The 70,184-nt window shown below is 46.1% G+C and overlaps 3 protein-coding genes and 2 long non-coding RNA genes across 8 annotated transcripts; 2 read left to right on the top strand and 3 right to left on the bottom strand.

Moving 5' to 3' along the window:
* Positions 1-21,928: 21,928 nt before the first annotated feature.
* On the top strand, positions 21,929-22,122 carry LOC146757641 (uncharacterized). The gene is made up of 2 exons (XR_014936040.1): positions 21,929-21,979; positions 22,082-22,122. It is a non-coding gene; the product is annotated as an uncharacterized LOC146757641 (long non-coding RNA).
* An 85-nt stretch (positions 22,123-22,207) lies between these two features.
* LOC146757640 (maestro heat-like repeat-containing protein family member 7) lies at positions 22,208-28,011 on the top strand. The gene is made up of 20 exons (XM_085520706.1): positions 22,208-22,212; positions 22,279-22,500; positions 22,627-22,744; positions 22,860-22,946; positions 23,217-23,321; positions 23,454-23,634; positions 23,711-23,817; positions 24,038-24,187; positions 24,333-24,487; positions 24,590-24,737; positions 24,957-25,135; positions 25,219-25,356; positions 25,518-25,632; positions 25,776-25,913; positions 26,128-26,304; positions 26,610-26,765; positions 26,946-27,047; positions 27,136-27,244; positions 27,337-27,396; positions 27,511-28,011. The coding sequence occupies exons 1-20, from the start codon at positions 22,208-22,210 to the stop codon at positions 27,678-27,680; spliced, it is 2,622 nt and encodes an 873-aa protein (XP_085376832.1). The 3' UTR covers positions 27,681-28,011.
* Positions 28,012-28,842: 831 nt separating this feature from the next.
* Positions 28,843-38,121, bottom strand: LOC146757639 (man(5)GlcNAc(2)-PP-dolichol translocation protein RFT1-like). 4 transcript variants are annotated; one of them, XM_085520623.1, is made up of 13 exons: positions 38,001-38,119; positions 37,797-37,882; positions 37,571-37,687; positions 37,032-37,221; positions 36,305-36,406; positions 35,726-35,860; positions 34,954-35,032; positions 34,633-34,683; positions 33,765-33,895; positions 32,498-32,642; positions 31,779-31,884; positions 30,454-30,703; positions 28,843-30,002 (listed from the first exon to the last, which is right to left on the bottom strand). In XM_085520623.1, the coding sequence occupies exons 1-13, from the start codon at positions 38,061-38,063 to the stop codon at positions 29,838-29,840; spliced, it is 1,620 nt and encodes a 539-aa protein (XP_085376749.1). In that variant the 5' UTR covers positions 38,064-38,119; the 3' UTR covers positions 28,843-29,837. The 4 variants fall into 4 exon arrangements, with proteins under 4 accessions (XP_085376749.1, XP_085376750.1, XP_085376753.1 ...); XM_085520624.1 differs by lacking the exon at positions 34,633-34,683; XM_085520625.1 differs by lacking the exons at positions 28,843-30,002; positions 30,454-30,703; positions 31,779-31,884; positions 32,498-32,642 and adding an exon at positions 32,683-32,912 and having other exon boundaries at positions 38,001-38,121.
* A 23,825-nt stretch (positions 38,122-61,946) lies between these two features.
* LOC107306717 (rho GTPase-activating protein 32-like) lies at positions 61,947-67,624 on the bottom strand. The gene is made up of 6 exons (XM_085520622.1): positions 67,215-67,624; positions 65,911-66,069; positions 65,503-65,645; positions 64,822-65,020; positions 63,991-64,136; positions 61,947-63,780 (listed from the first exon to the last, which is right to left on the bottom strand). Exons 5-6 carry the CDS (start codon positions 64,055-64,057, stop codon positions 63,323-63,325), a joined length of 525 nt encoding a protein of 174 aa, XP_085376748.1. The 5' UTR covers positions 64,058-64,136; positions 64,822-65,020; positions 65,503-65,645; positions 65,911-66,069; positions 67,215-67,624; the 3' UTR covers positions 61,947-63,322.
* Positions 67,625-68,308: 684 nt separating this feature from the next.
* Positions 68,309-70,055, bottom strand: LOC146757638 (uncharacterized). The gene is made up of 3 exons (XR_014936039.1): positions 69,902-70,055; positions 68,982-69,202; positions 68,309-68,460 (listed from the first exon to the last, which is right to left on the bottom strand). It is a non-coding gene; the product is annotated as an uncharacterized LOC146757638 (long non-coding RNA).
* Between the last annotated feature and the right edge of the window lie 129 nt (positions 70,056-70,184).

Below are 70,184 nucleotides of genomic sequence, written 5' to 3'. Positions count from 1 at the left end.
TGATATGTTTTGGCAGTGTAACTTGAAATACCACTTCCACTGTCCTTAACTATTTTGTCTCAGAAATATTTAGGAGAAATGAAAATTCTGTTATTCGCCGTTTAAAGAGAACATGAGAATTATCCATCATTTCACTTGATTCATTCCTGAAGAACCCTGGAGCTGCACATTCAGTACTAAGGAGCCCAGAGTAAAAGGACAAACCACGGGCAGCGTAAAGAAACAAAAGGTTGCGCCTGATTCTGTTTAAAAGCCATTCCATGAAGGAGATCCAGCAGTCTCTGTCAGTAGTTCTCACATCTGTGATATCATAATCCTGTGGGGTTTACAGTTATGTTTTGGTTTTTTTTTTCCCCTAGAAGGAAACTATTTTATTGCCAGGAAGAAAACATCTGAAATCTCTAGCCAGCAAAATCCACTAAGGAAGGAACTTACAGACTGCGATCATTCTAACTTGGGCTGGACTTTCTGTCCTAGTCCAAAGATTTCTTTATGCTAAATATCTCCTACACCCTCATCAATCTCTTCAATCAGCTTGACTCCTCACCAGCATCCCTCACCCACAGTTGCTCACCTGTTGATTGATCAAAGACCATCCTTCCCTTTTGATTTACGTAAGCCTCTCCCAAAATAAGCTCACAACCAACATTTAAGAAATTACAGTAATAAGCCACCTACTCTGTGCCACTGCCTACATTATTCAGTCATACATTCTACTTCTTCTTTCCCCCTTATGGCTGTCATGTTTGTTTTTTTTCAGATCATTCATTTTCTGAATCCACGCAGGGTTGGTGACAAGGGCTCCTTATCAGCTATAATCATAGTAAGCAATATTAATAACTGAAGACTTTTCTCCTGAAAACTGAGGTGTCAAATTCAGATGCCTGCATAAGAATGGCAGCTATCACGTAAGAGAAGTTTCTAGCTGCCACAGCTGAGGGACAAAAGCATCGAGCTGTGACTCAAACACACTCCATATGTTCAGAAAGCAAAGAATCCCTACTTTTCATAGTTCAGATAAGACTTCCAATGACTTGAACAGCAAAACCATCAGCTGTGATGCTGTGCCGGTTTGAAGCTGGAATTTGACGGTCATTCGATGTGAGCATGAGAGCAAACACAACAGGGAAGAATCACATGATGAACAATGTGTTCTTCCACACTTCTGCAAAGTTTCACCCAGTGAGAACACAACATCCTGATGTTTTTCCTCCTCTGGTCTCTCAAATCTACTTCTTCTGTTTACAGTAAAGCACCAAGAGAAAGTAAAAGGGCCCACATGACAAGTGTACTTGATAAAGAACATAATAGGATTCGGAAAACAGTAGCATTCCTTGTTAAACAATCGTCTTGCTCCCTATTTATGAAGCTCAGATTTTACTTGAGCTATTTAGGAAAGCACCTTACAGAACAGCAGCTGGTCACGAGTGGAAGGCTAGGACGCATAAATCAGGCCTCAAGTGCAAGGACAGATGAACTGCTTTAACCTCTGCTGTGCACCATGGAAAAAAATCCCACAGACATTTAAACTATTATTGTGGACTCACTCATGGAAAATATTCCACCTGATACCTGAAAACCTTAAACAACAACAGCAGAGAAAGGAATCAGACAGTAACAGAAGCACATGAGCCCTAGAAAGAACAAAAGACAAGGAAACAAAATAATAAGGATGCAGAAAAAACACCAAAAGACCCCACTGACATTTAAATGAGATGCAATATTCTGATCTATCAAGTATAATGTACTTCAAGATGTCTAATTACCTTGATGGCCCTTAACTGGGAAACGAGCACAGTTCCTCGTACTTCATTCCTGGCATCAAAGACAGACTTGATCTACTTTCTCCTGCAGCTACACTTGCAAAATACAAAATACAAGACCGTTTTCCCTATGTGGAAATGAGGACTGTGAGCCTCAGCCTTCCTGTGAGACTGGGACGAACAGATTCTGCTTCAGGAGGGAAATCATCCTGATAGTGATGAAACTGACACCCTGAGCAATCAGATCTTGCCTGAAAAATAACAAACTTCAAGACCTTTGGAAGTGAACTCTGCACTATGTTTCCATCTGATTTGATTGTGTTTACAAGTACTAAGAGCACTTTAATACATGCCTGTGCACCACTGCCTGGGTATAATTCTCCTCTGGGAGTGTCATTTTAGATGTTTCACTTACAATGCAAGCAAACAACAAGAAAAGGTCTCTGATGCGTGGCCTTCTGCCTACAGATGCTGTTTGCCTTCACCGAGACCTGCATTCCTTCATGTCCCCTGGGGATTATTAATGTGAGTGGTTTTGTATTTGAAGATCCTTACCTGTACTTTACATATGTCTGAGCTGACACCGCACAGTAACTTAGTGAATTCTTCCAGACTTCAACACTTTGGAATGAAGCCTGCAGCAGATGCAGCTCAGGGTTCTGTGCTCTAATTGCTCTTTATAGTGTTTTTCCCACAGCGAAAAACCCTTCTGTTTCTCATTATGAGGAACACTGACCCTTGAAGGTAAAGCCTGATCAAGTACCTCAGCCATTTCACTGCAGTGCTCTGCAGTGTTGTGCAGTGCTGCATTAAGGTCCTGACAGAACAGTAAGAGCCTTTCCACAAAGCTGTGCCTTTCAGATGCTGCTCCTTTGTCTTGCACCTCCTCCAATCAAAGCCTGGGAAGCCAAGAATTTGAGGACTTATGCAAACAAGAAGGAAAATATCAATTTACTTCATGTTCTACAAAAGTCCTTCAAACATAACAGGCTATTCTGAAACAAACTGAACAAGCAATTAGGCATCATATCCTGCAAGCCTGTGCTCTATGGGTGATGCCTCCTGAGCAGCAGCAGCTGGGAACCTCCACTAATTCAGCTCCTGCAGACCCAGGTGTGGTTTCTTTGTCTTTGCCGTTCTTTCTACTTGCCCTGCAGATGAACTTAATCTATTAATATATAACAGTAAGGAAAGATTTCCCCTAGAGACAGCAGTGAACTTAAAACAACAGGTAACTGGTTTTATTTTCATCTTACAGAGAAAGAAGTTGAAGTAGTACTTCTAAAATCAAGACCTGAATGTTTCTGAATAGCAACAGCGCTTTGATATCTTTTGTTCCTCCCATCTCCACATCACTGGAATCAGAACTCAAGCAAGCTTGATCTGTAAGATGTTACTATTGACAGTATGTCTGATCAGCTTCAGGACCTACACACAGGGACACACAGACATGTTTACCTTCAAAAGAGCAACTGCAGTTTCCTTCATCGTACACTTACATACATTATGCTGAAATATTTCAAACTTAATTGCACGTGGTCCAGAAAACACACAGACAAAATGCAAACTGCAACTCTTGAACTCCAAATGTGACTGCAATCACAATTAATTAAATCGCTGCACATCAGGCCATTTCATGCATGTTGGAATTATCACAGCTCCAGCTGCCAAAAGGCAGACCTTGTGCTGTTGTGCTCTTATCCTGCATCTCTCTCAAGCACAGAAACCCTTCACTGAGCTTATGTAATCTGAAGAAAAGAGGAAGAAAATTCATCGTGTTTATAGCAGATCGGGGGAGGAGGCCTACAAAGATAATCAGGTCTAACTGCATGACAGCTTCAGGGCTGAGCACAAGTCAGTTCACGTTGAGGACACTGTCCTAACGCCTCCTGGACACTGCTGGAGAGAAATTTCTCCCCAAATCCAGTGTGAACCTGCTCTGGTGCAGCACTGTGCTGCTTGTGCAGCTCTTCCTTCCACTTCACAAAAGCACCCCATTAGTTAAGTTCTGCTCAGCTGTCCACATCAAGGATCCACGTCAGAAATCAGCACCTACACAAACACATGGTCTCACCTTCAGCTGTGGCAGTCCTGCATACAGAGTGCTTGTCTACATAGCAGTGGCCCTGCTCAGACTTTCTGGCTGCTCCCAGTCAGTCCAATGAAACTGACATTACAGACATTTGGTAACAAACAGCTCAGGTGTGGTCGGGGTGGCGCTGGTTGGTTTTTCTCCCTATGGCAGCCATGAGGTCTTCTCACCATTTGCTTTTGGGTCCCTCTACAAAGTGCAAAGAAACACAGTCCGCTACAGATGAGTCAAAAGAGAAGTCTTGGTCAAGTGCTCTAAATTGCTAGTAAAGAAGCCCTGCTTTCTAAAGAAGCCTATGAAATTACTCATCAAAAGGAACCTGAAACTGAATATATCCCTACATCCCACTTCCCAACATGAAAGGCATTTAAACACCGATACATGTACGTGACATCACTGTATTAAAAATAAAGGAGAGAGCGCTGAATGCTTTTTTTCAGAGCTGCTAGGGAACATCAACACAACTGTCAGCATCATCCCTCAGGGCACCTCCAACAGCACTGACAACTTTGTACTTTACAGGCAGACATGAAGTGAGAACTGGGAGTGCTGTTACAGTCCCAGTACAAAGCAATTGCTTTCTAATTGTGCAGCGGCACGCTTTAAGCTTCACAACCAGATGAAACTTTGTTTTGTGTATGACTCTACGATGACTAAGACGAGCAATTCCCTCCTGGTCTTCTAGAAAACAGACTGAAAACCTGTAATTTATTGATACTAAAAAAAATGCAAAACAAATTCACATCACAAAAAACAAGATGCAAAAATGCCCAAGCCTCTTACCTGTCAAGATAGCAGAACAAATGAAACCTTGCAAAGGGAGTATAGATTTTAGCCAGATTTCAGCTGTGACAATTCAAGAAAACATCTTCCATCTCTTTCTGCTTATCCTGAGGCTGTAATTTTTCTTGTCAGTGAAAACACCCCCCGGAGAGCACGCCATGCTCAGGGCTCCCACATGCCACCTTTACCAGATTATTCTCAGGATGTCAACTCAGGGGGGACCCTCAGCTCAACTGCCTACAAGCAACTTTGTTAAGGGACAACTCTGCTATGAGCACAAGCAGGAGTTTGGTCCACTTATTATTTGGCAAGATCAACGTAGAAGTGCTATTCCCACCAAACGCTCTCTCAGCATGACACAGTTGGGAAGGAGAAGCATTTTGCCATCTCTCTGTGAAGCTGCATGGCTCAACAACTATGTTGTGACACTGTAAAGCCATCCAGGACATGGAACTTTCCCTCTGTGCTTCAGCGTAACCATGACGTGCCTGGGGAGGGCAACTCCAGTCTGCCACTCCACCCTCGTCCTGTGCAAACACACACAAGCTATAGTTTAATTATGGGTATTTACTTTCATTTTAAAGGTTTACTGGGAGTTATCTCACATGCTACCTTGTTTCAACGATACTGTGCTCAACTTTTGATACCAGCAGTTGCTGTACCAATAAAAATAAATCCAACTAAGCAATTATCACAACACAATTATGGTCTAACTAGTACTTGCCAGAGTAAAGGCAAATAGAAGGATGAAGGAGTACAGCCTAGAAGAACGTGAAAACCTACGAACAACATTGTTAAGTATCCATATAGCAGGGAAAAATACCCAAGCAGACAAGAACCGATACACGAGAATTAAATGTTAGAGGCACCAGCTGCCAAGAGTGAGCTGTCTGTTCACAGTGGTCAAACTACACTTCAAAATGACGCCAGCAGACAACGAAACCAGGAATCAGGTGCTCCCACGTCCTCACACCAGGCTGCAGTAGGGCACATTTCTTCTTTCTGCAAACAAAGCCTTGTTCCAGTCACACCGTGAGACTGATTCATGTTATTGTTTGCACAGTCTGACAGTGGTTAAAGCACATTTAATAGAACAAATAATACTAATACCCTCGTGGTTCGCACATTTTACCAATAGAAGAAATTCTAGTTAATAACTTATGTCTGCATTAATCTGAAAATGATTGCAAAGAAAACCTATCATAAAGGAAAGCAGAACCTCCTTAGGTTGTTCAGAATGAACACTGACAGCCAGAGTGTTGGACCTGGGTGTTAAGGGGATGTGTGCAAAGTCATTCTTAACATAAATACTTCTGAAAGAACAGGTTTATGTGACAGCCTCACATGTTCAAGAATCAGTTATGAGCCTGCTATCCGCAGCACAAGGAGGCAGGAGGAATACTGATAAAAGTCTTCAGAGACTCCCTGGTTCCTTTCATTTGCAGCCCAATTTTGGGGGAAATGTAGGTCACATTTGCAAGTTTGCTATAAAAGCGTGTGAAATAGGTTTTTTTTTAAGAGGGAAAAAGCACCCAAGATTGTCACATAGTTTAAATCTACCTCAAGCACACAGGCCTTAAAAAACAAACATAAGCAAAGCTCTCTAGGCAGGAATCTCAGAGTGCCAGGAAGGCGTTTTCTTGCCTCATTTGTTATCAAGCCAAATACAAAAGTTTGTTCAGATAAGTAAAGCTGCAGAGCAGTTGGGACATAACGTATATCTCAGATTTAATCTCAGTTTTTAAGACTAACATCTGATAACCAAAACCACTCTGCTGTAAGTTGCAGACACAAATATGTAGAAATCTGCATGCTTTCCTCTTTCAGCATGCCACAGGACATGGGTTGCCTGGCTTATACATCTCATCCTCCAGGAAAAACAAAAGAAATCCATTCTTTTATTTCATCTATAGCAGGCACAGAATATTATGCAATTACAAGTTCTCAAAACATCATAAATTTAAACAAAGAGATTCTAGCACCTCCTACATGTAGCAGCCTAACCACAGCGTCTCACTCCACCCAGCTGCAGCTCTGCACGGGCACAGCAGCAAACCACGAGGAGGTAGGAAAGCCCAATTCAGCTGCACATCACAGTAACTGGCGTGCTGACTATCAGAGTGGTGGAATCCTTCCTCAGTACAAAAGCTAAAACGATCTGTAGAAACTGATTCATATTGCTACCAAAAGAATCTCTAAAGCTTCAGGACTTTAGAAAAGGAAGGTGAGCTCCTGTCTCAATAGGGCATCAGTCCAAAAGCGGACAGCAATCAGATGAGTTTTTCATAGCCCCACCACAAGCAGAACAGATGAAACAAGGCTCAGGAAGGAGAGACAAGTGAAGTCCTCTGATAAGCACTGCTCTATGAAAAAGAAGTTGGCAATGAGTGCCATGATTGTTTTCTGTTCTGCATGTCATAGAAATGGAAATAATGCTTTGGCACAAATAGCCATCTCTGAATCAATCAGCTGTCCACCACCAGAATCACAGCAGGTGCCGCAGATATGGCAGCTCAGCCTACAAGAGGTGATGGCATCCTTTTTGAGAATAGTTTTGTACTAATCTGACTGTGAAGCCCCACGGGAGCTGGTCTTACCCTCCACTATTGGTATGACTGAAGCTTTGCTGAGGAAATTTTAATTTCTCACTTTCCTTTTTACTATACGCTCTGGGTGTCTGGATGAGGAGCTATGAGATGTGGTTGTGGCAGCAACGGCGATGGGAGGGCGGTTGGACTGGATGATCTTGTAGGTCCTTTCCAACCTTGTGATTCTATGATTCTATGAGAAGCAAAATCACAGAAGATAAGCAGGCAGCAGGAGGGTCTCTCAGTGCCGTGAAACATCCCAAGTTTCTAAAGCCATCTTTCTCTAGCAGATGAGAATATTCTCCATTTCCTACAGGCCAAACTTAGTTAGGACTGAATAAAGAAGTTGAACCCACTGAGAGACCAGGCAAAGGCAGAAGAGGCAAAACTTACACGGTGTTCACAGTCCAGAACAGGAAGGCCTGTCTGTTTCAGAAAGACTTTGGCTAAATGACACTCTAAATGGATACATATAATAGTCATTAAGAACCTCACGTTAAATGAAATCCAGTGAACCCTGGCAAAACAGAAAATGGAAGCATTAAATGAAGAGAATCACCCTGCCACAATTAGCTTCTGCTTCTTCCCTCTCATTCAAAGTAGTTTCAGGTTTGCTGTTGTAAACTCAGCATTCATGAGCTGCTTCTGCACATCAAGTTCCTCAAATTTCAGAAGCAAGGTGTGCAATTTAAAGTTTGGTTCCATTGCAGTTCATTCAGTGCTGTTCTGTTCCAACACATACAAACCTTAGTCTTATTTTCGGGCAAAAACCAAAATTGGAATAAAAACCCAACCACTAAAATTGGCCTAAGAAATGTACAAAGTAACACAGAGTTCAACTGCAAGAGGGAAAAGTGGCCAGGGACTGTTCTGCTGCTTTGTTCCACCCAGACACATCACCATCTGCCAGGACTCAGCTGGTGCTATTTTCCTCTTAAAGTAAGTTACTTTAAGCTCCGAATATATCCAAATAAAGAAGTACCTCAAGGAGGCTGATTTCTAAACCCACTACAGCATCCAGATTTGATGTCAGAAAACTGAGGAACTCCCCCATCACCTGGTGAGTGCTGCTTGCTGTGGCAGATGGACTTACTGACTTTCTGTCTTTGTTATCTCATGGATTTCACTGTACAATGGAATTTTATCTCTCACTGTCTTGTTTGTAAATAGGTGATAATTCTTCCACAGCTTCCAAGTGAGCTGTTAAAATAAATGGAGAGATTTCTTGTAAAATATTTGGATTATCTTCTAATCTACAGGTCATATGCCTTCCCATTCTTGATTGGATAGAACAGCCAGCTCCTTTCGACTCCATATGAATATTCCCCCAAAACACACTTCTTGTGAGAGGTGGTAGAGGTGGGTGAAGCTCAGAAATAAAGGGAGGAACAGATTCTCCTTCAGGAACAGCAATAGTAGAGGCTACACGGTGCCTGGGTTAGTTCACTCAAGAAACTAACAACTATTCCCTCCATGTTGTTCTTCTGTGTTTGCTCTTATAAATGAAGCTTATCGTTCGTGCTTGCTTGTGGATTTGACCAGCTGCACTCTTAGATAGCTGAGAGAATTTCTATCAAAACACTATTTAAAAGCTCCAGCCATTCAAGGAACTTCAGGCTTAAGGTCTGGGATTTAAAAATACATATATATAAATATATATGTTACATATGTTATAGTTATTTGACTACCTTCTATATTTAGTTTACATACCACCGGGTCAGGGAAAGTATAAAGTCCTCCCAGCTCCCAGTCTTAGCCACAAGTTACCTAGAAAAGACAAAGCTTTCATCCTCTGCCTTGAGGATTAGATATAAAGGATCCTGACACCTTGCGAGGTATATTCTTTTTCTGTCAGCGTTTTCTGCTTGTATGTTTCTTTCTTTGTTTGTTTTGTATATGATTTTATTATTATTGTTCTGTTTTTCCTTGCTTACTATGGGAGTTGGAGAAAAGTACAAGGTATAAAACGTCCCATCAACTCTAAAGCTTAATGCCCTTCTTAAATGGTTTAATATGTTCTGAATTGGTCAACAGGGAGAAGTGTTTGGAGGCTGAATGAATGTCTTGCATGTTGTTGTGTGTGCCCTTTATTGCTGTACACTGTAGTCTGTGTAAGGACTTGTTCTCCAAACCATCTGAATGTTTGTTTGCCATGATGCAGCAGCTGTCTCCTTCGTAAAGAAGGAAGCACGAAAAAGACCACATTAAATTCATTCATTCTTAGCAGAAAGGAAACAAAGAAAAGAATTTTTAACCTGCTGTTAGCCATGTTTGGAAATAAAAAATCACTGTTTAGAAATACCTGGAAAGTAAGTACACCATTCTGGAAAGTCAAATAAATGTGGTGCAAAGCAAACTGTCTCTGGCTTTGCCAAATCAGGCCTTCATTAGCCAAAGGATCCCTCCCTTTTTCTCGTAGTGATAAAGAAATTCCTTTTATGGTTCTACTATTTTCATTAGTTATTTTGGGAAGATTATCTCCAGTCCAGCAACTCAAAGGTTTTGGGATGTACCTCTGGTCCCAGTTCACCTTGCTGAACCTGTCAACAAAACTAACATCACCTGTCACAGAATGATAGAATCATGAGAGCTGGAAAAGACCACTTAGATCATCCAGCCCAATCATCAGTCCATCACCACCGTGTCCACTAAGCCTCCTCTCCTCCTTCTTCACTGACCTTGGTGACTGCAGGGCTGTTTGTCTCACATCATTCTTGCTCATAGCTCTCACATATGCTATGCAGTGGTTTGAACCTTCCTTAACAAAGTTATCACAGAAGTGCCAGCAGCATCACTCCTTGACTCAGCTTTGGCCAGCACTTGAAATGGTTCTGTCTGACATGGGGCAACTACTGGCCTCTTCCTACAGAGAACAACACTGCAGCCTCTTTGCTGCCACAGTCCAGACATTAGACATGTAATACAACCTGAGAAAAATATACAACTTGAAATTATGTAGTTCTTTTATTGAAAATCTCTTTTTAAACCCTGTGTTTGTCTCAGTATTTCATGACCTCTACCACAGTTCTCTATTTCCCTCAGCATCACTTTGCGTTTGTCTTCTGAATGTCATGCTTGGATCTGAATTGATAAGTGAAAAAGCTGCATCTGACAGTCCTTTCCAGATGTGCCTGTTTGACTCCAGCTGGTGAAGTTGTTTCTCAAGACTTGCTTCCTCTCATTCATGTTCTTTCACACTGAACTGTAAAATCAGCTCCCACCTCCCGGTCTTTAGGATAAGTGGCACCTTTTTGAATTTCTGATGGGTTTCAGCTTGAGCGAGATGCCATGAAGATGAACAGCAGGAAGTCAGTGAGAGAATTGTTTAAGGATATTGAAAATGAGAGATGGTTGAGTGTCAGGGAGTCATTTGTTTCCTCAAGGCATAATATATCCACAGGACAAACTTTCATCTCCACTGATCACAGCAAAGTGGTGGTGATAGTTAAAATAGAAAAGCAGGTTTCAATGTAACAAAACGTTGCTGGAAAAACTAAATAAAAGCCAATACTTGGCATTACAATTCAGGGCAGATAGCAGGCCAAATCTTCACTGAGCTGAGAAGGTAGCAGGATCTTTGGCAGGTACAAGTGGAGTTCAGACACAGTATTCATGTGAATGATGTGATACCAAGAATACAGATTATTTCCTCAATAATGAGAAAGGACAAATAGAAGCTGCTTCACCCCATCTGAGGTCAGGCTGTTTCCACACATAGGAAAATTGCAGGTAAGTGGAGGGGATTTTATCTAAGTGTAGGAACCAGGGGTGAAAATGTTGATTTTCTCCTCTATGAGAAGGGCAGAGCCAGCCATGCACACCCACAGAGCACAGAGCTTTTCATTGCTTCTTCATTTTTAAGTAAAATCATAGGGAAACTGTCAGACAATCAATGTGCAGAAGTGGTACAATCTCTTGAAAAGCCACTTACAGATCTGCAAAACTTGCAAATAACAATTTTCTGTTTATCCAATTGTTTTCCCATCTCCAGATAAGACCCCGTGCTCTGATCCATTTTTTGTGCGTGCATCAACAGATTTACAAAAAGAAACAAGTCAGCAACTGGCAATTTATTCAAGGTGTTGAAAGTATCAGACAGTTGGTAGATTAGAAAGCAAACTGATTCCTCCAGAATTTCTTGGGGGACTCTCAGGAAATGGGATCCAGTAGGAGCTGGTCTGAAGTGGGGACTACTCCATTTCTAAGGAACTGTACATCAATGAGGAACTAGTTCAATGCTTTCTCAATCAAAGAAAAACCTGACTTCAGTACACGTCTGACCAAATGCCCAAGCTGTACAAACCTAAGTCAAGGTGTGAATGCAACTCTCTGAAAGGAAATTTTGTCATTTATTTCATTTATTTCATTACTAAACATGGAAGTTTGGTGGCCCTTCCAGGCAGGGGGGCTGGAGCTTCATGATCCTTGGGGTCCCTTCCAACCCGGGTCATTCTGTGATTCTGTGATTCATTTCTCTGCATTGACAAGACTATCTTCCTTGTGTAAGCAGAAAGAAGAGCTGCTGGAGAGGAGCTCTGCTGAGAGGGACCTGGGTGTCCTGGTGGACAACAGATTGACCATGAGCCAGCAGTGTGCCCTTGTAGCCAAAAAAGCCAGGGGTGGGTAAAAGATCTAACACACATCTCTATGATGGGGGTGGCCCAATCACAAGCAGTGCTGCGCTCAGTTGTTCTGCTTGCCTGCTCCTCGAGGAGTTAGGAGAAATCTATGCCTGTTGTGTGTTCGAGTGCATGCACAATGCCATGTGGAGGGCTTATCGCAATAAAGATTGGCGGATTTGCTGCGTAGACCGGTCAGAACTCAGATCTGCGTTGTACTTCCTGCGGCACCAAACGCCCAACAGTGGCAGTTCCGAGTATTGGCCAGCAGGTGGCAGCAGAGACCACGGAAAGGACGTCTGCGTCCGTTCTCTTTTGATTATAGGGGAAATATATTGAAATATATTGAAAGCTTCAGAATTCATTACTCTTTGTGGGAATCATATAATGTGCAACTCAAATCTACCTCTTCGTGCAGTGACTGCCTGTAAATTTGCTAGAGCCTGATATAATATGGCCTTGTGCTTTCCGCTAACTCACCTTCATTTCATTTTCATTACATTTGCTTGGTAGTCAGATTTTGGTGTGTGGATATTTTAAAACAATCTAACCGACACTGGGTAAAAATTAAAAATAATTTTAAAAAATCACGACAGCATCAATTATATCAATTTTTATAGATAAGAAGAGCAGTTTCCCTTAGTTTTCTGTGCCTCTTTACTTTCTTACCCTCTCCCCTTGTGTGAGAAACTCTCAAACTCAAAGATTTCTAGTTAGGCAAAGATGGCAGCGATAGCAGCAGTGCTTATTCATTACTGCAATACTGCGCGCACATCCCCTGTTGGCAAGGGAGAAATTGCACACCAGTCAGTGACATTAATTCTGTTCTATGCCCTAAACCCAATGCAGGTGATGCTCTCATGGCTCTCATTGGTTGAGCATCTCAGGCTCACAGACTCCTCCAGACTGTTGCTAGGATTCATTTCCATAGAAGGTCAATTACCAACCTCTTGTTTTTAGGTCTGCCTTGTACTTTTCTGCGGACAGAGAAGGGCGATGTTTCCAACAGTCAGTACATTCATTCTGTCCTGTGCTGGGCTCTACCCACCCTGTATTTATCTTGTGCTTGTCTCATTTCTCCCCATGTCAGAATGCCCCCAGTCTGAACTTAACTCTGTTCAGCAACTTTCTTGGTGGAAAAACTACTTATACAGCTGTTTTACAAGAGGGTTATACATTCAGTTAGGGCCTACACTATGTACTGAAAATACTGGAAACTTCCACTGCAAAAACACGATCTACCTCTCCCATCTGTGCAGCCTTGCAGACCCAGAGCATGCCAGGTTATTTCTGCTTTCATAGCATTTGCATGCTGTAGGGTGAGCAAAAGGTTCTGCTGCTTGATTCTTCTGCAAGAGCTGCCTACCGGCAAATGGTTGCAGGGATGGAGGATGTGACAGAAAGCATTTGTCTCCACAAGAGCAGAGTTACATTCAGTGCAGAGTGTGAGAGTCAGGTTGGTGTGGAAAAGCACTGACACGCTGGGGATGATGCAGTGCTCACATGTCTAACACTCACAGACATTACTGTCAGAAGGATGGTGCTGTGTTGTGCTTCTACCTTTGGCAGCCCCTGGAGAAATGCTGTGGCACACAGAACACCTTTGTATTGCACTGACTGCTGCCATGCAGCATGGATTTAACACACCAAATCCAGAGGAGCGTGACTGCATCTAACTGCCCTGAGAAAAACTACTGTAGCTGAAGAGATGAGGAGGCAGCTGCTCATCTGCAGAACAAGCAGCACTGCCAGACATTGGGCCAGGTGAGCACCTCCTGCTGCAGCGTGATGATGACAGGGCTGGAGATGATCTGCAAAGCCAGCTTCAAAGTGGGAGACGTGAGTCAACATGGCAGGAGGACAGAGGTGTTAGGGAGCAGCCAAGGCATCAAAGAGTATCAAAAGGCTTTAAAAGGTATCACAAAGCGACAGCCAGGAAGACTGGGATTATCATGAGCAGCAACCTGGATGCTAGAGATTATTTGCTGCCATACAAAATGGTAGAGATCTTGCTGCTGACATCCCAAAGCCATGCAAAATGGGAACCCAGAGCTCTGCCTGCACGAACCCCACAGCCATAGCATTGCAAGCTGAGCTGCCTTGCTGTTTGTTGCATTCATCCCAGTCCCTGTGAATGAAGACTCGGAATGCAGCCAAGGCGATGATTGAGCATGAGAGTGACTTTATTCAATAAAAGACAGGAGGGCTTGAGAGGTCAAGGGTGAAGATGGGACTCCTCTTGTCAAGATGAGAGTGGCTCAGAGCTGGTGCTGCTGCCTGGTGCCTGGGACTGGCAGCCTGACTCTAAGTCCCCATCTAAGATGCTCAGCTTCACCTCACTGATGCTGCCCTGCTCCTGCATGGTGGTGCTGCTGTTGGGGCACTCGGGCTGTGCTTGGGATGGGCAGCACTGCAAAGGCGCTGGGTCACAATCCAGGCAGGTGACTGTGTTGTCTGGCTGGCTCAGGTCAGGAGCTTCAGCAGAGCCAGGAGATATGAGAGCATGAACGTGGATGAGCCCCTTGTGTCCATCACTGTTACCATGTGGAAGGCTGTCATCCGAATTGCAGCGATTTGTGCTTAATAAGAACTCTCCATTGATGGAAACACACTGCACATCACTACTTGGTTTGGATCTTTGGGGTTGACAAGGGCTCGAATTATCTAGGAAGGCACAGAAACACAAGGGTTAGTGTCAAACGTTTGCAAGTTGAATCATGCAAGAGGTTGTTGATACTTGGTAATAGAGTGGCGGCAGGACGAAGCAAATAAGCTTGAAGCAACAGAGCCACTGTCTTGAAAGTGATCCTCGTGCAGGTCCATAAGTTTTGACTCTGCCTGGACTTCATATGGGGTAGTATGACATCACAAAGGGGTGATATGATGTCACAAAGGGGCATTATGATGTCACAAAGGGGCATTATGATGTCAAAAAGGGGCATTATGACATCACAAATAAGCATTATGACGTCACAAAGGGGTATTATGATGTCACAAAGGATCATTATGATGTCACAAAGAGGCATTATGACATCACAAAGGGGTATTGTGACGTCATAAAGGGGCATTGTAATATCACAAAGGAGCATTATGACATCACAAAGGGCATTATGACATCACAAAGAAGCATTATGATGTCACAAAGGGGCATTGTGACGTCACAAAGGGGCATTGTGACGCCACAAATGGGTGTTATGATGTCACAAAGGGGCATTATGACATCACAAAGGAGCATTATGATGTCACAAAGGAGCATTATGACGTCACAAAGGGATGTTACCATCACCCTGCGCCCAACTTCTCTCTCCCTCCTATTGGCTCCCTCTCCCACCAATCCCCGATCTCCCCTCCCCTTAGGCATTGAATTCTCACTACCTCCTCCCAGTCCTCCCCTAGGAACAGAAACCATTCAGATTCTACAGCAAACTACAGCATCTGCACTGCAAGAGCTCACTGAACCACCTGCAACAGTGAAACATGGTTTTGGAGAGTGGGTTTGAAAACACACCTTTAGACAGCTGTCTCCCTGTAGCCAAAAGGAAACCAAGCAGCAAAAGAAAGAGTCCAGCCTGAAACATGCCCATGCTACTAGCCCAGGTTTTTCACAGTCAATGCAGAATCCATCCTGCTCTTGAGGTAACAAATGACCAGTGGGTCTCCCTTTGCTCCACCCCTTCTCCTTCAAAGCCAGAAAAAGAAAGAAAAAACAAGCAGAAGAAACCCAGACGTACCTTTCCACACACAGAGCAGAAAGTGGAACAGCAGTTGTCTCCTTCCTGAGACATGGTGGGGAGCATCCCAGAGGAAGCCCAAGTTCTTTGCTTCTCTCCACAGGGACTTCAAGCACTCTTGGCAAGAGCTGCTTAGGTTCTTTCTTCAACTGCTTCCAGCACCAGAATCTCCTTTGGAAAAGGATCCCTAAAGAAAGAATCAGCAAATGAAAAAGAATGAGCAATAACCACTTTCCCAGTTTTCTTCTGACATGCAATTTAGACTCTCAACTCTGGCAGGGTCTTAAAATCAGCTGGTTACAAGAACTGTCCCAAAATATATCCAACTTCTGTACAGCTGCCGTTATTTCTGACAGCGAGTGTAATCACAGAATCATAGAATGGCCCGGGTTGGAAGGGACCTCAAGGATCATGAAGATCAATCACCTCCCTGTCCCTGCTGGCCATCCCCTCTTCTGATGGAGCCCAGGGGACCATTTGCTCTCTGAGCTGCAAGAGCACGCTGATGGCTCACGTTCTGTTTTTCATCCACCAGGACCCCCAGGTCCTTCTCTGCGGGGCTTCTCTTAAGGACTGCTCCTCCCAGGCTGTAGAAATGCCTGGGATTCCTCCAGCCCAAGTGCAAAACCTTGCACTTTGCTGTGTTCCACCTCATTAGATTCACCTAGGCCAACCTCTCAGTTGAGCTCCCTCTGAATGGCATCCCTTCCTTCCACTGCATCAGCCGCACCACTCAGCAAACAGCAGAGGGTGCACTCCATTGCATCATTGGTGTCACTGATAACCATGTAAAAAAGCACTGGTCCCAAGAACTGGTCCTGAACACCTCCAGGGATCCCACCACCTCCCCGGGCAGCCTGTGCCAGTTAATTCTGTGGGCAGAACTGCCAGTATGAAATATTATGCTATCGTGACAAAGAAAGAGAAGAAAAGCAAAATTAAGACTAGCTGACAAGCCTTGGCAGGGTGTTCTGCTCTCCTTAAATTTATACCCATTATTCAATTCTCTTTGGAGCTGTCTCCATGCCTCTCTGGAGTTTGTTCTTTGAGAAGAAGCAATTAAGTAAGCTCTCCAATGCCAAAGTGCATACACTACTCTAGGGCTTTCTCGTCTCTCCATGGATCAACAAGGGTGACAAGCCAGCAGAATATGATGAAGAGCCTCATGCATACTCAGTGTAAAAAAAAAAAAAAGGCAATTGTTGCTGGGAAGAAGGTGCATTTGCATTTGTGTCATCTGCAGAGGGTACTGCAGAAATGGAAAGTCTTCCACTGGAGCAAACAAAGGGCTCTCATTTATTGCAATCAAGGCCCAGCGTGTAGATCTCAGAGATCAGACCTACACCCTGCAGCAAAACAGAGACCTGCGTGGGAAAGTTCAGTTTCTCTCTACATCTGTGTCAGAAAAAGCCCACCATGGAATGACAGCTAAGTAAACATCCCTGTGACTCTTCACAGGTCTCTTCTACACTTGGGATCACTGCTACAAAAAGAGATGTTGACATCATCTCTCGTGGCCAACCTGACAGAAGAGCAGGAAGGCTGGGATGCTCTTTTTCCTATCTTTCCCTTGATTTCCTCTATATCTTAGGGACGAATCACAGGACAGAACACAGAAATCAAATGGCTCTACAAAGCAGATTGGCCAGTTCAAGTCAAAACAGCCACTGAAAACACCCCAGATGCTGTCTGACAACAGCTGGACTGTCTGGGAGTCAGGTGAATGCAGTCTGCTGGCCCTGGGCAGGAAGAGGACAGCCCAGACTGTCACATACCTTTCACTGAAAGCTGATAGAGCATTTTATCCCCCTCACAGATGCACTGACAAGTTCCAGCATCATCCATTGAGACGCTGTGAATTTTCAGGGTGTGTTTCTTCCCCACAATGTGCAGTTCCTATTTTTCACTGGCCTTGAGATCCTTCCCATCCTTCAGCCACCCCACAGTAGCGCCTGTGTCTGAAAGCTCAGCCTGCAATTTGGCTTCCTCATGCAGCCGAGCGGAGATCTTTTCTACATCTTTGCTCTTATTGGTAAATCTCACTGCAGCACCTGTCAGGAGCAAAGGCCTCGTTATTTCAATTTAGATCAGGCTAATGTGGTCAATGTTTCCTGCAACATCTCTGAAAAAGTATCACCTTCTGTTCCTGCACTCATCATTGTGTCACTGCTGAGCAATTCAAGATATTTCATTTGGTCTTCTTGCCGGATTTACTAAGTAAAAATCAACCAAACATCTCCTTCTACTGATTAAGAATGCTCTAAACATGCTTCTGCAGAGGTTTCCACCCAATGACAAACAGGTCCTCCCATCATGAATGTTTATTTGTTCTATTTGGTCATGCAAAGCTGATTGATACAGATATTATTGGAATGATTGCTCCCCTACTTCTAAACTATTCCAGTGCAATCAGAAAGGCTGTCTGAACCTGGAGCTGAAAGTACTGCTCTATGGTGATGCAGTGGTAAACCTGCTGACTGAATGCACTGGCCAATACCTGTGAACTGCAGACATTCATCAGCTGGCATGAAGCAATCTGGTTCAGATACCAAGCAGCTGGGTAGATTGGCTTACCCTACACTCAGTGCTATCATGTTTAGGTCATTACCAGGACTCACGTCAGTCCATGGGATGCAATTTCAGGTATTTGGTACAGGCAGTGAATGCCTGCAGCCCCAGTTCTAATCAACAGATCACAGCAACTATGCCTTGACTGTAAGAGGAAAGGAGAAGGATCAAAGCAAATACCTCTCACTCTCATCTTACTGCTGACATCAACATTTTCGGCAACAAATTTCACTTCTGCTCCATCATCGTTCTTGGTGACGTTCTTTATCATTAGGCTGTGAGTAGTTTGGGTTCTCTTGATGATGCAGGTCTCACTTTCTTGTAAGACTTTACCATAGAGGTACCAAGTGCTGCAACACGTTGTTATAAGGTCAATAGTAAACATGGCATTCCTTCCAGGTACAGCTTCACCAGTTGTTAGGGGGGATTTCACAGCCAGGACTGGTTCTGAGGAAGAACAACGTGTATGTCTTAATGCTCTTTAGATGCAAGTCTGGTATCTCATTTAGAGATGGAAGTTTAAATCATAGGGACATTTCTTCTTCTCCCTTTGCATGAGTGCTGGAAGAAGAACTTCTATGCTTCAAATCTGTTACAGAAAGTTCTGCCTCTTGCACATGTGAGATATCAAAAGATAAGGATATTCACGTCTCTGTCACAGAAACAGAACTTGTATCACTTTAGTGGTAGCTGGAAGTTGATAGGAGAACTAGGAAGAAGGGAAATCCTTTGGTGTGTTAATGCACTACTATCCTTAAAGTCAAAGGAAACATCTTTAGGGAACCAACACAGCTGCTCAGCACACACTGACCCATTTCCATTGGGGTTTTTGTGCTTACCAAGGTGCACGCTCCCTGGGAATTCCAGAGACGGGCTCTGTCCATGAGCATTGACTGCAGACACTCAGAACTGATCATCAGCCTCTTCAGACAGATTGCTCACCGTGAACTCTGGGACGGGGACATGAGACTCGTGGCACCTCACCCACGTGAAGCCAGTTAGTTTATTGGGTTCCACAATGTAGCCATCGATTGGAATGGGGCGTTGCATCTTCGGAGGGGACCATGCCAGCGTCACTGACGTTTCTGTTTTATTTTTCACCACGGGGTCAGCTGGGGGCTGGGTGGGAGGTTTTCTGGGAGCTGAACAGAAATAAATACAGAAATATTAGCATAAGGTCATGTAGGCTGGAAAAGACCTTCAAGATCAGCAGACTCAACTTTCAGCATGACCTACTGAGTCCCACCATTAACTACTGTGGTACCTGAGGACATACATGACAAGCTTATTCCTGCAGGTATTTGCACAGTGAATATATTCACCCTCTGGTTGCTTTGGAACATTTTAGAGGTTAAAATCCCATCAGACTTTTTCACCGTGTGCAGCCACTGATACAGGCAGGAGGCTGGGAATTACCTGATGGGCTCTAGTTACAGACTACTGACACAGTAAAGGATTGATTTCATTTCATTTTGGCCATCAAAAAGTTTGGAGTCTGGTTTAAGTCATCCATCTAGACTCCAATTATAATCATATGGAGAACAGCGCATTTAGGAGAACTCATCTCATCTTAATAAACCTGAATGAAATCACAGAATCATAGGATCACGGGAGGGCTTGGGTTGGAAGAAACCTTCAAGATCATCCAGTTCTAAACACCCTGCCATGGGCTGGCTGCCCACTAACCAGCTCAGGCTGCCCATCACCCATCCAACCTCGCCTTCAACACCAAGGACAGGCACCCACAGCTTCTCTGGGCAGCCTGAAATGGAAGCAATGAGCCACATGTTGAAGATACTCAAACATTCATGACTGTAGAGAGAGCCAAATACTCCATACATATTGCCTGCCTGGTCAGTGGTATTAAAATGCCAACAACAGACTCATCCAGCTCATTGAAAATGGTGTGAACATGGCGTACAGGATTCTTCCAGCAGCTAGTTAGATCTGCAAAGAGTAAAAACTGGAAATCTCAATGCGATACAATTTTCCCTCATAACATAAATAGAAACGTAACTGTTTTGGGGTGCACTGTTACCAGCCTGTCAGTTGCTGTTGGTCAGTGCTAGATGCCAAAGGTCCCACTAACATAGCATGAATCCGAAAGCTAGACGCTGGAATCAGGTCTCCTGACCTTACCATCAGAAATTGAGATGTCATATTTTGCTCAGAGGTGCCTGCTTGTAGGAGGGACAGCTTCCGAGCTTTTTCTGCTCCAGGAACCAGCTCCAGCTTCAGAATTTAAACAGCAGTCAGAAATTAAACTGAGCTTTGTCACCTCCATCAAACAGAAGGAGTGGTTGGGTGGTACAGCTTTCCAAATCACTTAGAAACTGTCACAACAATCAGATGCCTACCTTTTCTTTTTGAACTTGTTAATACATAGAGCTTAATAGCATCAGAATGCCCCAAGCACTTCAGATAACACGACAGCTGTAAACCCTTCTTTAAGGATTCCTTTGTTTAACCACTGAGTAACTGTAATTCAGTGGTGCTGGTGGGAGAAGGGAAGTCCTAATCTTCCCAGATGGTGAATAGAGTTGATGTTCACATGCAGACTGGTGCTGCAGCACAGCCAGAAACCACTCATTTGGGAAACACAGCACCAAGAAAATAATGGGAATAGCTTCATAAAATCAGGCAGCTTCACCCAAATTTCATGTCAGGTCCATTATTCTTCCTATTTTCAGGAAGAAAGGTTTTCCCTTATTCTTGTAGTTTTATTTTCTTTTCCTTTCATGCAAGCAGCTTTGTAGCTTACAAATTGTTTTCTAATCACCTCCTGGTGTGGACAAATCACACAGGTTTGACTCCATGTTTTACATAGTTACCATTTTATCTTTGTTCCAGTATGGAACTGTACAGTCATAGAATGGCCTGGGTTGAAAAGCATCTCAAAGATCATCCAGTTCCAACCCCCTGCTATGTGCAGGGTCGCCAACCACCAGACCAGGCTGCCCAGAGCCACATCCAGCCTGCCTTTGAATGCCTGCAGGGATGGAGCACTGCAGGGCTGGGCTGAGGGCACAGCCTTTCCACTGCAGGGTCACTGGGGAGCCCTGAACGAGGGCCAGGACTGGGGGACTGGATGGGGTGCTTGGGCTCTGCACACAAAGCAGGGCACACTGCACCATCCCATCCCATCCCATCGCATCCCATCCCATCCCATCCCATCCCATCCCATCCCATCCCATCCCATCCCATCTAGCTCAGCAACAGCTAGAAACACTGCTGCGTTACCAACACTGTTTTTCTCCTAAAGCCGAAACAGAGCACCAGATGCCAAGAAGGGAAAATCAACTCCGTCCCAATGGAGACCAGAACATGGTTTAATTTGACAGGGGGGGATGCGGGGATGGACTGAAGAAGGACTCCCGGATCCCAACACTGCAGCTGTGGCAAACACACACAGTGAATACAAGGGCTCCTTCCAGACCGAACCTGCCCAAGGACAGGGACGGCTGTGGGGCTCTGGGGCGAGCCCAGGGCAAGAGGAGGGGTTCTATGTGGAGGCGGATGGAACGGGGTGAGATCACAGCCCTGTTACAATGGGCTTTGACCACAAGGAGGCAGAGCTGGAACACGAGGCTCATTCGCCGCTGTTCCTCGCTGCGAGATGGAGCAGAGACCCCCACTCCGAGTTCGAGAGGCTTGGCCAGAGAGGCGCGGAGCATCCCGCACCCCCACGGCCCCGCAGGGGCCCGGCGAGGTGCATGGGGTGCAGCTCCAGCAGGGGCCCGTGGGCTCAGCTGAGGATCCTTTTGCCTCCGTCGTGTCACCTCATGACGAGGATCCCCTGAGCTACATCGACGCCTGCTGTGCATGCAGACCGCAGGTAGTGTGCACTCTGTGCTTCCATGGCTGCCCCTGCCCGGCTGTGCCCAGAGGGTGCCGGGGTCCCCCGATGCCAACCCCTGTAACTCCCCTCCTGTCTCAGACACAGGAACAGAAGCTGCGCTTTCTGGCCTGCGTCCGCACTGCCTGCACAGCTGCCATCACGGACAGCGTGGTCCACAGCCAGCTGTGTGACTACGTTCTGAAGGTGGTGCTGTGCATTGAGGTAATGGAGCACTGCAGGGCTGGGCTGAAGGCACAGCCCTTCCACTGCAAGGTCACTGGGGAGCCCTGAACGAGGGCCAGGACTGGGGGCCTGGATGGGGTGCTTGGGCTCTGCACACAAAGCAGGGCACACTGCACCATCCCATCCCATCCCATCCCATCCCATCCCATCCCATCCCATCCCATCCCATCCCATCCCATCCCGCTGTGCCCACAGGCGCTGCTGCAGGAGGAGCCCGCCGAGCACCTGGACACGGAGCTCCGGCAGCAGGCCATGAGCACCATCGCCGCCATGAGGTACTGCCCCAGCACGGCTTTGCCAGCGTGGAGGCATTGGTCCCAGCCGGGGCCCTGAGCGGGACAGGCTGCAGGGCACAGGGTGCTGAGCGGAGCATCACACCTCTGCCCTCTCTCCCCTCGCAGTGGAGCATGGCTGCTTCCAGAGGAGAAGAACGGTCTCCTGCGTGCCTGCCTCGGCAGCGTCCTCCACCTCCCTCGCTACGAGGACGACGCGGACCTGGATGCGGCACTCTACGTGGAGGTGCGCATCAGCTGAGCCCTGGGGACGCTTCCTGGGCACCAGCACCCGGGATGCCCCTCTGCTGCCAGCAGGACGCAGCAGGGCAGGCCGCCCTGACCCCTGTCCTCCTTTGCAGACCATGGAAGCCCTGCACCACCTGCTGCAGGTGCTGGTGAGCAGCGCTGGCCGCTTTGTCCTCGTGGAGCTGCAGAACATCATGGAGGTTTGGATGTGGCAACGCTGGGGTTTGTGGGGATGGTTCAAGGCCACAAAGGAGGGATCCACACGAGGTCCCCCCAGGGCCTGCTGCGGGCAGGGGGTGCTGGCCCAAAACTAGCCCGTGTGGTGTTAGAGGGATGGGTGGGGAGCAGCGGGAAGATGGCAGGGCTGCAGCAGGACAGGGACGCAACCACCCACCCCGCTGCAGCTGGGGAGCAAGGTGAAGGACGAGTGCCCCGTGCTGTGGGCACAACAGCAACTTTTCTCTCCACAGCTCCTGCTGCCCTTCACCACGTGCCAGCTGGCGGCCGTGGAGGAGAGGGCTGTGGTGTGCATTGCCAGGCTGCTCGCCTTCAGCAACACCTGCGTCTTGCCTGAGGTAGGGAGTCCCGGCGCGCTCAGCTCTGGGACCACATCCTGGCTCCCCAGCCAGAGCCCACCTGTGTCCAGGCTTGCACAGAGCCTGGGCTGGGCCCTGCTGCCCACTCAGCCGTGCTGCCTCTCTCCCCAGCTGTGCACCTGCTTCGTTGGAACCGCGGTGTTCCAGCACAAGTGCCAGGAGAACCAACGCTTCCCCGTGCTGGGAAAGCTGGTCGGACACCTCATCCTGTCCTGCACTTCCACGGATGACAGGACCAGAGATGAGGCGATTAATGCTGTTCATCAGCTTTTCATCTTCATCGCTGCCCCAAGTGAGAGGAGTTGTGTTGGTCTAGGTCCCTCCAGATGCCCAGACCCCTCACTGACACCGTGTGTGCTCCTGTCCAGGACTGCCATGGCAACCGGAGGAGCGCACAGTACCACAGCTCTGGGACAGCCAAACTTCGCTCCACCAGGAGGTTTCCCGTGAGGACAGAGCCAGAAATATCTTCGAGGTACAAAGAGCAAACCCTGAGCCCACAGGAGAACCCAGGCCTGCAGTGTCAGGAAGAGTGCACGCACTGTCCCCGAGCAGCCCTGGTGCCTTTGGGGCCCTCACGCTTCATATCCCTGGCATCACCCAGCACAGCCTCTGCTCCCAGTTCTCCTGGGACACCTGCACAGCTGAGCAGCCAAGCAGAGGATAAGTCATCCCTCCTCTCCTCCCTCCCACAGGTCCTTCTGAAATACCTCCTGTACCCTGAAAAGGTCAACATTTTACTCACAGCCATTGAGAGCATGAAAGCACCGAGCCTCCACAGCACCCAGCTGGCTGCCCACATGGTGGATGTGCTCGCAGGAGAGGCTCGCTTCCCTCCACAGCAGGTGGGAACCTGCTGCTGCCTCCGCTCCAGCCCTGGGGGCTCTGCTCCATCCCTGGCACTGCGCTTGGCCGGCAGGCAGCAGTGGGGATGGCAGCAGGGCCCTGCTCTGGTGCCATCCCATTCTCACCCATGCTCCCCCCCTCCAGGTGCAAAAGATTGTGAAGGCGATCCACAGCAGCCTGCCTTCCATCAAAGCCAAGCCAGCTCTTGAGAGCCTGAGCAGGGCCTTGCTTGTGCTGGCCAGCAAATTCCCAAAGGAGATGGTCAGCAGCCTGCTGGTCTGCTCTCTCACCTGCTCCAGGTATGGGGCCACAGCCCTCAGGGCTCCTCTCCCCCCCCCTCCCCACCCCACGGCCGTCAGCCAGGCAGGAGCAGCCACGCTGACAGCCCTGGGGACCTGCAGAGTTGCTGTCACCATGTGGAGGGAAATGCTCTCGGAGTCTTCAACCGTGAAGACGGTGCTGCAGGAGGTGTTCCAAGTGCTCATAAACCACACTCTGCAGCACACCTCCCCATTCATCAAGGAGAGGCCACGTGTCCTTGCCCTGGCCGTGAGTTCCTCATTCACCCAGCTGAACCCCAGCTGAGTCCCCACTCCCCTTCCCTGTCCACCCCCGAGCCTTCTTCCTGCCCTGGGATGCATCCATAGACCTGCCTGGGGCTCTGGGGGTCTCCCTCCCCCCCCCTCCCTTTCTCCATCCCTACACTTCTAAAGACGGGATGGAAACCCAGGGGACAGGGCAAGAATCATATCCGGGTGCTTTCTGCAGGCAGCAAGGATCCTACCAGAGATACTCCAGCTGCCTCTGGTCCTCAAGGAGGCTGAAGCCATCTTCCCCCAGCTCTTCCCAGCCCTTCTCCTGCAAGTGTCCTTCACCACGGAGCTGACGCTGCAGGAGGTGGAAATCTTCTGGGAGGGGCAACAGCAGCACCAGCTCACTCCCATCAGGTGCCACATCCCCATCCCCCTGCTGCACCCAGAGACCCGGTGCTGGGGCTCCTGATGTGACTCGCACCCTTCTCCACCTGCAGGTCCGCGGTGCAGTCCTTGAAGGTGCTGCTCTGCAGCGTGGGCCTCCAGAAGCAGATGGAGGCCATCCAGGAGCAGGGGGGCTGGGACGCGCTTCTCAGCACTGTGACCCACCTCCAGGGTGTGCAGGTGGTGGCCAGGTGGGAGCCCTTCCTTGTGGTGTCACGGGGGTCCCCAGTTCTCAGCCAAACTGCAGCCACAGCACCAGAGCCTGTGGCCCCTGCAGCAGTGGCAAGAGGGCTGCACAGCCAGAGCTGCGTCTGCCTGGTTCAGGGCTCACGGTGCCTTCTTATCCCTGCAGGGTGATGAGGGAACTGCCTGCTGCTCTGCGTGACCCCATCTTCCAGCAGCTGGTTGAGCTGCTCAGCACCAACTTCTACTCCTGGGATATGGTGGCCATGGTCTTCCTCGTTGAGGTGAGCAACAGCTGCAGAAGCAGAGAACACTGGAGGCTGCAAGGCCACTGGCAGCACGAGCCCTGCTGCCTCCCTCGGGGCCTGCTGTCTTTCCCCAAGCTGACTGTTAGATCCAGCACTAAGAGCCACGTGTGTTGTTGCAGATGCTGGAATGCATGGACCTCAGCAAAGAGCTGCACCGCATCATAGGAATCTTTGCCCACTATCTGCAGAGCAAGAGGGTGGGCATGCAGCAGCTGGTGCTCAGGGGCATCCTGCAGCTCAGCAAGAGGCAGGACACGGTGAGCAGGGGTGGCCAGGAATGCCACAGGTTGGGCTGGGCCTGCCATGGGGCTGTAGCGGGGCCATGTACAACTCGGCAACTCTTCAGGCAGTGAGGAGCTGGTGCGCTCTGCCCACCCCATCACTGCCTGCTATTCAGGGCTGGTACTGGAGTAGCCTTGCCCTCATTACGCTTGCTGCCATACCTAAAGGATGGGGTGTTTTTCCCCACAGGCAAGGACAATGATCATCTTCCTGCCGTGCATCATGGAGCAGCTGCAGGATGCAGATAGTGACATCCGTGCCACGGCCCTACCAATATTCAGCAACCTGCTGCACCTCCTGAAGGAGGTTAAGCTCAGCGTCATGGCTCTGGAGCTGGCCGGCAAGCTCCCAGCTCTGCTTAACGATGTAAGGATGATAGGGAGTCCAGCACACGAGGGATGTGGCTGCCAGCCCAGCGTGCCCATGCCTGCTGCCTTGTGACAGCGCACCAGGGGACTTTCCTGGCCGCTCACCAGGTTCAGGCACTGCGTGGTCCTGGGCAGACTTTCCGCTGGGCAGAGCTTGCACACTTTGGAGCAGTTCTGAGGGCATCCTCAAGATCTGCATCCTCTCAGCTCGGAGATTTTGCCCCCACTTCACTGGTGGTGCTGTCCCTGCTTGCCATGGACTTGGAGCTGCTGACACAGATGTCCTTCCTTCCTCCTCCACAGGAGTCCGGCACGGTGCGTCAGCTCTCCATCGACTTCTTCCTCAAAACGCTGAGCTTTGTGGAGGGCCAAGAAAAGAGGAAGATGCAGAAGACGGTGTGCAGGAACCTGGTCCTGCTGTATCTACACCTGCACGATGAGGAAGAGAACGTGTCCAAGGTGGGAATCAGGTTCATCTGGGGGAGGGTGATGCTGCTCCCGTGGTGCCCCCCATACATCAAGAGTACTGCAGCCCACAGCAGCATCAGCCCCTGCTGCTGCATCCTCCCTGCAGAGGGGCTCTGGGGACACGGGCTCTGCGGCTGCTCGGGCTGCGGTGCTATCTCAGCTCTTTGGCAGGCCTCCCAGAAAGCCCTCCTTGGTGCTGCACGGTTCCTGCGCTGGAGGAAGCTGGAGCACCTGGTGCAGACAGAGCAGTTCTGGCAGATCAGCGACTGCATGGTGTGTATGCGCAACAGTATGCCCATTCCCACACCCCAGGACAGGGTCGGGACCAGCCTGCACTGACCTCACATTCTTCCCTCTTCAGCTGACCAAGAGGAGGAGACAGAGTGCAGCGCAGGACTACCTGGGCGACTGCCTGCTCTACCTGCAGAGCCTGCAGGAAACCCTGCGACTGGAGGCCGTGAGGTTCATCGGTGAGCCACGAGGCTGAGCTTCCCCCATCCCTGGCCCTCCATGCTGCACCCACGGAACAGCGGGGGTCGCTGACGGGGCTTTGTGTTCGCAGGGCTCTTAGGGCGGCACATGAGGGATGAGCAGCGGGCTGACAGAGAGCACATCTACCAAAGTAAGCCAGGGAGTGGGATGTTGGGGCAGCCAGCAGGTGACATGCCTGTCCCTCGCTCCCTCCTGCCAGAGGGGAGAGCTGGGTCATCATGCCTCTCTGTTCCTCTTATCGCAGGCCTTCAGGGAATGAAGCATGACCCCAGTCCAGCTGTCGCTTCCTTGGCCCTTCAGACGCTGAAGATCCTGAAGGAAACGAGGCCACATCCACAAGGAGCCATTGGGCAGCTCTCCACCAGGCTCCGTGGCACATGGAGGAGGTGGCGCTCCTCCTGGGCAGACAGCTGAGCGCCCTGCAAAGCTCCCAGCATCTCCTGCCTGCTGCTCAGCCCCACTCCTCGGGCACATCACTTCCCTTTGCCCCATCGCCCGCACAAATTGTGCTTTTGGAAAGTAAATGGGAGTCGTTAGGACTGGCCCTAGTATCCAGTTTTCATAGTGACTGGGCCCGTGTGCTGCTTTGTAACCTGTTATACTGCAGATAACAGCGGAGCGACATAATGGGAGAATTTCTAGCATTTCCAATGCAGTCTCAGGAACTGCAATTATTAGGCATTATCCAGGTTATTATCCAGTGTGCTTCTATTTTATTAATAAATTGGATGTGAATCAAATAGGATCTAATGTTACCAATGCTGGAATCTATGGGAACAGGCATTTGATGTGTTAGTAATGCTGGTTACAATGCTGTTAGCCTACCAATGAGCCTTTTCTAAATTGGAGAAGACAAAACCTGGACAGAAATCTCGGGTGAAGGGGATGTTCCTGTATCATAGTGTGATCACTTCCTTTCAGCCCGCTCATCAGGATTTGTAAACTATGACCGTGCATCACTTGAGACAAAGCTGTTGGGTGCACCTGGGCTGGAGTCAGGGAGGTCACAAGTACCTGATGGGGGCGGTCACATGTACCGGTATATACTATTTGTTGCAAGGCATTAAATTCGTTCTTTTGGCATTACGCACTGTGTGTGAGTCTCATCTGTTCCCCATGTGCGGAGGCACGGTACTTTCACACGCAGCCTTGACTTGTCGCCGGATTTGGAGGCGACAGTTAAGAAAACATTTCTAACAGAACCAAACATTTCTAACGGTACCACAGTGATACCAGAAAGCATTTCACCCCGTCAGCTCTGTCCATTGGTACCAACTCCTCACTGCCATTGGAAGTGAAGATGCTTCTAGAGCTGTCTCAGGACCTGTGGAGTTTGCTATGTGATGACAGTGAAGTCTTCATGCTGTACGTCTCAGCACACTCGGCATTTCCTGCTCCACTCAAACCATGTGAAGGGAATGCTGGTTGTTACAACGTGCTGCTTGTATGCTCTGAAGTCACATCTTAGACCAGCAATACGACATGGCGCCCTTAGGAAACAAAATTCAATGCTTTATTGCTCTGAGCATTGACATTTTCAATAAATTAAATCAACACAAAGGTTTATAACAAACACAAAAAGGAGCAACCAGATGAAAAACCTTGTTGTAAGAAAAAGCAGCATTTTTTTAATCCAAAAGCAAGAGATCCAACACGCACAAACCCAGAAGGAAATCTCATTCAACATACACAACGTTCCACTTTGCAGAAAGGCGAGACAAATCTGCTCATAACTGCACTGATCACCTCAGGTAGGAACAGAACAGCAGTGAAGTCAATGATATTTAACTCTACCTTCTGGAACTTGGACGTGACTGTAATTCACAGCTGTTGTTCAGCACTGCTCAAAAACCCACCACACTTCTGTCTAGAGAAAAGCTTCAGAGCATTTCTGACAAGCTAATCGATTCTCTCCTTACATGAATGATGCTGACAGAAGTAAACTCACACAGCCAGCTTGGACTTGGACACGCTGCATATTCCAGTAGCTTCCCTGCAAGTACCAGAACTGTCTGTTTAATGCTTCTCACTTCAGGGCACCGATAACTCAGGTTTTTCTGCGCTGCATTACGTTCCACTTTGGTACTGGTTTCGTGCTTGGTCCTCGCTCCAGTGTTTGCTTCAGGTTTTGGTTCTGGTTTTTGTTTTTCAACATCAAACCATTTCTTTGCTAACTTTTTCAACAGCCCACCATCCTCAATAAGGGTATTCTTAATTACATGTTAATTAAGACGTAAGCCATACAATGCCTTCATATATGTCTCCCTACCAGTAAGAATGGGAGCTCCCCACATTAATTCTGGCCATCAGTTCATGTCAGGCAGGTGCACTACAGACCTTCATCACCAACGAGGCTGTTGGAAGAAAAGCTAAGAACGAATGATGCATGAAGAGAAAATTACTCGGCTCTCTTTCACTGTACAGAGCAGTTTAGTCAGCAACCACTTATACTGTCACTATCAATACTTCCAACAAACTCATGTGGAAACCTTTATCCAGGCAGACCCGTGCAAAGAATACAACCCTCCATAATTGCAGCCACGAACAAGAATTATTCTGCCCACGAGCATTTCATGTTCCTTTCTTCATATACTGGGAGAGGAACTGGCTTCTGACAAAGTGGACCAGCTTGGTCTCTGTGCAGAACATGGTAATGGTGGTAGCTGCAAAGCACAGCGCCCCAATGCTGATGTGAATCAGCCTTGACATCCAACCCTTATCGCAGCAGAAGAATGCCTAAAACAAAGGAAACCAGCAACTGAAGGAAAACCAGTTGGCACAAGGTAGGCCAGCAACATACATGATAGATGTTGTTGTTTTATTCCCCCTGCACTGCTTTTTTATTTTTTTAACCGAATCTTTAGTGACCATTTCTTTGCACTATCACCATCAATTACCAAGAACTAAGAATGTGGATATACAGATGGCCAGCAGAACTGTCTGACTCATTAGGTACACAGTTCTCTGCCACCTGGAGAAGGCAAGCAGGCACACATCTGAAGATCAATATAATTGCATGTCTTTGTTTCATTTTTAATAGATCTATACGCAGCCTTGCAAGATGTAATGGAAATCTCCAAGGCTATGGTTGTAAGCCTTTCCTGTTGATAATATTTCTTTCCTTCTGGTAATGAAGCCATCTGACAAACCTCCGCAGTGAAAGGAACATCCCGAGGCAGATACTTACCTCTGAATAAACAGTAATTCCTCCACTTATGACATAAGCGAGTATTAAAAACGGTGAGGGAAGCAAGCCTGTCAAAGGTCTGTAGGAGCTTTCCTTGAAGTACTCATAGATGTACTGGATGCTGTGAGCAATGCGAATACCCATATTAAAGCAGTTGGCAAGGATGAAGCCAACACTTCCGTGCCAGCGGGTCAAGAAATAAGAGATGCACAGGAACACGAAGGACAAGGCCAGCATAACAAAATTGTACCTAGGAAGAAGAAACAATATAAACAACATATGCAGTTGCACTATTTAATTACTAAACTCATTTTCAGAAGATAAAAATCCATTCGCTTTCTAAAACATGGGAGCAACAACTCCTGTCATCTGCTAACAGCCGGCAAGGCTGAGAAAAGAAATGCAGCACAAGAATGAAAAATACGTTGAGTAAACTAAACCAACAACTACTTTAAGTGAAGGAAATTCTATCCTACTATTCACCTGTGCATTCACTTCAGAAAACCTACTAACAATAATTAGCAGTATCAAACACTGAGGACTTTTTCCTTCTCTATTCGGTACTGAAGAACAATAACGCTCAATAGGGTGACACTTAGTCCTGCTCCAAACAGTGGCTTTAAAGAGAAGATCACACTTGGAAAGGGGGACAAAAGCAGTCCTTGCACATCTAAAAAGAATTGCTCAATTGCTAAACTGCTAAAAGAGGATCTCTTTTAATTAATGACCTAAAAAAAATAAAGGCCTAATTAATTTGGAACAGAGCTGTAATAGACAACAGCCACAGAAGTGAAACAAGTCCGATGGCAGCCATCAGGTTGCAGTGCCAACACACCACAACAGAGAACCAAGAAAACATTCAGGCTGCAAAACATCACAGGAAGTCATCTTGTCCAGAGCTCTCCTCAAGGCCGATAAACCACTGAACTCATGTCATCCCAAATGTGATCTATAGAAACTGTGACTGAGAAGTTTTAACAGCTGCAAGACTTTAAGGAGTTTAACATAACAGTCCACCTTAAAAACTGAAGCTTCTATTCACGTACATGTACAGAAAATAAAACTTCACATTAAATTACTTTCCCAGTTTGCTGTGTATTAAAAGCTAATAACCTTGTCAGTTCGGATCCTTTTTACCCAAAGGTTTAAACTAAAGCTTTTACATCGAGGTCTGCACACAGTCCTTAAAACGACTGCAAAAAGAAACTGCCTTCTCAGTAACAGAAAAGCATTTCCAAGCGAATATCCAAGCAGAACAATTGTTCAACATTTGCATGCTTATCTCCATGCAAATCACACACAGATGCACTGGGGGTACTCCTCACCTGTCCACTTCTTCTTTGCACATCGAAGCAAACATGAAACATTCTGTTACTCCATTGACAGCAAGAAATAGGACATACAACGAGTAGCACCGGAGAAGATCGGGACCTACAACAAAATAAAGACAGCAGCATTACAAGGATAAAGAGATCATTATTTCTTTTATAAAGCCACAGTTTCATACTCCACAACAGAAGCTGTAACATTATCACCGATTATAACAGCAACTTCTGTGTCCCTTTGAGAAGCTTCTGGTCTGGACATCTTGACAAGATGACAAACAGAATAAACAAAGCAAGGGGAACCCAAAAACAAAGTACAAGGTGGCAGCAGCTATTAATGTAACAGACAAGATCTCCTCCACAAAAGTGGTGGTTGTATTTATTGGGCCATAAGCTGGTACACGTGACACAAGTCAGGAAAAGCCAATGCTTTATCCTTCCTTCCTTGTAAACCTCCTAATATTGTTAAAACTACTGCTGGGCTACATTCCAGCCTCTGCAAGCATCCCTGCAGGTAACTTTGGGAGCTGTGGTGCTACAGTTGGAATATTCTAAATGCATGCATCTACAGGAGGGCAAAGCAATCAAATAATTCTACCAGAATGAGGCTACTTGAAGCTCCTTTTAACCTGAGCTGATTTTTTTCAGACAGAAAGCTGACCGAGCCAAGAGCTCAGAACAGAGCTGAGAAACAAAAAAACACAGCTAAAGCTTTTTACCTGTTCCAGAACTGAGCATTGAACCTCCATAAATATCCAGAGCCAGCTGAGAAAAGGCACATCCAAAAACAGCAATGGTAAGGCCAATCAGAAGCACCAGCTTCAACAGCAGTTCTAACACATTCGAAGCCATAGCAACATCATCCTGGAGAAAAAAACAGAAACAAAACAACAAAACCCAGCAGTCAATTACATGAACTAGAACCAGCACAACTGCTGCTGTCACCAAGAGAAACTGTTCCAGGGGGAAAAAGTCCACTGGCACAATGCAAGGCACAGCCAAGACTATTTTTTGGTATTGACACACCTACACACTTGGTCCTGGCTTCCAGCTGTGCTCAGGTATTCTTATTCTCTTCCGTATTATATGCAGAACTCTCAACAAAGATCAGCCATTGACAGCTCTGTTTCAGGGCTTAAGGAAAGGGGCAAACAGCAGCCAGTAAATAGCAAAGAAAAGCACAGCATTTGCCCAGGGCCACAGCCTGAATCACCAAAAGGGCCACGTCTTCATTGTTACACTGGACTACAAGTTTTGCCACAGCATAAGGAGCCACTTGTGAGTTCTGTACATGGTAAGATGCAGCTGCCCACACCCCTCATGAGGAGTCAAACCTCCTGCCAGGTGCACGGGATAAGCCCACACACAAACACACCATGAACACTCCACGTCAAACACACACACAGGTACACCTCTGTCAGCCTACCATTAACGTGAGACACGACACTTGGCTGACTGGGACCTTCCTATCTGACCAAGAATTTCTTCTAGAGCATACAGAAACCTCTCCTTCATGTAACCATCGTTACTGCGCAAACAATCCCAAAGCTCAGCCAAAACACAGCTGTCTTCCTCTGGAAAGGGCACCCTCTGAAGCGCTCAATGCTTACCAGCCTGTTGTATTTTCAAGTCAGTCAAATATTGTCAAGTGCCACTTATTTGCTGGAAAGAGATTGAACCTACAGTAATTGCCTCAGCACAGCTGCACAGACATGGTGCACAAGCACCATGCTGTTGGAGTAGAGGATTTTAACTTCAATTACCAGACAATGCAGCATTATGTCATTGCACCTCGTAACTCCTACTTCGCTACCTTTTTATCCATTTGCTTTTTGTCCAGACTCCTTCGGCATGGTCTCCACTTCAAGTTTCTTTCCAAATATCTTTACACTCAGTAATTTAAACACACATCAGTCACACTCCTGATACAATTGATCTCCAACAGAAGGTAAGCATTTCATGTGGAACCAATACTAACAAACGTACCTGCTTCTGATCCTTTACATTCTTCCCTCTTTCCAATACTTGAGCGAAAAAGACATAAAAACTCTCTTCAATAGGCAAAAAGATGAACCTGGCCACCAGCGACCCGAGATTATTCACGATATCATACACACCTTCACAAACAAAACACACCAACAAGCTGTCACTTTTTTTCTGGCACAAATTCCTATTCCACATTTCTGATAAACAAAGAGAGAACCAGTGGAACTTAATGCAGCATTAGAGCAAATATAGCAATAGCCCCAGACATCCCCAGGCAGCCCCTTCAGTTCTTACTACAGAGGAAGATAAAAGATCCAGATGCAAGAGAATCAGCCTGTGGCGCAGCCAGTGCTGTCACCTGAACTGCTGCTGCCATTCATTACTCTGTAAGGACACTGCTTTTATGGAGCACATTCAGTTGGAGATGTGATGCTACAAACAACAGTGTTCCTGCTGTAACAGCTAACAGACTGCAAAGGAAGACAACAGGGCCAAGAAAATGAAGAGAAGGAACTGCAATGTATCAGATACTATGCTGCCTCCTTCCAAGTTTTTAAAACAGAAACAAGACGCACAGCAGAAGAGGCACAACTGCCAAGTTTTGATCCAAGGGAGAAGCATTCCTTAAATCCACGACCCTCAAACAAGTTGCTCTGGTTTTGTTTCTTGTTTTTTGGTGTGTGTTATATTTAATAACCATTTACCCATCATTCTCTGAAATGCACCTCAACGTCCCAGCGCCACTGAAATCCTCCAACATTTTCATGTTATTTTCAAATGGTTTCTAATATTTTCAGTATTTTCAGAAGCAGACAATAAGGAGCAACTAGAAAATGATGTCATTGTTGCACAGCATCGCCACACTCACCCTGATCGCCAAAGTTTATCACATTCAGAAAAGTCATCACGTATCGCTCACCTGAAGTTGAAAACACAGAAGGAAGGACAAACCCCCACATCTCTCCCCGTGTGTGTCCAGGCCCTGCTAACAGGACGCATTCCAGAGACATGTCCAGCAGGACGGTACAGTTCTGATCCTCCACAAACCTTCCGTAACTGCACCTGGGTTGCCAACACCTGCTGGTGCCGCTCTGACCACCATCCCCTCCCAGCCTTCCCAGGCTCCTTGTCCATTTTGTGACCTGTATCCACTTTCCTTCCCCCAGCATTCCCACACATCGAGCCTCACCCTCTGTCAAAATCTGCTTCAGGAAGGACTGTTTGAAGAAGCTCCAAGTCAGCCATGCTTCCTTCCAGTTAAGGAAAGCCTGCAAAATCAAAGAAGCAGCGTCACCCTGGTCTGGCTGACTTTCTCCCTTGTGGAAAATCACCATCTTTGCAGATACACAAAGGAACTGCATAAGTTTTCTACAGAGTAAATCACTCAACAGTAACCAGAGAGGGGGAAAAGTTGTTTAGCAGACCAATATAACTCTGCCCCTCACAGTACTGTACATCTTTCAGTGCTCTTCAAAGCACTCCTGCAAGCCTCACAAGACAGAACTGCCTTCATGTCCTCAATCTCTCAGTCTCTTCCTCATCTTTGCCTTTTCATTTCTTTCTTTGCCCCATTTCCTTTTTGGAGGACATCAGAGATCTGAGTATCTGCAGGACGCTGTGCACCACCACATTCTGTCTGAGGAGAAGTTGAAGTACCAGCTCTGTAAGACAACCCTGGATTCTCTTCTACCTGATACCAGCTCACTCCCTTTAACACTGTAAATGTTCCATCTCCAATCAACAGATGAGGCAGCCAACGAGGCCCAGAAACAAAGAGCTCCAGGTTCACTGTGGTTTTCTGACAAGGATTTGAATGCAACAACTGTGAATGGAATTTTATGCAACCATGCTTCCTAACCAGCCATGGTGTCCAGGAGCAGAAATAATCTCTCAGTCACTCCATCAACTCCAGTTTTCAAAGCGCTCTCGTCAAAGACTTAAGAATGAACTGTGTGACCCACCTTATCCGCCATCCAGTTAGGTAACAGGCCTTTCATTCTTGTAATCGGAAATGACTTCTTTGTTGCTTCAGGAGACCCCAACAACTTTGCAAAACAAACCACATAGCACAGCACCAGAACACTGGTGTACAAAAGCTGGAAAGACAAGGAAGGAAAAAAACAAAGAATGAGTGAGAACTCAGTGAGAAGTGAAGGCAGTTCTTCCTCCTGTCAACTCTGAACCTAGCTGAAGGCGTTACTGTAACTCCCCTCCCCACACACAGAGTACTGTTGATTTAAATTCATTTTAATCAGCAGATCAGCATCACAGCCCTCTGCCCTCAAGAACAGCTAAAGCACACACAACGTAACAACCTTATTCACAAAATGTACCTTTAGGCACACAACAAAGGTGCCCATTAAACTGACTGGGCTCAACGCGCCAAGTAACGTCTATCACCAAAATCCTTCACATTTAAACCCTCACCTCAGAGGAACATTCTCTCACCTCCTCAGTGTTATCTAGCAGGTTAAATGTCACAGACAGCAGCAAAGAACATTTCAGAGCAAGAATTTATATACAGAATACAGGAAACTTACCTGAGCCAAGGAAAAAATGTGAAGGCCCCATTGCGGATAAAGGATGACTAAGATAACTGTCAAAGTGCATTTTGACACTATCGAAAGGCTTTCAGCAATTACCTTCAAGAAAGAGAAAATAGACAACGCTCATTTTTGCCAGCTTAACCACCTACAGGAAGGCAAAGCACTCCAGTTTCACACACACAACCCACAAAGGACCTGTAAGGCATTCACAGTCAGTGTGGCTACCACAGTTCTGCTGCTGCATTGACCACCTCACGCTGCAGCATCTCTGCACATTCTCAAGTCTTATAGGGCACTTTTCCCCCATCACACTGCCCCGCTCCCTTGTGTGGGACCCACATGGGAGTAAATCCTGCTTGGCACAATCGTGACCCCAGCTGCTGCATTTCACAGCCTCACACCGACAGTGAAAAGCAGAAGTGTGGAAGGCGTCTGTGCCTCCCTCTGAGCAACACTTGTGATTATACATTTAATGAGCATTAGGGAGGTAACTTCTAAACAAATTAACTTCCTTTTTTAAACAGGAGCAAATTAACGTTACAAATACATTATGACTACATCGTACAGCATGAAGCAACCCATAGCTTCATTTGTTTTTTAAGCACCCCTGAACATGCACAGATCCAGTTCAGGAATCTGGTCTTCATTTCCATTATGTCACTTTTTCAGCACGAAGTTTCTCCGTCCCACACAGCCCTATGGTCACAGCTTCCCTACTAACCTTAAGCCTTACAAACAGGTGAGCCTGGGCTAAAACCCAGAATGGCTCCCCTAGAAGCTCAACAACTGCAGAGAGGCCAAACGCCACCACGCCAGCCTGATAGTGAGGAACCACGGATGGATCCGGAACTTCAAGTACGTGCAGCCAGACGAAGCCCAGGAAAACAGACCAGAAGACACCAAGAGGGACTCTAAAAAGTTAATGTAAAAACAGTCAGGTTTCCTTCAGCAGAAAAAAGAACAAGAGAAAATCTGATTCAAATTTCCCACGCTGCTGTACTTTACGTATGTCGAAAGAGATCAGACAAACTCATTGCTATTGTAGCTACAAGTTTTGGTGTAAAACCTGTCAGTGCGAGCTACTACTTGCAGCTATGAGTCTGATAGCCCCAATAGTCAGCAGAAGAAAACATGCACGGCATGCAGTGCAGACACGGGCTGCAGACACGGGCCGCCTCGTGCAGGTCCCGCTGCAGGACCCGCCGCCTCCTCCAGCCGGAACCAGGAGTGAGCTCTAAAGCAAAGCGGAGCCGCTCTCACGTCAGCCACAGCAGGTTGATGGTCGCGGCCCAGCTCCGCTCCGCGCCGCCGCTCAAGCAGGCCCTGCGGAACGCCTCCCTGGCCAGGAACACCGCGGTGGAATAGAGCAGCGTCAGCCTGCGGGAGACACGACGGGACACGGGGTCGGCCCCGCTCCGTGCCAAGGAAACCCGGCCACCAGAGGCGGTTCCCGGCGGCTCCCATTGCCGGGGCAGCGCGGCGTCACCTCACGCTGACGACGCCGAGGAGCTCCCTGGACAGGTAGCGCAGCGTCAGCGCGTTCAGCCCGAAGGTGACCGCCCGGAACAGCACCTGCGGGGGAACGGGGGAGGAAAGCGCTGCCGGGGGGCCGGGCCGGCTCCCGCGGGCGCCGCCCAGGAGGGCGAGGAGCGGGAGGAGGCGGGGCCGGGGGACCCGGGTCGGCCCGCACCTGCAGCAGGGCGCTGGACGAGGCCAGGCGGGCGGTCTGACGGAGAGCACCGACGGCCGCCATGACACCGAGCGACCGGCCGGAAGGACGGCGTCGCGCCGCGATGACGTCACGAGGGGGCGGACGGCAGCAGAGCTGAACCCGACCCGTGTGGTGCCTGTCAGCAGGTGGCGGCGGGGTGACACAGCGGGGTGTGCAGCGATACAATGTACGGCCTCAGTGTGCGGGGAAATGGCAGCCAGAGGCGTCCAGCTCCTCTTGTGAATTTGGATGGAGCACAAGCAGCGCGTGTGAGCGCAGTGATGTGGTGCATTGCAGCACTGGGGGCACGGACAGGAAAGAAAAGCCCCAGATCTGGCCATGCAGCTTTTAGCAGCGCCGCATTCGGCTCTTGTTCTTTGCTGGCCAAAACACGGAGCTGCTGGTAGTGACAGTGCTGAGACACGGCGCTTTGTAGCTGACACTGCTCCACACAACTGTGCTGTTGTGCTCTTTGCACCCGGTGCAGTTCCCATGGAAATAAACGGCAGGCATTACTTTTGGAGCAGCCCGTACAATACAACTTCACCACCTCATTTTATCTGTGCCTTATCATCCTACCTAAAATGTACGACTCTTTTCTGAGAATCCAATAGTACCGAAGGTTCATCGTAAGAGGCACTTCAGGAGTCACCTCAGGCTGTTCTAAGCGGTAGAACACTCCCATCGCATCCTGAGGAATGTGGAGAGGTTCAAAGAAGAGGCTCTGACCCCACGTCTGAGGCTAAACCAGCACTGACATCCTCCGTGCACACCATACTGCTAACATTCCATGTCTGATGTGGAGCAAACTCCTGTCCATCCGCACACAAAACCTGATGCGATCAATTATGCTGAAAGCACAATACAGAAAGCAAAAACCTGTTCTCTGTCTGTGGCGAACCTGAAATCTTTCCAACAGAAACAGAGCCCCACAGCATCCCTATGGGAGCAGCAAGGCACAAATGCCACTTCTGACTACTGCAGTGACACCATACCCCGAGCCTGTGACTTGAATCACTTCATCCTCTCACAAACATTACATTGTACAGAACGAAACCCCGTAATGTTGTCAGTAACGTTTCCGAAGGGTATATGCAGGTTCACTGCAGCCTAGGAGAGAGCTAGCCAGGAAACCATGAAGTCAGCCTTGCTTTTTTATTGAATTATGGCAGTTTTCCAGACCTTTGTGTGATTATTAAAACAAAAGAGAGAACTGTGGTGCTTAACAATGAGATCAGATCAGCGGTACAGAGAGTGGAATGTGTAATTTGCAACAGGGGAGGCCCAAAATCAGACTTGCCTTGTTAAACCATACAGATAAAAGGGTGAGCAGCCCTTTTCACTGTGCAACACTGGGTTTTTCAACCAAATCCATGTGAGGCTGCTATGAGCTTTGCGTGTCATTTTCTTGAAGCACATGACAACTCACCAATAAAAAGTGAACTCATTCAGTCTGCTGGCTGTTTTGCAGCCCAGGCTTACATTTGGTCCCTTTTTACCTCTGAGCCAAAGTCTAGCATCGTTAGCAAGAGGCCAAGCTAAGACATTTACTTACACGCAATACCATTTAACCACGTTAATAATGCAGGACATCAGGTGGTTCCAGCTGGGTAGTGCAGTGAAGACATATCAGCTATTTGCTCAGAACTGAACTGAGAAAACAGAACACTTCATCTTTGCTAACACCATCGTTACTGTCCGTGTTCTACACACAGAAGGTGTGCCCACGTGAAGAACACGCTCTGTGCTAACTGTGGGGCACAGCACACTCCTCGGTGGCTGCTCCTGCATTGCTGAAGGAAAGCAGTCTTTGTTAGCAGATCTTTTGCTTGGAAGACAAACCAAACAGTTACTTACACCAGAACACAGTAAAGCAAAAAGAATAATAAAGTTACTTGAAAAGTGATTGTGCAGATTGGACAAGGGAGAAATGCTCAATACTTGCAGAAGTAGAAAGAAAGGTCCTGAAAACAAGGGAGAATTCTGGCATCAATTATTTTAAAAGAATGGTGACTCAGTATTTAGAAAAGAGGTCAGCCACTGGATTTCACAACCACATGTGGAGAACACTACAGAGGAAACTGGATGGATCTGCCAAAGCAGTCAGTGTAGGGCCGAGAGCTGCCTCCCCCACACACACCGAGGTGGATTCAAAACAAAAAAACACAGAACTCTCCTCTGCAACTATTTCTGAAGTGTTTGACCAGCAGAGTGCAAAAACCAGCAGCACTGAACTGCTACAGGGACCGAAATGTGCTGACATCACCAGAGCCAGGTGGGCAAATCCGAGACAGCTTCGTGTGTTACTGCCCATCCTGTACCCAGCTGTGCATAAATAGGAAATGTCAGTCTAACTATTCCAATGCAGTCTGTAAGGTGAACAGACAACACGTGGAAAAGAAGGACTTCCCAGTCTTCTCCTGGAAGTGAATGAGAGGAATTTTATGGACAACAAGGAAAGCATATTGATAGTCAGAATGCTTGTACAGCACATGCATGCTATAAACTGCACTGTATTCCATGATACTGTCTCATCCTTGTTGCTCTCCTCTGGTGTTTTCAGCCTGGGTAACGTCAACTGAAGCAGCACACCTTACAGCACACACCGACATAACTAAACACAAGTCACAAATAAGGGAGAAGTGGAGCAGATCATTCCTTTATAAGATTAAAAAACCATCCTGGGGATTTTCTTTGAAACTTATGCCATGCGGTTCCTGAACTTCCTTTTCATCCCAATGGTTCCCAAACACTTTGTCCTTCACAAGACCGTCTTCCCCCCCTGGGGAAAACACAGCATTTCCACTGCTCAAGCATTACAGCTGGAAGGCACAGGACAGGAATTAAAGCACACTTCACTAAGTGAAACTGTTAACTGCATTTAGAGACTGAAATAATGCAGAAAGCCTAAAAGAATGAATGTCCTCTCCTTGCAGAAATGGATGGAGGTTTCAAGAACCAAAGCTCACCATCTGTCTCCCTTTCTGTCACTGAAGGAGCACGCCAGCTCCTTCATAGCATGCCTCTGATCCTCTCGTTTTCCAAGGCAAAAACCTAAGAATGACTCTCACAGGACTCATTAAGGCTGCTCCCCCCTCCAAGCAAAGAGTAAGCACAAGTAGAACTCTGCACAGTGCTCCCAGGAGATGCATGGGAAGACGTACTGAGGCAGCCAACGCAGCTACTTTCACCTCTCTGGGAAACAGACTGAAAAAGCTGAGGCTGAAAGGACAAATGATGTTTTCAGTTTACTGCTTTAACTTCTCAGCTAAACAGCAAGGATGAGCTGTCCACAACTACGAGCAGTTTTGCTAGTAATTCACATGGCCACTCACTGGAATGAGGGACGCGCTGCTTAGTGACTTGTGTATAGAAGCAGGGAGCACACACATGTCATACAGCACAGGGGTTTAACAGCCAGTATCCTTACGGTGCTTTTTGAAAGCAGCCAGGACAGTCAGGTCACAAAGATCACAGCAGTCTTGACTGACTGATCTTCACTCACAGAGGGGTTCTTGAGATCTTTCCTGTTGCATTATAAAACGATGAGCATCAGAGCTCACACGTACACCTGCACAGTGGAAAGTACCCAACGTTCATTGAAGTCATCCAGGATGCACGCAGCATTCAGAGATTCCTGGTCCTTTTACATACCCACAAAGCACTGTGTACTTCGAAGACAAGGAAGTGGTGTACAGACACACACCTGTGATTGCTTGGCCCCACTGATGCTGTTAGCAGCCAGGTTTGATCAGAGGCTGAGCAGTCAAAAACTCTTTCAGAATCTTATCCACCATCCTCTCTTCAGCTCCCCTGCTGGAGCTGTTTTCACATCCGTGAAAATCTATTAAACTCTAATGTTTGCTTTTGTAACAAAGTCCTCCAAGACTGCAAACAGCCTTCCTTTTCTCTCCCTTTTTACTGTTTAATAACTTGTACAGAAATAGCCATGCTGCAGATCTGACAAAAGCCAACCCACCACAAACCGTGAAACAAACATGCACATAAAAACTTGGGGCAGGGGAGGAAACCCTCCAAAAATCCACAACCTATTTGAGACTTTATAAAGACTCCTCCCAGCCTCACCATGGGGTGTTTGGCCTCAGCCCACCCCCCACAGAAAATATTCTCTTTTTTCCCCTTGTGAGAATACTGACAAATGTGGGTGGCAGCCTGGGGCTCTTCTCCTGGCTCACAGCATTGCCCAAACACACACAGCCCGCCTCCATGCTAAAGTAAAACTGCAGCATTAAAATATTTCTGCGTGCTGCATCTGTTCTCACCACCCACAGTCTTACTCCTGCCTTGCTGCTCTTGCCTACTGGCGTGAGTATTCCAGCTTCAGATAGAACTGTTTTAGGGATACAGGCCAAGAAGGTTAACGACAGTTAGCTTTTGTTGTTTGGGTTGAATATGGTTAAAATCTGTGCCCACACCCAGTATTAATAAACAGGCTCAGTCCGTGGCAGTGGACAGGTTCATCCCTGCAGAAGAGAACTGCCAAGTGAGTGCCAGCAACTACTCCAAGTCTGTGCAGCACTGCCTGCAGAAAGTGCTCTGTACTCTTCCTTACTGACGTTCTTGGGTTGGATGTCTTTGGGAAAGCTGCCTGTTTTCTGTGCTAGGATGACCGAAATCAAGCAGCTTTCGACTTCCAAATCCATCCACAGTCCAACTAAATCTTGACAATGAGAAGTCCCTGTTCTATAGCTCTACTACATGGACACTCAGCTGCTGGTCCAAACGTGGCACTCTGAAATTATGCAGGTTCTCAAGCAGCTCTACAATTACTGGAAAGTTAATTCCAGAACTGCTGCAGTGAATTGTTTTTAGCAGCTATTAACCTATGTAAATGTCCATCTGTTCTGATTCCTTTCCACTGCTGAGTGTCCAGTGTCTGTTTTGTGATTTGAAGGTGACTGAACGTTACAGTCAGCTGTGAACAGGAAAGGTAATGGGTCACTAAAGCACACAGAAAGTCAGCATCGTTTGTAAGGTGGAAATGAAAAACCATAGTCTTCATTCTGATAGTCCCTCTCACTACCAGCCTTTATTACTGCTGAAATGAGAAAATCAGACTAGAGGGAAAGTTGTAATTAATGGAGTGGAATTAATCCAGGTCACTCTATTACTCTGGCTTTGCACAAGGGTAACTCTACTCCAGTAACTTCAGCTGAGTTTTTCTGGCACAAACCCACTGTAAGCAAAAGCAAAATTTAGCCTCTCGTTTGTTCTCATTAGGCTCCTGGCCCTTAAGCATCAGACTGACTGGAAACAGTTTACAGCCTTCAAGTTAGAAAGGAGAAAAATCTGACTAACAAGAAAAACACAAGTGTGCCAAATAAATATGGTACTGTTTTATAGACTACAGGATCAAAAAGATGCAGAAACACTTGTCTTAAAAGAAAGGTGACAGGGCTTAGCAAGAAAGCACTCTTAATGGCTATAGCTGCTACTGAAACTGCTGCCTCTTGTCACTAATCTTGGGCAAACTGCTTTTTTTTTCTTTCCTCTTAAATGGAAACCATAATCCTGCTATGAAGCAGAGCAGCCACGAATTAAGAGTTTTGGTAGCTATTATAAAAGGTTAGATTTTATGACAGATAAGACAATATTTCTGAGGTTTCTTAAAGCATGACTGTGATGAGAATGACGATAAAAGCACCCCGTGTATCAGGGTGAGCACAGGAGACATTACATATTTTGCAGTCTAAAAGTAGCAGAAAGCTTGTTAGTTTTGAAGTGACTTGGAAACAAGCTGGCTCCATTTTGCAAAGGTTCCTCCCTGTGCTGCCAATCACAGCCTTAGACTCCTTTTCTAGGTCTCTGTCTCTTTATTAGAGCAAATAGGAAGCGACAGTAATGACACCAATGATGGATGCAGTATCTGCGATACAGTTTTCTCCCATTTCTCTCCAGGGATTGGGCTGATTAACAAATCTGAATTTGTGTTTGCAGTCACGGACTATTTATGGGGCTTGAGAACGTCAGCAGTCATGGAACTTCATACCATATATTTTTCATCACCCCTTTTTTTCCCAGAGCAAACAGCCTGTTCAGGAATGACCACGGTTTTGACTGTAATCATTCATCTAACTGCTTATTTGTGCCTATTTGTCCCAGACACATAGAAAGGCTTGGATTGGAAAGGACCTTAAAGATCATCTCGCTCCAAACCTCCTGCCATGGGCTGGGTTGGTCTCCATCCCTTAGTTCAGGCTGCCTATCCAACCTGGCCTTGAAGGCACCATTCGCCTCCAGAGATGAGGCAGAGATGTGGGACGTGCAGAGGCCAATCCTCACCTGCATCGGTTAGGGTCAGTTCAACTCTTGCACAGCAGCCAAATCACTGGTTCTAAGATACAGACTTGCTCTTAAAAAAGCTTGTCTTGCCACAAATCTTTAGTTCTGAATAAATAGAGAAGCTATTTAGAGCTAAAACTAGCATTTGCATAGCCCTGCAAAGACTTCAGCAGAAGCCGGTATCTGAGAATAGGAACAAAACGTAAAACATGTTTGAAAGAAGGATGGCCATTCTCAGAAATAACTCAGCAGAGAGCTAAAATAAACCACACCCCATGGCAATGGTTAGCTAAAATATTCTATCCTATCTTTTATTAACTGTAACAAGAACAGACTAAGAACTGCTGACAATACACACATTTTACAGAGAAAACGGGTACCATGAGACATAAAGGACAGTGACGCTGCAGGCCAGGACAGCACTTGTGCTGTTCCTGAGGATCACAGCTCACATGGTTCTGTTTTAGTAAGGCTATAAGTCACTGCATCTCTCAAATCTCTCTCTGCTGGACTGCGTTTCTATAGAGGATTCTTTGTTTGCACCTGGATGTGTTTAAGAGCCGTCTGGATGTGGTGCTCAGGGATATGATTTAGCGGAGGGTTTTTAGAGTTAGGGTACTGGTTAGGCTGCGGTTGGACTTGATGGTCTTCAAGGTCTTTTCCAACCTGGGTCATTCTATGATTTTCTGGAGAAGCGTGTTTGTCCCAACTGAACTTCACATTCATTTAGTCCACTTCCCCGTTCCTATCCAAGGAAGGAACCATCGAGTGTCTTTAACTGTTCTACCCCAGTGCAGCACCCAGGGCGCACTCCCAGGTGGCTTATTTCACTGGTAACCTTACACCTGCTGAAGATCTTGTTGATACGGCAGCATTCCCTGTATTTCCTTTTTCTGGAAGAACTGGCAGAGTGAAACTAACATAAACAAACTCTTGCACCGAGACACCGGCAGACTGGCTTAGCCTGTAATTTGTTTTCTTGCACTGTTCCTCCAGGATGACTGCATAGCTATTTGCAATACCATAAAAAGGTACAAGAGACCAAGCCCTGCCCTTCTCGGTCAGTCATGACCCAGTAATTTGTGGTGGCAACTATCCTAGTATAGTAGGAGGGATGCAACGGCACCATGCTTAGGTGTTTCATGTGTGCCAATAAAATGGAGCAAGCATAATGTTATCTGGAGCAGGAATAAGAACGGTCACTGTCAGGGCTCAGCTCCAGCAAGTCTTCCAGCTCATTAATCACGTGCTCCCAACCCCACTGTAAAGACAGGTTCTTCCCCCAGTTATTCTGCATTTAAATGCGGCCTTGTCTGTAGGTAATGTACAACCTGGGACTGTTCTACATGACGGAGATTTAGATACTACAAGGAAATTGTGCTTCTAAGACGTTTTCTTCTGCAAAACCATTAGCATGATTAGCATAAAACCCATATGAGACCCCGCATAAAATCCAAAGCAAACATGTAGGGCAAATGAAATCAGTGCAGTAATACCACGGCTTACGTTTGCCCAGAAGGATTTCATTTTCTGCACCCTGAGCTGATGGGGCCGGCCCAGAGCAGGGCCATTGGGATGCTCAGGGGGCTGGAGCACCTCCCGGGTAAAGACAGGCTGAGGATGCTGGGCTTGTTCAGCCTAGAGAAGAGGTTCTGGGGAGTACCAATACTGATTTGCATACCTTTTAAGGCCTAAATCAGATGCTAAACACTACTGAAGTGCTGAAGATCTAAGACAACATCCCAAAAGTAGTTACTACCATTCATATGACTGAGAACAACTATTCTGCCAGGCAGGTGCTCAGTTGTTTTTCTTATTCTTCTTAAAAAGGGGAAAGAAGTACAAACCTTACTGTGAACACAGTGCTCCACTTCTGTCTTTGCTTCCAAACAAAGTGAACTTTATTTCCCCGGGCAGTTGATCTATCAAGCTTCATAGGTTCTTAATCGCACGTTAAACAGATGCTCTGTGATGCACTCTGCCTGGTGAAGCAGAACACCTACCCACTGTGGAATGTTCTCACTATATAGAAAGTGCTGTGCTAAGTAACCCGCTGGTTATTACCTCTGCAAACAGCAAGAAGCTGCTCCCTAATGCCAAGGGAAAAGATAGAAAGGGAAGAGCTACGTGACTATATAACAGAGAACCAGCAGAAAGCCATTAAGCCCCCTCACAGAGCTCCTGAAGCAGAAAGCTCGCTCAAAAGATGCAACAAAAGAAAGCACATGGAAGCCCCCGTTTGTCCTGAGCACACCTTGCACACTAACGTGTCACCCCGCTGACACACTGACTGAGCTTATGATCTCCAAGTGAAACACGGCCCTTCTATTCACATTTCTGTACCATCAGAAATGCCGATGATTTGTGTTACTTCTTAATTTCTGCCTCAAGCTTCTTCATTTATACTCTAAGCCGATGCAAGTTTTCCTTCCAGCAGGCTGTAGGCCACATTGTTCTGTATTAGAAGAGCATGATGAGTTTTATATGTTTTTATTCCAGTTACTGCAGAATATTAAGAAGGGTGAGAGCAAGAGGGCAAAATTCTCCCACCCAAATCTAAGCTGTCAGAATGGAGGGAAAAAAAAGGAGGAGGGGGGACTCTGTGATAATACTGTATGACTCAGAGGCTTTGCAAACCACCTTCAGAAATACGGCTGGGCAGGATGAAGGCTCCCTTCTCTTTCTCTCCTCCATTTACACATTCCCAGGACTTGCTGCAACAGGAAACACCAACATTTTCCTCCAAATCTTCAGGGGAAAAGTTTCATGTTTTTGCAGCTGTGCTGGTCAGAATGCCGCTCCCAGCAGCCCCTCAGCTCCCTCCTTAAACGTCCTCCCACTGCTCAGATTTCTTTTAAAATGATGGTGGAATCCTCACACAGGTTCCCAGCAGCACACACACACTGTTGTGATCCAGCAACAGGTAGCTCAGCTCCACCGCACCATGCTCTACTCCTCAACAGAACAGGGGGGAAATAGGATGGAGGAAAAGGAATCTCACAGGTTGAGGTAAGGACAGGGAGGTCAATCACCAGTTACTGTCACCGTCAAAACACTCAGCATAGACCGATTGCTGTAATTTATTACCGGCTGGTAACAAATCAGAGCAGTGAGAGCTAAAGCAAATGCAAACACCTTCCCCACATCCCCAGAGCATAGACAGCACTGCTCAGGCTCAGCTCAGGCCACCAGCACCACCCTTCTAGTCCTGGGTGGATCTGGCTCTGAGCTGAGCTGGGGCAGCTGCTGGAGACCACCAGAGGTCACTGCTGCAGCTGCCATCAAACCCTCGTCGTGCAGACCCGACATACAGACACAGCCCCATCTTTAAAAAGACACAACTTTGCTGTCTTGCAGTTGACAGAGCAGCTGCTATACAGCATTGCCAGAAGGAATCCAATGCAGCTCAGTGACTACAGCAAAAGACTGAACTTTTTTTTTTTTTCTATTTCTTTGCCTGTTTCAGGATCTGTAAGTTGCTGCAGTGCACGTGATCTGTCCAAAGCTGCAGATGGGAACAAAGGCTTTTTAATTTCCAGGTTGCTCACCTGGTGCAATCTACATTAGGAACTTTTAGAAGTTCCTCCGCAAAGCTGAGAGCATCACAGCAAATCTTCATCTCAACACCTACATAAAAAGAACAGTTTTCCTTTGCTCTCCCTGGCAACATTAAGCACATTTAAGTTGTCAGAGCTCACAAAACAGCCCTGAAATCTTCATCCAGCTTGTACTTTAATAAGAACAGAAAGACAGAGCAGCCCTATAAGTTCACTTACCTTGCCTGTAGCTGGGCACTGCCGCATACACAGCAAAAGGAAAAGGCTGGTCACTGGTTGAGAATATGAATACAGATGGGCTAAATTTAAGCAGAAGGGCCAATATTACAAGACAGCAGCAAGTGAGATACAAGTCCAGTTCAGCTCTTTTCCTGATAAGTACTCCAGCTGAATTAAAAAGACCAGCCAGCTGTATTATAGGATCACAATAGTGATGAAGTGCTACATGTGCATGTTAAATAGCTGCATTCGCACTTATAATGCTTGCCTAAGTACACACTTCCACAACAGTAGGGATACTCCAATATCTTAAAACATATGTACATATATGTTATTTTACAGCAATGAGACCGCACACAATATACAGTGCTAAGAACAGTAACATCCTTCAGTGCAGGTCTGCTGTTTGCAATGAACAGCTGGAAGCATTCCGCCTCCAGACTGGGCAGATCTCCCTTAGAAACTCTCACTGGCCAAGATTTGTCTTACAAGGGCTCAGAAACGAGAGCCGCCTGGGTTGGTTCTGTGTGTGAGCACGGCCCAGCAGCACAGCACAGCTGTAACCTGCGGGCAGGTGTGGGACGGAACATTGCCCTCAGCAGCACAGAGCTGCCCTCACGCACCGATCTGCCTCACAGGTACTGAGACTGAAATAGCACACCCAGTATTTATAGGCCCACAGAGCACTCCAGGAGGGTTAGTCACCGTGTGTGACGATGGACACAGCCCTCCTCCGAGGTCTAAAAATAGGAGGCTGCAAAGGACTCCTGCAGCAGCTCTGCTGAGTGATGCAGTACTGCTCACCATCAGCAGGAACACTGATTAACTCGGGGTTCCCCTGCGGTTACTCAGTGATATTCAACTCCTGCACTCCTTGCACTGAGCACAGCTAAACTACTACGCAATTAATCTGCGCAACCCTTGATTCTAAACGAGGGCTGGTAACTCTTGCTGACAAATGCACTTGACAGAACTGCTTTCCTGGCACCCCCAACGAGCAGAACACGTTCTTATAAGGCAGAGGTGAGGTCAGCTGAGCCTTTTGTGTCACTTCATTCTTACTGTACACTCACCCAGCGTCAACAGCAAAACATGGCTTTGCAGTCTTCAAAGCAAAAGTGAACTCACTGGATGTGAAAAGCACCTCTGCAGAAATCCCCAAGGCAAACAGGTCAGTGTTAAACAGCTGCTGTTCAGAAAGAAAGCAGGACTGACAGAATGCTGGAAGGTACCTGAGGCGGCTGCACTGAATCTGTGCTGTGCACAGAGCTCTGAGAAAGACAGCATTCGTTCTGAATCCCTTCCAGCACACACCTACACTGATGCATTTATAAGAAGGAATTCAAAAAACCCGACTTCTCTGTCCTTAACTTTCAACTGTACTTTTGAACTTTAGATGCTGGCTGAGGAAAATGCAGGTTTTCAGGACATTGCTCCACTCGGGACAGTGTCAAAAGGGCACAGACTTCAAGAACCTTTCCCACAAGGTGTGTCCCTTCCCGGGCTGTCCTCCGAAAGATGCACGAGAAACACCCACTGACCACAGGAGACAATAAATAGCCATAGGGACAAAGGTGACAGCTGTACAAACATACTTTCAATGCCAGGTTTATCCAGAGCAGCTAAACATTTGGTTCTTAGCCCTTGGGAGCCAACAGATACGGCCTGTCCTCACCATATCCAAGACTAATGAAAGGCAGAGCGCTCCAACATCTGAAAAGCCAAACACGGAGTAAAACAAAGAAGGCGGCTCCTGCCTGCGGCAGAGTTGAGGGAGCCCCGACACCGCTGGAAAGGCCGCGTTTGTTTGCTTGCTGTTTTTCCACCTCCTGGCACGTGCGTGCAAGCCTTCGGGCACAGCTCCGTTTTAGCATTAAAATTACAAAGCATCCGCGGCGCGTCTGACACCGCTCCAAGTCGGCAGCGGCACGCAGCTCTGAGCGAGCGGAGTGGGGCACAAGGAGCACCAAGGGCTGGCACCGGGCGGGCGAAGCGTTGCCTCTGCTGGGCATACAAAGGAAGTTCCTCCTTGTCCTATCACTTGTGTAAAAATGTTATTCCCCTCCTACTTATGTTTAAGTATTGTAAAGCCATAGCGAGGTCTCCTTGAAGCCGGACTGAAAAGCCCAGCTCCCTCAGCCTGTCATCATAGCAGCAGCACTCCAGCCCTCGAGCATCCTCATGGCTTCCTCTGGACCATCGCTAGAAGTTCACAGTTTTCCTGCGTTAAAGACCCCAAACCTGGACGCACTACCCCAGCTGGGGCCATACAAGAGCAGAGCATAAGGGGCCGTGCCAAAGGCTTTGCAGGATCCCAGGTAGATGCCATTAGTTGCTGTCCCTTTGTGCAGTGATGCCAACACTCCATCATAGGTCACCAGGACACCAGGTTGGTCAGGCACAATCTACCCTTGGTGAAGCTGTGCCAGCTGTCTTGGATCACCTGCTCAACCCTCGTGTGTCTTTTTATTCAGAGGGCAGTGAGGCCCTGGCACTGTTGTCTGGAGAAGCTGTGGGTGCCCAACCCTAGAGATGGCCAAGGCCAGGCTGGATGAGGGCAGCCTGTCCTTGTGGGAGACAACCAGCTGTTGGAGGGAGTTGGAAATTTAAGGCCCCTTTCAACCCAAAGCATTCTATGACTATGAATTTCTCAGCTAAAGGCACAAGGAAAACGTAAGTACTAACATACCTGATATTAACAGGCTTTCTCCTGTAACTGCCGTGTTGTCTGCATTGCACCTGAGTCACAGTATGTAAACCCATGACCAGAAGAACCAGTCCCTCAATAAAACAAAAGCATGAAAACAGGAACATAAAGAGTCACATACAAGAGTTATAACTGAGTCAGCATCAACCAGGCTGAATCACTGCCAGACAAACAAGGAAGTTAGAAAACTCTGCATAACAGGTATTTTTAAGGGGAGTTTCCTCTTTCAGATTGCCTGAAGCATTTCAAATGGAATTTAATTTGTGAAATATTTGAGGAGCACTATGGAACAATGGTATTGAAAATCAATTATTCTTCAAAGTTAGGTGCAATTACAGGAGCAAACTGACATGCTTTCTAAGTCCAGTCACCAGACTACTGGCATAGAGTGACAGAAACACTAACTTTATCAGTACAAAAAATCAAATTCAGACCATATCTACTTAATGGCCTAAGGCATAGTGACTTCCATCACAGAATGTGTCAGAAGCACATTGATGCACACACATAGCTCCTTCGTGGGTGGTGTGGAGGGCAGCACACTGCCTGTTTAGTGCGCAAAACAGCTCTGCACAAAGACTGACACTGGAGACAGGATCAGCATGTTGGTGATTGGAATGGTGACCAGAATGGAAAACCAGGCCAGTAGCACTGTACTGTGATATGTTTTGGCAGTGTAACTTGAAATACCACTTCCACTGTCCTTAACTATTTTGTCTCAGAAATATTTAGGAGAAATGAAAATTCTGTTATTCGCCGTTTAAAGAGAACATGAGAATTATCCATCATTTCACTTGATTAATTCCTGAAGAACCCTGGAGCTGCACATTCAGTACTAAGGAGCCCAGAGTAAAAGGACAAACCACGGGCAGCGTAAAGAAACAAAAGGTTGCGCCTGGTTCTGTTTAAAAGCCATTCCATGAAGGAGATCCAGCAGTCTCTGTCAGTAGTTCTCACATCTGTGATATCATAATCCTGTGGGGTTTACAGTTATGTTTTGGTTTTTTTTTTCCCCTAGAAGGAAACTATTTTATTGCCAGGAAGAAAACATCTGAAATCTCTAGCCAGCAAAATCCACTAAGGAAGGAACTTACAGACTGTGATCATTCTAACTTGGGCTGGACTTTCTGTCCTAGTCCAAAGATTTCTTTATGCTAAATATCTCCTACACCCTCATCAATCTCTTCAATCAGCTTGACTCCTCACCAGCATCCCTCACCCACAGTTGCTCACCTGTTGATTGATCAAAGACCATCCTTCCCTTTTGATTTACGTAAGCCTCTCCCAAAATAAGCTCACAACCAACATTTAAGAAATTACAGTAATAAGCCACCTACTCTGTGCCACTGCCTACATTATTCAGTCATACATTCTACTTCTTCTTTCCCCCTTATGGCTGTCATGTTTGTTTTTTTTCAGATCATTCATTTTCTGAATCCACGCAGGGTTGGTGACAAGGGCTCCTTATCAGCTATAATCATAGTAAGCAATATTAATAACTGAAGACTTTTCTCCTGAAAACTGAGGTGTCAAATTCAGATGCCTGCATAAGAATGGCAGCTATCACGTAAGAGAAGTTTCTAGCTGCCACAGCTGAGGGACAAAAGCATCGAGCTGTGACTCAAACACACTCCATATGTTCAGAAAGCAAAGAATCCCTACTTTTCATAGTTCAGATAAGACTTCCAATAACTTGAACAGCAAAACCATCAGCTGTGATGCTGTGCCGGTTTGAAGCTGGAATTTGACGGTCATTCGATGTGAGCATGAGAGCAAACACAACAGGGAAGAATCACATGATGAACAATGTGTTCTTCCACACTTCTGCAAAGTTTCACCCAGTGAGAACACAACATCCTGATGTTTTTCTCCTCTGGTCTCTCAAATCTACTTCTTCTGTTTACAGTAAAGCACCAAGAGAAAGTAAAAGGGCTCACATGACAAGTGTACTTGATAAAGAACATAATAGGATTTGGAAAACAGTAGCATTCCTTGTTAAACAATCGTCTTGCTCCCTATTTATGAAGCTCAGATTTTACTTGAGCTATTTAGGAAAGCACCTTACAGAACAGCAGCTGGTCACGAGTGGAAGGCTAGGACGCATAAATCAGGCCTCAAGTGCAAGGACAGATGAACTGCTTTAACCTCTGCTGTGCACCATGGAAAAAAATCCCACAGACATTTAAACTATTATTGTGGACTCACTCATGGAAAATATTCCACCTGATACCTGAAAACCTTAAACAACAACAGCAGAGAAAGGAATCAGACAGTAACAGAAGCACATGAGCCCTAGAAAGAACAAAAGACAAGGAAACAAAATAATATGGATGCAGAAAAAACATCAAAGACCCCACTGACATTTAAATGAGATGCAATATTCTGATCTATCAAGTATAATGTACTTCAAGATGTCTAATTACCTTGATGGCCCTTAACTGGGAAACGAGCACAGTTCCTCGTACTTCATTCCTGGCATCAAAGACAGACTTGATCTACTTTCTCCTGCAGCTACACTTGCAAAATACAAAATACAAGACCGTTTTCCCTATGTGGAAATGAGGACTGTGAGCCTCAGCCTTCCGGTGAGACTGGGACGAACAGATTCTGCTTCAGGAGGGAAATCATCCTGATAGTGATGAAACTGACACCCTGAGCAATCAGATCTTGCCTGAAAAATAACAAACTTCAAGACCTTTGGAAGTGAACTCTGCACTATGTTTCCATCTGATTTGATTGTGTTTACAAGTACTAAGAGCACTTTAATACATGCCTGTGCACCACTGCCTGGGTATAATTCTCCTCTGGGAGTGTCATTTTAGATGTTTCACTTACAATGCAAGCAAACAACAAGAAAAGGTCTCTGATGCGTGGCCTTCTGCCTACAGATGCTGTTTGCCTTCACCGAGACCTGCATTCCTTCATGTCCCCTGGGGATTATTAATGTGAGTGGTTTTGTATTTGAAGATCCTTACCTGTACTTTACATATGTCTGAGCTGACACCGCATAGTAACTTAGTGAATTCTTCCAGACTTCAACACTTTGGAATGAAGCCTGCAGCAGATGCAGCTCAGGGTTCTGTGCTCTAATTGCTCTTTATAGTGTTTTTCCCACAGCGAAAAACCCTTCTGTTTCTCATTATGAGGAACACTGACCCTTGAAGGTAAAGCCTGATCAAGTACCTCAGCCATTTCACTGCAGTGCTCTGCAGTGTTGTGCAGTGCTGCATTAAGGTCCTGACAGAACAGTAAGAGCCTTTCCACAAAGCTGTGCCTTTCAGATGCTGCTCCTTTGTCTTGCACCTCCTCCAATCAAAGCCTGGGAAGCCAAGAATTTGAGGACTTATGCAAACAAGAAGGAAAATATCAATTTACTTCATGTTCTACAAAAGTCCTTCAAACATAACAGGCTATTCTGAAACAAACTGAACAAGCAATTAGGCATCATATCCTGCAAGCCTGTGCTCTATGGGTGATGCCTCCTGAGCAGCAGCAGCTGGGAACCTCCACTAATTCGGCTCCTGCAGACCCAGGTGTGGTTTCTTTGTCTTTGCCGTTCTTTCTACTTGCCCTGCAGATGAACTTAATCTATTAATATATAACAGTAAGGAAAGATTTCCCCTAGAGACAGCAGTGAACTTAAAACAACAGGTAACTGGTTTTATTTTCATCTTACAGAGAAAGAAGTTGAAGTAGTACTTCTAAAATCAAGACCTGAATGTTTCTGAATAGCAACAGCGCTTTGATATCTTTTGTTCCTCCCATCTCCACATCACTGGAATCAGAACTCAAGCAAGCTTGATCTGTAAGATGTTACTATTGACAGTATGTCTGATCAGCTTCAGGACCTACACACAGGGACACACAGACATGTTTACCTTCAAAAGAGCAACTGCAGTGTCCTTCATCGTACACTTACATACATTATGCTGAAATATTTCAAACTTAATTGCACGTGGTCCAGAAAAGACACAGACAAAATGCAAACTGCAACTCTTGAACTCCAAATGTGACTGCAATCACAATTAATTAAATCGCTGCACATCAGGCCATTTCATGCATGTTGGAATTATCACAGCTCCAGCTGCCAAAAGGCAGACCTTGTGCTGTTGTGCTCTTATCCTGCATCTCTCTCAAGCACAGAAACCCTTCACTGAGCTTATGTAATCTGAAGAAAAGAGGAAGAAAATTCATCGTGTTTATAGCAGATCGGGGGAGGAGGCCTACAAAGATAATCAGGTCTAACTGCATGACAGCTTCAGGGCTGAGCACAAGTCAGTTCACGTTGAGGACACTGTCCTAACGCCTCCTGGACACTGCTGGAGAGAAATTTCTCCCCAAATCCAGTGTGAACCTGCTCTGGTGCAGCACTGTGCTGCTTGTGCAGCTCTTCCTTCCACTTCACAAAAGCACCCCATTAGTTAAGTTCTGCTCAGCTGTCCACATCAAGGATCCACGTCAGAAATCAGCACCTACACAAACACATGGTCTCACCTTCAGCTGTGGCAGTCCTGCATACAGAGTGCATGTCTACATAGCAGTGGCCCTGCTCAGACTTTCTGGCTGCTCCCAGTCAGTCCAATGAAACTGACATTACAGACATTTGGTAACAAACAGCTCAGGTGTGGTCGGGGTGGCGCTGGTTGGTTTTTCTCCCTATGGCAGCCATGAGGTCTTCTCACCATTTGCTTTTGGGTCCCTCTACAAAGTGCAAAGAAACACAGTCCGCTACAGATGAGTCAAAAGAGAAGTCTTGGTCAAGTGCTCTAAATTGCTAGTAAAGAAGCCCTGCTTTCTAAAGAAGCCTATGAAATTACTCATCAAAAGGAACCTGAAACTGAATATATCCCTACATCCCACTTCCCAACATGAAAGGCATTTAAACACCGATACATGTACGTGACATCACTGTATTAAAAATAAAGGAGAGAGCGCTGAATGCTTTTTTTCAGAGCTGCTAGGGAACATCAACACAACTGTCAGCATCATCCCTCAGGGCACCTCCAACAGCACTGACAACTTTGTACTTTACAGGCAGACATGAAGTGAGAACTGGGAGTGCTGTTACAGTCCCAGTACAAAGCAATTGCTTTCTAATTGTGCAGCGGCACGCTTTAAGCTTCACAACCAGATGAAACTTTGTTTTGTGTATGACTCTACGATGACTAAGACGAGCAATTCCCTCCTGGTCTTCTAGAAAACAGACTGAAAACCTGTAATTTATTGATACTAAAAAAAATGCAAAACAAATTCACATCACAAAAAACAAGATGCAAAAATGCCCAAGCCTCTTACCTGTCAAGATAGCAGAACAAATGAAACCTTGCAAAGGGAGTATAGATTTTAGCCAGATTTCAGCTGTGACAATTCAAGAAAACATCTTCCATCTCTTTCTGCTTATCCTGAGGCTGTAATTTTTCTTGTCAGTGAAAACACCCCCCGGAGAGCACGCCATGCTCAGGGCTCCCACATGCCACCTTTACCAGATTATTCTCAGGATGTCAACTCAGGGGGGACCCTCAGCTCAACTGCCTACAAGCAACTTTGTTAAGGGACAACTCTGCTATGAGCACAAGCAGGAGTTTGGTCCACTTATTATTTGGCAAGATCAACGTAGAAGTGCTATTCCCACCAAACGCTCTCTCAGCATGACACAGTTGGGAAGGAGAAGCATTTTGCCATCTCTCTGTGAAGCTGCATGGCTCAACAACTATGTTGTGACACTGTAAAGCCATCCAGGACATGGAACTTTCCCTCTGTGCTTCAGCGTAACCATGACGTGCCTGGGGAGGGCAACTCCAGTCTGCCACTCCACCCTCGTCCTGTGCAAACACACACAAGCTATAGTTTAATTATGGGTATTTACTTTCATTTTAAAGGTTTACTGGGAGTTATCTCACATGCTACCTTGTTTCAGCGATACTGTGCTCAACTTTTGATACCAGCAGTTGCTGTACCAATAAAAATAAATCCAACTAAGCAATTATCACAACACAATTATGGTCTAACTAGTACTTGCCAGAGTAAAGGCAAATAGAAGGATGAAGGAGTACAGCCTAGAAGAACGTGAAAACCTACGAACAACATTGTTAAGTATCCATATAGCAGGGAAAAATACCCAAGCAGACAAGAACCGATACACGAGAATTAAATGTTAGAGGCACCAGCTGCCAAGAGTGAGCTGTCTGTTCACAGTGGTCAAACTACACTTCAAAATGACGCCAGCAGACAACGAAACCAGGAATCAGGTGCTCCCACGTCCTCACACCAGGCTGCAGTAGGGCACATTTCTTCTTTCTGCAAACAAAGCCTTGTTCCAGTCACACCGTGAGACTGATTCATGTTATTGTTTGCACAGTCTGACAGTGGTTAAAGCACATTTAATAGAACAAATAATACTAATACCCTCGTGGTTCGCACATTTTACCAATAGAAGAAATTCTAGTTAATAACTTATGTCTGCATTAATCTGAAAATGATTGCAAAGAAAACCTATCATAAAGGAAAGCAGAACCTCCTTAGGTTGTTCAGAATGAACACTGACAGCCAGAGTGTTGGACCTGGGTGTTAAGGGGATGTGTGCAAAGTCATTCTTAACATAAATACTTCTGAAAGAACAGGTTTATGTGACAGCCTCACATGTTCAAGAATCAGTTATGAGCCTGCTATCCGCAGCACAAGGAGGCAGGAGGAATACTGATAAAAGTCTTCAGAGACTCCCTGGTTCCTTTCATTTGCAGCCCAATTTTGGGGGAAATGTAGGTCACATTTGCAAGTTTGCTATAAAAGCGTGTGAAATAGGTTTTTTTTTAAGAGGGAAAAAGCACCCAAGATTGTCACATAGTTTAAATCTACCTCAAGCACACAGGCCTTAAAAAACAAACATAAGCAAAGCTCTCTAGGCAGGAATCTCAGAGTGCCAGGAAGGCGTTTTCTTGCCTCATTTGTTATCAAGCCAAATACAAAAGTTTGTTCAGATAAGTAAAGCTGCAGAGCAGTTGGGACATAACGTATATCTCAGATTTAATCTCAGTTTTTAAGACTAACATCTGATAACCAAAACCACTCTGCTGTAAGTTGCAGACACAAATATGTAGAAATCTGCATGCTTTCCTCTTTCAGCATGCCACAGGACATGGGTTGCCTGGCTTATACATCTCATCCTCCAGGAAAAACAAAAGAAATCCATTCTTTTATTTCATCTATAGCAGGCACAGAATATTATGCAATTACAAGTTCTCAAAACATCATAAATTTAAACAAAGAGATTCTAGCACCTCCTACATGTAGCAGCCTAACCACAGCGTCTCACTCCACCCAGCTGCAGCTCTGCACGGGCACAGCAGCAAACCACGAGGAGGTAGGAAAGCCCAATTCAGCTGCACATCACAGTAACTGGCGTGCTGACTATCAGAGTGGTGGAATCCTTCCTCAGTACAAAAGCTAAAACGATCTGTAGAAACTGATTCATATTGCTACCAAAAGAATCTCTAAAGCTTCAGGACTTTAGAAAAGGAAGGTGAGCTCCTGTCTCAATAGGGCATCAGTCCAAAAGCGGACAGCAATCAGATGAGTTTTTCATAGCCCCACCACAAGCAGAACAGATGAAACAAGGCTCAGGAAGGAGAGACAAGTGAAGTCCTCTGATAAGCACTGCTCTATGAAAAAGAAGTTGGCAATGAGTGCCATGATTGTTTTCTGTTCTGCATGTCATAGAAATGGAAATAATGCTTTGGCACAAATAGCCATCTCTGAATCAATCAGCTGTCCACCACCAGAATCACAGCAGGTGCCGCAGATATGGCAGCTCAGCCTACAAGAGGTGATGGCATCCTTTTTGAGAATAGTTTTGTACTAATCTGACTGTGAAGCCCCACGGGAGCTGGTCTTACCCTCCACTATTGGTATGACTGAAGCTTTGCTGAGGAAATTTTAATTTCTCACTTTCCTTTTTACTATACGCTCTGGGTGTCTGGATGAGGAGCTATGAGATGTGGTTGTGGCAGCAACGGCGATGGGAGGGCGGTTGGACTGGATGATCTTGTAGGTCCTTTCCAACCTTGTGATTCTATGATTCTATGAGAAGCAAAATCACAGAAGATAAGCAGGCAGCAGGAGGGTCTCTCAGTGCCGTGAAACATCCCAAGTTTCTAAAGCCATCTTTCTCTAGCAGATGAGAATATTCTCCATTTCCTACAGGCCAAACTTAGTTAGGACTGAATAAAGAAGTTGAACCCACTGAGAGACCAGGCAAAGGCAGAAGAGGCAAAACTTACACGGTGTTCACAGTCCAGAACAGGAAGGCCTGTCTGTTTCAGAAAGACTTTGGCTAAATGACACTCTAAATGGATACATATAATAGTCATTAAGAACCTCACGTTAAATGAAATCCAGTGAACCCTGGCAAAACAGAAAATGGAAGCATTAAATGAAGAGAATCACCCTGCCACAATTAGCTTCTGCTTCTTCCCTCTCATTCAAAGTAGTTTCAGGTTTGCTGTTGTAAACTCAGCATTCATGAGCTGCTTCTGCACATCAAGTTCCTCAAATTTCAGAAGCAAGGTGTGCAATTTAAAGTTTGGTTCCATTGCAGTTCATTCAGTGCTGTTCTGTTCCAACACATACAAACCTTAGTCTTATTTTCGGGCAAAAACCAAAATTGGAATAAAAACCCAACCACTAAAATTGGCCTAAGAAATGTACAAAGTAACACAGAGTTCAACTGCAAGAGGGAAAAGTGGCCAGGGACTGTTCTGCTGCTTTGTTCCACCCAGACACATCACCATCTGCCAGGACTCAGCTGGTGCTATTTTCCTCTTAAAGTAAGTTACTTTAAGCTCCGAATATATCCAAATAAAGAAGTACCTCAAGGAGGCTGATTTCTAAACCCACTACAGCATCCAGATTTGATGTCAGAAAACTGAGGAACTCCCCCATCACCTGGTGAGTGCTGCTTGCTGTGGCAGATGGACTTACTGACTTTCTGTCTTTGTTATCTCATGGATTTCACTGTACAATGGAATTTTATCTCTCACTGTCTTGTTTGTAAATAGGTGATAATTCTTCCACAGCTTCCAAGTGAGCTGTTAAAATAAATGGAGAGATTTCTTGTAAAATATTTGGATTATCTTCTAATCTACAGGTCATATGCCTTCCCATTCTTGATTGGATAGAACAGCCAGCTCCTTTCGACTCCATATGAATATTCCCCCAAAACACACTTCTTGTGAGAGGTGGTAGAGGTGGGTGAAGCTCAGAAATAAAGGGAGGAACAGATTCTCCTTCAGGAACAGCAATAGTAGAGGCTACACGGTGCCTGGGTTAGTTCACTCAAGAAACTAACAACTATTCCCTCCATGTTGTTCTTCTGTGTTTGCTCTTATAAATGAAGCTTATCGTTCGTGCTTGCTTGTGGATTTGACCAGCTGCACTCTTAGATAGCTGAGAGAATTTCTATCAAAACACTATTTAAAAGCTCCAGCCATTCAAGGAACTTCAGGCTTAAGGTCTGGGATTTAAAAATACATATATATAAATATATATGTTACATATGTTATAGTTATTTGACTACCTTCTATATTTAGTTTACATACCACCGGGTCAGGGAAAGTATAAAGTCCTCCCAGCTCCCAGTCTTAGCCACAAGTTACCTAGAAAAGACAAAGCTTTCATCCTCTGCCTTGAGGATTAGATATAAAGGATCCTGACACCTTGCGAGGTATATTCTTTTTCTGTCAGCGTTTTCTGCTTGTATGTTTCTTTCTTTGTTTGTTTTGTATATGATTTTATTATTATTGTTCTGTTTTTCCTTGCTTACTATGGGAGTTGGAGAAAAGTACAAGGTATAAAACGTCCCATCAACTCTAAAGCTTAATGCCCTTCTTAAATGGTTTAATATGTTCTGAATTGGTCAACAGGGAGAAGTGTCTGGAGGCTGAATGAATGTCTTGCATGTTGTTGTGTGTGCCCTTTATTGCTGTACACTGTAGTCTGTGTAAGGACTTGTTCTCCAAACCATCTGAATGTTTGTTTACCATGATGCAGCAGCTGTCTCCTTTGTAAAGAAGGAAGCACGAAAAAGACCACATTAAATTCATTCATTCTTAGCAGAAAGGAAACAAAGAAAAGAATTTTTAACCTGCTGTTAGCCATGTTTGGAAATAAAAAATCACTGTTTAGAAATACCTGGAAAGTAAGTACACCATTCTGGAAAGTCAAATAAATGTGGTGCAAAGCAAACTGTCTCTGGCTTTGCCAAATCAGGCCTTCATTAGCCAAAGGATCCCTCCCTTTTTCTCGTAGTGATAAAGAAATTCCTTTTATGGTTCTACTATTTTCATTAGTTATTTTGGGAAGATTATCTCCAGTCCAGCAACTCAAAGGTTTTGGGATGTACCTCTGGTCCCAGTTCACCTTGCTGAACCTGTCAACAAAACTAACATCACCTGTCACAGAATGATAGAATCATGAGAGCTGCAAAAGACCACTTAGATCATCCAGCCCAATCATCAGTCCATCACCACCATGTCCACTAAGCCTCCTCTCCTCCTTCTTCACTGACCTTGGTGACTGCAGGGCTGTTTGTCTCACATCATTCTTGCTCATAGCTCTCACATATGCTATGCAGTGGTTTGAACCTTCCTTAACAAAGTTATCACAGAAGTGCCAGCAGCATCACTCCTTGACTCAGCTTTGGCCAGCACTTGAACTGGTTCTGTCTGACATGGGGCAACTACTGGCCTCTTCCTACAGAGAACAACACTGCAGCCTCTTTGCTGCCACAGTCCAGACATTAGACACACATGTGTAACCCCTTCCTTTCACTCCCAAAGTGCACGCACACACCGGTACCACAATGTCCTTGTGCAGCTCCAACACTCTGCACACCCCTGTGCACACACATATATGTGCATGCTCGTCCTTGCACACATACCCACAGACCTACACACACCTGAGCAACCCCACTGGTTTGGGCAAAGGGCATCTGAACATCAAGACAGTAGTTTCGGTCTCTGAGTTTACACTTAGAGAAGTCTAATCTGGGACAACACAAGTCAGTGAATATTGGGCCAAATCCTTCTGTACTTAATTTTCTTCATCATCATTGTGAAGACGAATAAAACAACAGCACGTTTCTCATTGTTTTTAATGTTCTTTTATTTCTATTGTACAATAAAATTTACATATAAATATGTTCAATATAAATTTATTTTTCCCATGAAACACCTAGACATTTTATAGTTTGAATAAGAACTGCGTCTGCTTTGTGTTTCTTTCCCATTTACAAAACTCAGTGCTTTTAGGTTTATGCAAAATTGTTGAGGATGAGATCACATTGATCTGCTTGGTTCATGCAATCTAACCTGGATACATATGACATAGGAACGTGGTCATCCAAGAAATTCTCAGGAATCAGTGAAGTAAGATTTAGGGTGATTGGGCCCTGGAACAGCCTCCCCAGATTAAGTAGTCACAGCACTGAGCTTGCCAGATTTCAGGAAGTATTTTGGACAGTGCTCTCAGACACAGGGTCTGATTTTTGGGTAGTCCTGTGTGGATCCAGGAGTTGTACTTGATGATCTTTTTGGGTTCCTTCCAAACTGGGATATTCTATGGTTCTATGGTGCTAAAAGTATGTTTAGTCAACAATGCAAACCATCTCTCATACTCTAATAACAGAGCATAAGATGATTCTGTCTGTATTAGGTGGGATGAACTCAGGATATATTCTGAAGTAGGAGCAGTGTTTGGTCATGTGTTATTTCACTCGGAAAATCTGGTAAGACCATACCATAATTCAGGGCATACAGCAGGCCAAATCTTCACTGAGCTGAGAAGGTAGCAGGATCTTTGGCAGGTACAAGTGGAGTTCAGACACAGTATTCATGTGAATAAATCACCACATCTTTCTGTTTTGCAAAAGGTGATGTTGATCTCTTAAAAGAGGCCTACATATGCCACAAAGACTTCTGACCACATTTCTAGTGCTCCTACCAGGAAGTTTCAGAGAAAATATCAACTTGTTGTTCCTGTAACATTTCCTCTGAATCTTGTTGGATTTGATGAACTTTGCTGAATTCAAATCAGGGTTTCCAGGGGAACTCTGCCAGTTTTTCAGCAGTGCACTGTGACGTTCACAGCTCCGAGGCAAATCAGTTACATGGACTAACTGAGGACCAAGGATTCTTTTACTTCAGGGTCTCCAGCTCAGGAAGATGCCCTCTGTGATGACAGCTCTTGAAATGAAGAAAAGGGTCTGGGGCCATGAGCTGGCACTCAGGGTGGTATTTTTAGTGATTGGGTATATCCATAAACAGTTATTTTCTGCTCTTATCCAAGTTTCCTCAAGATGGACTTTCCCAAAATTTGATGAGGTGCCCTTTATCTGTCAACATCTGCTTATTCTATCTTCTTCTCTTTTTTAAAATGCCATATTTTAAAATGAACACTGGATATTTTCTCTAAGCATTTCTTCTTCCAACACCCCATCCCGTTGACTGAGCATGAGCGTGCCTTTAGTCACTTGGAAAGACAGGACTCATCCTTTGCTGTTGAGGAGAGAGTGGCTCGGAGCTCGTGCTGCTGCCGGGTGCCTGGGACTGGAGGCCTGACTCCAAGTCCCCCTCCAAGAGGCTCGGCTGCTCCTCAGTGACAGTGACTTCGTCCTGCTTGGAGGTGCCGCTGTTGGGGCACTCGGGTTGTGTTTGGTCTGGGCTGCTCTGCAAAGGCACCAGGCCACAGTCCAGGCTGGTGACTGTGTTTTCTGGCAGGCTCAGATCAGCCCCTTCAGCAGAGCTGGGAGAAATGAGTGCCTGAACAATGACCTCCTGCTCTCCGTCGCTGCTGGCACACGGGAGGCTCTCATTTGAATTGCAGCAACTTGTGCTTCCCATGAGGTCTCTGTTGATGGAAGCACTCTCTGAGCAATCAGCACTTGACCTGGCTCTTCTGGGTTCACAAGAGCTCGATTCACCTAGGAAGGAGTGGATACACAAGGGTTAGCATCCAACTTCCTCTGCCCATGGAGGCAAAGGCTTCAGAGGCTCCTTTGGGAAAACAGGGGTCAGCTGAAGATGTCAGGTATGGGCTTGAACGCCAGAAGGAGGTACAAGCCCACTGAAAGCATGAATTCTACCCATGTTGCTGACAAGCAGTGCTTTGAAAGCTGGATTTGCACCCTTACCTGCCAGGACCACGCGTTCTGCTTTGGAAGGCTCCCTGGCACTGCTCTGCAATTGGTGTTTGGCCATATGGGATCGTTTGCGCAGGCAGAAACAGGAACACCAACTGCCAGCAGGTGATTCCTTCCTCTTGCCGGGAGAACATGGTCTGCAGAGAAAACAGAGCAGTCGTGGTGCAGGGTGAGGGAAGAGCTGCACCGAGCCCTTGCCAGCAGTTCCCTACTCCTGGCACTGCCTGCTTTCTGCTGAAACACAGCTTAGAAACGCGCTCTGTTTCAAACAGCAGAGGACGCTTCCATTCCTACAGCTCAGCCCTCAAGTCCTGCTGGCTACATTCCTCTCAACCGTGTCAAGCAAGATGCGGATCATGTGAGCAAAGGCTCAGCAGCAGGAAAGGAGCTGGCAGGCGTAACTGCTTTCTGAGGAATGGTGCAGCCATAAGGGAAGCTCAAAAGCATCTCTGACTCTCACGTTAACACCTCCTCGGCCTCAGCTCACTGCCATCTTTAATTTCTAGTGCCAGCAAGTCCGACCAACAGCTCTGCTTACAGGAGAAGCACAATTGGTTTCAGGTGCGTGGCCCTGAAATCTGGAAAACCCCAGTGTTTCCAGGTACAGGCAGCACAGGCCAGGATAGACACCAGCGTGGCTTTCTGCATCTTGTGACTGCCTGCCCAACCAGGAAGGAAAGGCACCTTGTGTGGCTGAACTGAGCCCATAGTGCAACTGTTTTTTAGTTGAGTGCTTGGAGATATAATGGACAAAAAATAAACCAATAGAAATCACCTGAACAATGATGATAGGGGCTGGAAAGGGAATTCCTCTTTCTTTACCTTTCAGATGGAAAATCAATGATTGTGTCGAAGTTCCTCAGTACAGCTGCAGGCCCTTCCTCCACTTGTATCTTGCTGCTCTGTGTTGCAACAGGAGAGCTGCTCTGGCCTCTCCTCTCAGCCTGTGCCTCCTGCACGGTGAGCAGCTTTGTGGATGGAGAGACCCACACAGACTTGGGCCCAGGCAGAGAACTGTGCCCTGCAAGGGAAAAACACAGGTGAGACGGCAGAGGAAGCAACAGCACAGCCATCCCAGTACTGCATATCTCTCAGAATTGCTCATCCGAGCCACTGGAAGTAGAGGAGCTCAAAATAACCGTGTGCTCAGTGGTATGCTCGTGGCAAAGGACACAGCCACAATTAAGAGCAGCTCACTGTATCAAAAACAGGCAAACAAAAATCCTAGAAAAACTAGGGGGCTGGGATTCCAGAAAGCTTTGCTGCCACATTTCAATCAAGCTTCACCTGCTTGCAAAAAATCTTAACAGCAGTGATGGTTTTCTCCAAGTAAGGCTTGTGTTTGGACACACTAAGGATCCAGGAATGGGGCACCATATTCTAACCTAAGCCCAGAAGCCTGCTGTCTCCTCGAAATTAATAGAATTTTCAAAGGTCTTGGAGAAGACCTGGATTGGATCAAGGTACCAGATCAAGATCAAGCTAATGGAGGAAGACACTCACCTGCTCACTCTCCCACGACTGGTGTGGATTCGGAGCAGAAGATGACATCTGTGTGGCTGATGAGGAATTCCACCACAGCTGACTGAGTCTGCAGCTCCATGCAGGCAGCTTCAATGGCGCAGGAAGATTGGCTCTGCTGGGATCTGAAGAAAAGGCAGATCTTACAAGTCATTTCCCCAAGATCATTTCCCCAAGTCTGAATTTCTGTAGCCAAAAACTGTCAGGTTGGGCTCTGGAGACTTCCGCAGTGGGCAAACAGCAATGCCACTGACGAAATTATCCTGGATGATCAGGGACACAGCTGTCCCAGCTAAACAAGTGAGTAGAAACTGTCATCTAGAAATTGTGCCCCTGGGGTTGGGGGAGAGCAGAACTAAGCATTGTGTTGAAATAAAAAAAGAAGTTTACCTTAAGAGGTTTGGAGCCCACTCTATCGCTAAGTTCTTCACGTGCATGTTTATCACCGAGCAGATCCCAGCCAGAGACACCAAGTGTCTTATTAAGTCCCATGGGGACAGTGCACTGGTGGTCAGCACTGAGGCAGACTTGATGACTTCCAAGAGGCATCTGGGGAACACAGAATCACAGAATGACCCGGGTTGGAAGGGACCTCAAGGATCATGAAGCTCCACTCCCTGCCTGGCAGGGCCACCTATCTTCCACATTTACTAGGCTGCCCAGGGCCACATCTAACCTGGCCTTGAACACCTCTACAGATGGGGGATCCACAACGTACCTGGGCAGCCTGTTCCAGGACCTCAGCACTCTCCTAGTAAAGAATCTCCCCCTACCACCCAACGTAAATCTTCCGTCTTTCAAATTAAAACCATTTCCCCTTGTCTTGCTATTATCAGCCCTTTCAAAGAGTTAACACCCCTCCTGATTATACACACAGCCTGTGCCATCAAGGCCAAGCAGTGCAAGCTCTGGGGGGCTTTACAGCCTGATTGCGCAGTGCAGCTCCTCGCAGCAGGCATTTGACTCCAAGTCCCCTTTGCTATTAACCCCATACTATCAATAGCAGGGGAACAGCAAAGGAAAGGGAATTCTCACAACCATTGTGAATAGCTTAAATAAGCACCTCCTGGCACCACCACAAGTGCCATCAAGTGAGAGGCAGGATGTGGCAAAGACGTGACTCATGGGGCTAACAGAAAGAAGACCTCAGAGCTGGGGCAATGCTGCAACCACTAGCCAGGACGCCCAGGGAACAGGTACGTGTCATTTCCAAGACACTGCCCTGAGCTTACCGAGAATTTGGCATAGAGATGCTTAGTCAGCAGAGGGCTCGGGAGCTCCCTGAAATACATCTTGCACAGGGAGCTCACGCTGTGAATGTCTCAGACACTGAGCTCGGGAACCTGCTCTGAATCGAATTCAAGGCTGCAGAGAAGGACACAGAATTGGGCAGAGGGCTTTGGGAAAGACGAAAACAAGTCCAAAGCCACACAAAATACAGTCAAGAAAAGGAAGGACCTCTGCAGAGCCTTCCATATGGTCTCACATCACAGCGAGAAGCAGGAGAGCTCTTGTGGCACAAAGCTTGGGGCAGGAGAAATCAAGGCTGCCTCTAAGATAGTGCTTGCAAAGAGACTTGTGCTCTAGATACCTCATACCTTCAGTGTTCTTCTTTGGACACATCTCAGGATTTCAGTGTCCTTCTTGCAGTGAGGGGCCAAGAACTGAACACAAAACTCAAGGTGAGGACTCACCAGTGCCAAGCATAGGGAGATGATTGATTCCCTGCTCCTGCGGGCTCCAACCTTCTGCATTCCAATTCCAATCTAAACCATTCCTGCTATGGTATTACTTGAATCCTCATTTAAGGCTGGACCTCAACAGGTCAACACATCAGAAATAACACAGTGTGCATCTGGAAGACGTGTCTCAAATCCCAGAAAATCCAACTCAAAATCAAACTCTACCCTTGGTAGATTTACATCACGCTCTTTTCCTTGTGTGTGAGCAATACTTGCTCTTTTCAGATGGTACTATGAGCATGTGGCATCCCAAACACATAGTTAGCATCCGTCCATATCATTAAGGCTCTCGTCAAGGCAGTTATTTCAGCCTTCTGAGGTGAAGTCCCCATGGCTGATGGTTGTGCTTCCATTCCCTGCTCAGTAGCAGTTACTGCATGTCCTGCCTTACAGCCTCCTTGTCTCACAAAACTGCAGCTGCTGGTAAACCAGGCGTCTTCTGCATCTTCTAAGGGTTCGTCCTTCAGCTCCGACCGACCGGCTGCAATGTGCAGCTTCAGTTGTTTCAAAGCAGTCATGTCATCCTGGTTCTCCACCAGGGGAGTTCCGCTAAGGAAAGATACTGGGCTGGCAATAGTAGTTACAATTATTTCTATATCACCCTGCTCCACCAGGATGGCCTGGTATTTCGGGAATCTTTGGGGTGAGAGCCAATGTCCACCTTTTGCCTCCAATACAGTAAACACTGCATGAGATATTAAAACTGGTATTCTTTGGCCCACTGTAGATTTATAGGCTTCCTGAATATTTAGCACCAGTGCACCCTGGCTATCCCTTACTCACTTCAAGCTGTTTGAAGTTTACCATCAGTCCGTAGCTGTGTATCCATGGTCGGCACCCTCCTGTCATTCCTGGCAACGTATGGAGTTCCTTGGCAGTTTGCAGCTCAGGGGTTGAGCAGATGGCTTCTTTCTTGGCAGTCCTTAAGGTTCAAAGTCCAGCTGTCATCTCCTATCCCAAATATGTCACTTGCTGCTGAGTTAGTTGTGCTTTCTGTCAACCAAGAAACTCAGCAAACTCTCAGTCTATTGTACACAGTCCTTTTGTTTTGGTGGCATCCACATGCTCCAGTAAAGTTCCACCCTAGGATGGAGGATCCCAGGTCTCAGGCTCACGAGTTGACCAGTTCTCAACAATCATTCAGCTGTTCTCACAACCCTGGGTAACACTGTCCAGGTTCACTGAGTCTCTTCTTACTCTGTTAGGGAGAACAGATACACACAAGTACTGGTATGCTATCATGAGGAATTCAGTAGGTTACATTTAATATAGAAGCATGTTGCAATCAAAAGCACGCTTAAATAAAAGCATACCCTTTTCTTTCACTCAAAATAATAGACCAGAAAAAAATAAAAACAAAACCCTCATCATGAATGTTAAAGAAATTATCTACTAGATCTCGATGGGAAGTAGAAGCACATGCTAGATTTAGGAGCACAGCACTTGTCTCATTATCTGAATGCATCTCAAGGCATGCTCCTTGTGAAACTGTGAGAACTTCTATCATTAATAGACGAGTACCGTGCCCTGATAGATGGTTAAACTGCTTGCAGTGCACTGTTAGATGTACAGGCTGGTGGCTGTATGTGCTGTGACCAAATAAACCCCACACAGAAATCTTTCAGAATATCAGGACCTACAAGTATTGCATTCATATTTAAAGTAAAAAATTCCTAAGCTACACATGTTCTAGGTTTCCATTTGTTAGATACAACATACCTTTGGAAGTAGGCGCCTGAAAGGGTATGCCTTCTACTTGCTTCTCTGTCTGACTCTTTGAAAAGAGCAGGAGCAGGAAATGCAAAGGGCAGCTCATTTCTTAACGCTGACTCTGCATCAACATTCTCTGTGTTTGCACGCTTCTTAGATGCCACTTTTCTTGTCACTGGAGTTGACAGTGTGAATTCCATATCACCCAGTTGAGTATCATGCCTCGAATGCTGCCAGAGATGGAACAAAAGGTTTTCTGATCACAGCCGGAGAAGTTACTGTCAAAGAAATTCTAACAGCTGAGAAGGTCAGACACAATGCTTATAAAAACATCATACACTACTTGTCTATTGAACAAAAGAGTTAAAACCTCTGATTCTTTCCTAGAATAAGTGCGTTTCTTATAGACTCTCAAATGCCATTTTTTATTTGTTCATGTCAATTCCCCATTTACGATTAACCCTCACCAGCTTATCTAAACATAACTATGAATTATCACTTGGTTTGGCTGCAAAATTTCAATCACTTCACTGTGGATTTTCTTGTCCAACACAGTAAGACTGAACTTCTTTCGGTACCTTTAAAGGTCTGTGTACCTTTAGCCTAACTCCAGAATCTTATGAACTGTGCCTCATCGCTTCCCATTGTGTTTTAAAATCCTCACTGACTCCTTTACTTGTTCCCTTGCTTGCTGTTTCTGTGCAAACCAAACACTGGAGTTAGGGTTCTCATTAAACCAACCATGGCCTACAGGTAGAAGGCAACAAAATTTATGCTTAACATACTTCTTTGCTCTATCTTTATCTTCCTTTGGTCAAGGTCCACTAGATACTTAAATATGGAGTAAGCACTAGATACAATGAGAAGCAGATTTCTGGATTAAGTGCTGTATTTTTTCTGTAAGAAACTAGCACTACATCTTTACACACCTGCTTTGTTCTCTGAGTATTTAGATCGAGCGGAGATTCTTCAAACACTGAAGCTACATCAGAAAATTCCATGGATCCAAACACATCTGGCACATGGCTGCAGTCTGGCACATCTTCATATGTCAGAGCCTTTTCAGACTGAAATGTTCCATTGAGATTCTTATGCAGAATTAAAAGGAAGATTTCATCAGAAGATTTCATCACTAAAATCTAAATAAGACTGCTTTGCAAGTTCCAAACTATGGCTAACAGCTAATGGAAGCCAATAGGCCAGCAGCACCAA

The sequence above is a fragment of the Coturnix japonica genome, chromosome 20 (genome assembly GCF_054131305.1).
Source record: "Coturnix japonica strain WE chromosome 20, WE-NBRP24, whole genome shotgun sequence".
Taxonomy (NCBI): Eukaryota; Metazoa; Chordata; class Aves; order Galliformes; family Phasianidae; genus Coturnix; species Coturnix japonica.
The sequence above is the reverse complement of the archived record's forward strand: the minus strand, read 5'-3'. Positions and strand labels throughout refer to the sequence as shown.

What these genes read in the sequence shown, in the direction of transcription:
- LOC146757640 (XM_085520706.1), top strand. An exon ending in CTCGCTTCCCTCCACAGCAG is followed by an intron (nt 24,188 to 24,332) that starts GTGGGAACCTGC and finishes CCCCCCCTCCAG; the next exon opens with GTGCAAAAGATTGTGAAGGC. An exon ending in CACCAGCTCACTCCCATCAG is followed by an intron (nt 25,136 to 25,218) that starts GTGCCACATCCC and finishes CTCCACCTGCAG; the next exon opens with GTCCGCGGTGCAGTCCTTGA.
- LOC146757639 (XM_085520623.1), bottom strand. Translation starts at nt 38,063, where the DNA reads ATGGCGGCCGTCGGTGCTCTCCGTCAGACCGCCCGCCTGGCCTCGTCC. An exon ending in AATGCTCAGTTCTGGAACAG is followed by an intron (nt 31,885 to 32,497) that starts GTAAAAAGCTTT and finishes ATTTTGTTGTAG; the next exon opens with GTCCCGATCTTCTCCGGTGC. An exon ending in GAATTACTGTTTATTCAGAG is followed by an intron (nt 30,003 to 30,453) that starts GTAAGTATCTGC and finishes CCTTTGTTTTAG; the next exon opens with GCATTCTTCTGCTGCGATAA.
- LOC107306717 (XM_085520622.1), bottom strand. Translation starts at nt 64,057, where the DNA reads ATGGCCAAACACCAATTGCAGAGCAGTGCCAGGGAGCCTTCCAAAGCA. An exon ending in AGAACGCGTGGTCCTGGCAG is followed by an intron (nt 63,781 to 63,990) that starts GTAAGGGTGCAA and finishes ACTCCTTCCTAG; the next exon opens with GTGAATCGAGCTCTTGTGAA.